The sequence below is a fragment of the Rosa chinensis genome, chromosome 2, assembly GCF_002994745.2.
Source record: "Rosa chinensis cultivar Old Blush chromosome 2, RchiOBHm-V2, whole genome shotgun sequence".
Taxonomy (NCBI): Eukaryota; Viridiplantae; Streptophyta; class Magnoliopsida; order Rosales; family Rosaceae; genus Rosa; species Rosa chinensis.
In genome coordinates this window covers 57,218,518-57,279,465 of record NC_037089.1, presented here as the reverse complement: position 1 = coordinate 57,279,465, position 60,948 = coordinate 57,218,518, and the positions used below count along the sequence as shown (strand labels likewise).

Here is a 60,948-nt window from a genome sequence, read left to right as displayed (position 1 = left end):
TAGTGATCATTTCGGTTTTGGGTTATTGTTTATGATACAATTTATAATTTAATTTCACTTATTTGTTATTGATTTCTAGAATATTTTGCCGTGTGGGACATGTCATTGAATTTAATTGATTTATTCTTGAGATTTTTCGAGTACGGTTCCCGTTTTGTTTGCGAGATTTTGGGGAAGCTTTATGGATTTCGGCTTTCAGTTTTTGTACTGTTTTCTTTCACCATACTTGTGTTGCTTTATTTTTAGTTCTCCTCCTTACGTGAGTTGCAGTTGAGGCTCCTCCTCACTTACTTTGTGTTTGCGGGTCGAAGTTGAGGATAGACTAGCCTAGGAGCCTAGGAGGCTCCGACCCGAGCCTGAGAGGCTCCTTTGTTGTATTGTGATGTTTATCTTCCCCAGATTATTTGTTTGCTTAAGCAGCAAGGCTGGCTTGGTGTTACGAGATTCTCATATTTAAAGATAAATGTTTTATCAACATTGCATACATGCATCGAGATTTTTAAAGGGTGAACACGTGGGAAGTATTAAAACTTTACTTCATTTAAATTATCTTGTTTACTTATTTTTGTCCACTCACGCCAACGTTTTTCAATTACTTTTCCTTGGGCCCTTCGGTTTCAAATACCCAATTCGCATACCGGATTAGTTGAGGTCGGACATACATGGAGTCAAGGCATAGTTGTCATTGCTTTTGCATTGTAGGATTTATCGATCCTTTACCCTTCTCTTTTATTTTCTTTTATATCTTATGTAGCTCTGATTACCTGTGGGCTAACTGTTCTGTAGTTGTGATTTGTATTGTGTTGTGGAGTTTGTTATGATTTGAGTAACAGGGTGGCTCCAAGAGTTGAGGATGGTGTTTGGTATTAGAAGTGTAATTGTTTTTCTACAGGTCTTGGGTAGTCCACTTTAAGGGGAAGTTCCGCCAAATTTTTGGTAGAATTTCTTCTAAAGTGAGCCCCACAAGGCCACTTTGGATTTCAAGGTGAAATCATGGGTGGATCTTGTCAAAAATACATGAGGCCGATGGCCAAAATGTAAACATGAGGCCGGTGGCTGAATTAATACACGAGGCTGGTGACTGTAATAATACATGAGGTCGGTGGCCAAAATGTAAACACAAGGCCGGTGGCCGAAACAAACTTATGAGGTCGGTGGCCGAAATGTGAACTCAATTCTAGTGGTCAAAATGTATGTGTGAGGCCCCGAAATGAATGCAGGAGGCCTGTGGCCAAATGTATGTGTGAGGTCGGTGCCGAGAGGAGTGCATGAGGCTGGTGGCCGAGATACATGTGTATGGCTGGTGGGCAAGAGGAATGTATGAAGTCGGTGGCCAAAATGAATAAAATATTGTCTATCAGACCCGAAGGAAAATGAGGGCAACTATGTGTCCCATGCAGAGACTAACTGTTCGCCTTGAGAAGCAACCCACGAATTCATCATATACAGTTTGGTTTCGAACTCTCAAAGAGATGAAGACTCAAGAAGAAAAACTTTCGAGGATGCGAACTTTCGAGGAGGCATAGACTCGAAAAGGCAAATGCTCAAGGAGGCGACCGCGTTGAACATTCAAGGAGAAGGAGATCATAAGATGTCAAAAGAGAGGGGACCTCTAAATTGGGCTCAGGTCAGGACCAGATTTTAGAAATTTCCTCTTAGAATGAATATCCAAAGAGAAAATTTAGGGGCATTGCAGGGGTGGTCAATAAATTTGACTCACAATGATGACGATTGACCGCCATGAATATACGAGTAGATATATTATGAATATGTGATAATTAAGATTGTAAATGCTGCAAGGATGAGAGCTATTAAGCGCGGCAATGATGACGATCATAAAGCTCGGAAATAAATACAAGTATAAAGATGGTAATAAATCACAACTTATGACCTAAGTCACCTCACTCCTATAAGTAGGGGGCAAGACGACCAGGTATGATATCGGATTCCGACTCATTTGACTTGACTCAACTAATAAGGTTACTGACTTAGGCATCAGAAGATTTTCTGCAGGTACCCCCCTCCTCAAATCAGTGATTAAGCGAAGCCTCTACCTAGTCGACGTCAAGGTTAAAGACGAAGGAAAGCCTCCGCCTCGTCGTCATCAGGTCAGGGAAGAAGGGAAATCTCTGCCTCGTCGTTGTCAGGTCAACGATAAAGATAAGCCTCCAGCTCGTCGTCACCAGGTTAGCTACAAACAGAACCTTCTCGATCGTTTTTGGTAAGCTCTCACTCCAGTCCGCATTTCTTGGTGAGTCAAAATCATCTTTAAAATTTTTCATCACCAACATATGTAAATAGTGTAAATGAATTTGATAACTTTGTTCTCAATATTATAATTTTGATACATATAAATCATAATTTTTGTTTAAATAAATGAAAAATAAGTGTATGATAAACATCAAAATATTATAATTTATCTTTTGAAATCAAATTTATTAAAGAAGACAAATAGTTATATATATATATATATATATATATATATATTTTTTTTTTTGGGGGGGGTACAAAGACAAGTAGTTATGGCTCGGAAAAGAAAAAGTAGCTAGGGAAAGAGAATAAAGTAAAAAATTACTGATGATAATTATGCATCATGACGATAGATACGTTGGAGACTGGAGGAAGATACAGGAATAATAATTGTGGGTCATGAATCATGATGTTAAGAAAGCAAGCTTGTTTTTTTTTATCTTTTTGGCAAATGATAAAGAAAGCAGGCCGGCAATACTGCTTTTTGACTTTTCGGCATAAAAGCTTGCATTATTGCGGAAGGGCGGGCCTATCTGAGAGTGGCTAGAACCATATAAAGCTCATGGGGTAGAACATCAAACGTCGTACCATGTTCTGCCATTGATATTTCTTAGCTATATCTCTGATCGTCTGTTTCCATTGTCAACCAAATCCCAAAGCCAAATATGGCTGAGGCCCTCATTTCCGTGCTTCTTGAACAACTGAGTTCAATAACTTATGAATACATGAGAGCAAAGGTGAGATTGATTTTGGATGTAGAGAAAGACGTTGCAGAGTTCACCAGCAATCTCAAAGCAATTCAAGCTGTACTTAAGGACGCAGAGAAGAGGCAAGTCAAGGAAGCTGTGGTGCAAGATTGGTTAGACAAGCTCAAACAAGTGTCGTACGAGATGGACAACGTACTTGATGAGTGGAACACTGAATCTCTAAAACAACAAGTTGAGAAGCAAGAAAATGAAGGTGAGAATACTCTTGTTAATAAGGGGAAAAAGGTGCGTTTCTTCATTCCCTCTCCCTGTAAATGCTTTGGCTTTGGCCAAGGGGTTTTTGTTCATCATGCCATTGCTATGAAAATAAAAGAACTGAATAGTAGGCTAACTTCGATTGCTGAGGAAAGACAAAGGTACCGGTTTCAATCCACAACAATTAGTGGCATTGAACAACCTGAACGACCAAAGAGTTCATCTTTGGTCGATGTATCTAAGGTATTTGGTAGGGAAGATGAAAAGCGTACTTTGATAAGCATGTTATTGGGTAAGAGTAGTGGTAATGAAAAGTTGGGGCCCCTAGTCATCTGTATTATAGGGATGGGGGGCATCGGCAAGACCACTCTTGCACAACTAGCCTTCAACAATGAAGTTGTTAAAGCCCATTTTCAGAATAGAAAATGGGTTTGTGTCTCAGATCCTTTCGACGTGATCAAGATTGCCGAAGCCATCATAGATAAGGATCATGCCCCAACTTCAGATGAGTTGGATGGTTTCATGCAATCTGTGTCTGAATCTGTCGAGGGAAAGAGGTTTCTTCTGGTCCTAGACGACGTCTGGACCGAAGATGATACAAAGTGGGAACCATTAAGGTTAGCTTTAATGTCTGGTGCTGAAGGTAGTAGAATATTGGTGACCACACGAAACAAAGCAGTTGCTCGTATGATGGGAGCAACCACTCAAATTATCCATTTGGAAAAGTTGAGCGATCAGCATTGTTTCTCATTATTCTATCACCTTGCATTTCTTAATAGGGAAAAAGATAAGTCTGATTTGTTTGAAGCCATTGGTAAGGAAATTGTTAAGAAGTGTAAGGGTTCGCCACTTGCCGCAAAGACTTTAGGTAGTCTTATGTGGAATAAGAAAACAACGAAAGAATGGTGTGCTGTTTTGGAGAGTGAGATGTGGGATTTAGAAGAGGTGGAGAAGAAAGTTTTTCAACCGTTATTACTAAGTTATTATGACTTGGCATCAGAAATCAAGCGTTGTCTTCTATTTTGTGCATGTTTTCCACAAGATTATCGATTCTATAAAGACACGTTGATTGAGTTGTGGATGTCACAGAATTATTTCACTTCAAAAAGAAACAAGGAGAAGAGAACTATAGGTCAAGACTATTTTGATAACTTGGTAACGCGGTGTTTCTTTCAAGACTTTGAATTAGATGATAAAGGGAACATTAAATCTTGCAAGATGCATGATATTGTGCATGAGTTTGTAAAGTTTCTTGCCCGGAATGAATCTTTGATTATTGAGGCTGATGGTGCTAACCGATCAACAGAGCTCTCAACTGATAAGGTGTGCCATTTATCTCTAGTGTCAGTAGAGGGTCGAATTTCAGTTCCTATTTCATTTCACAAATGCACAAATCTGCGAACCCTCACAACTTATAATTCAGGAATCACAACAATAGGTGGGGATTTAGTTTTGCAATTGAAATGTCTTAGGACGTTAAATTTGAGTGATAGCGAGGTCCATGAACTTCCCAAGGAGATTGGTGAACTGTTACATTTGAGGTATATTGATTTGTCTCATAATAACAGTCTAGAGGAATTACCTGACGCCATGTGTAATTTGTTCAATCTTGAAACCTTGCACATTGAGTATTGCGGATCACTTACAAAACTGCCCAAGGCTATGGGAAAGTTAATCAACTTAAAGCATCTTTATGTTGCTGGTTGTAGAAGGCTAGAGTACTTGCCGAAAGGGATTGGGAGAATAAGAGGTCTACGTATACTAGATACGTACACTGTTGTCTGTGGTGGTGGTGACGACGACGGCAATGAAATACTGAGGTTGGGAGATCTGGCAATCTTTGACCAGCTTCAGGGCAAGATTGTAATTCGAGATTTGGGGAAAGTGATCGATGCTAGTGAGGCTCAGAAAGCACAATTGGAGAAGAAGAAACACCTCCTTGATTTGGTATTAGATTTTGAGCTAGGAGAAGACTCAGAAGAGGAGCGCCGAAGAAAAAGCGATGTAGAGGTACTGAATGCCTTGCAACCACATCAAAATTTGGAATATTTGGAGATTTCTGACTATGCAGGCACCACGGTGTCTCCAAAATGGTTGATGTCTTTACACCATTTGAGATTTCTTACTCTTGATGGTTGCCATAATTGTGAAAGTTTGCCTCCTCTCGGGAGATTGCAATCTCTTGAAGTTCTGGAAATAGTTGGCATGAGAGTGGAAAAGGTTGGAATTGATTTCTTGGGTATAGAAGAAACTCAAACATCACCTGTTACTGCTTTCCCAAAATTGGAAAAACTCTCCCTTCTGACGAAGGGGTGGAAAGAGTGGGAAGGAGTGCGAGGTTGCATGCAACTGATGCAAGAAGATTGTCAAGTTGCAATAATGCCGCATCTTTCTGACCTACGCATCGAGTCAGAAAGCCTAAAACAACTGCCAGACTTCCTGCAGAATAGACCGCACCTCGATTTGACGTGGATACCAATCGACCGTGAACGTAAGAGTGTGGAGAAGAGGGCTGTGTTATGGGCCATCTGCGCTCACGCACGGAATATAAGGGCCGCTCGTCTTTTTGTTGAGGGAGGGATCACGCAGGCGGAAAATGCTACAAGTTGATGAAGCCCGATGTATCAAGGTATTCTAGCTAGCTGGAAATGTCTGTATTGTACTTATTTGAAATAATCGGTTAATGAAGACAATCATATATGTGTTTGATATTGTCTTCTTTTATGTTGTCCGATATATATGCTCTGCAGGTTGAGACACAAGATTCCTATTTTGTGTTCAAGATTCAATTTCAGTCGATCAATCCCTCCCTATGATGTTCCATAACAGAGGACCTCTACCAAATCTCATCCTCTCCTTCTGGTAATTGAGCCCTTCTTTATCAAAATATTTATATATTGTCACTGCAACAAGTTCTGATTTAATGTGAAAACTGCATGCAGAAAGAAAGCAACAATTGTTCTGGATTTGAAATTTAGTTAAAAGTTCTGTAAGTGCCATTCTGGGGACCTCGATCAGACCCAAAAGCTTTAGGTAATATAGAAATGAATCTTCCTTTAGTCCTAGAACAAAAATATCATCAAATTATGTTACATGCACAAAGTGAGTAACTGCAGACCTCTATGTCATAATAACTTGGTTTACTATCTTTACAGCATTTGGAGTCAGGACTTCAGACCTTTGCTCTCGTCTCATTGGGTATGTAGCACGATGGAATGACAGCCAGTTAAACTTGCAACGGATTTCTATGGTGTGGACTGTTATAAATAATGACCCCAATATCATCCTCTGCAGGTTGTAAGCTAAATTTTGTTTTGAAGATTTCAATAGTAATCTGGTTCCTATATCTGTTTCTTTATTTTTCTATGTCAATCTCTGCAATTGAGTTTTAGACCAAATATAAAAATACAAATCTGTGTAGAAAGTGACAAGATTAATTGACAGGGCGGGTCGACAGATTCTCCTGTTCAGTTCATCAAAACTTGGGGGTTGTTATGTACAACAGAAGTAGAGTTGTCAGGCATTGCATACTTGAAACTGCTGTTGAACAATTACTGATGTGAGTCGGTAATAATTTTCTTGTACTATGAAACAATGGCTTAACTTCCAGCTAGAAAAATTAAATTTCATCTAATTGATGTTATACATATGTTGCAGGAGGATTATTGGAAGCAGTGATAGTTTGGCTCTCATTTGACGATGATAATGAGGTCCTTACCTAAACTAGCTAGGAATCTGTCATTAGTATTTTAAATTGTCCTTCTACAGTGAAATAATAGTTCTCAGGCCTGAATATCCATTTCTAGCTGTCAAATTCTTATGCGGCTGTAGTATAATAAACATATATTCATAATCAAGCATTAGTTTCATTTTGTTTTGTTTCAAGGTTTTCAGCAGTGGTTTGTTGTGCTTTGGCCTAATCATTTGTTAATTTATAAAAGTTGGAAGCTTAGTTATGTAATAACCCTTTAATGTTGGATGCTGTAGTCTGTAGGGATGGTTGCATATGTTGTGAGAATTGGCCTCAAACATGGAGACCGCCTCCTGCTTGTGTGCTTAAAGGTAAATAAACATGGAGCAACGTACATTGGGAAATTCTGGTTTATGTGGACTAGGAGCTTTATTTTGCGTGCCATAGCACAGTAGCAGGATAATGGCTTTTCTGTCATTGTTGCTGAGCTGCTGGCAATCAAGCTGGCATGGAATTAACTCTTGATGGAAACTTTCTCTTAAACAGATTGTCAGGTGGCTATGAATGTGATTACAGAGGCTGTAGTGTGCTATGCTCCGGAAGGTGCATTCTGGAGGAAGTGAACAGCTTGGGGGCATTTCTAATAAGTTCAGTCCATCTTGTATTATCCTTGAGATGCAGCATCTCAATCACCTACAATAGGGTAGCTGCTACACAGCCAATTAGCTGGATGCCAGAGACTCATTCAAGGTTGAAATTGAATGAAGATGGAGCTTGTGATGTTCCATGGGGAAGAGTTGGTATAGGAGCAGTTGTGAGGGATGGGGAAGGGAAGTTGAAAGCTGCATTACTATATTCTTCCACAAGCGGTCTCTCACCTCATGCTACTGAAGCCTTGGCGGTATTGTATGGAATGAGGTTTTGCTTGAATTAACTTAATCATGGTTTTCAATATGTGTATGATTTCTATGTGTTTAAAGTCGCTAGATTGACGTGTTACAAAAAGCAATTTAACGAGAAAATGTTCATGAAAATTGTAGGGGCAAGCACCCTTTTGTAGTAAATATGCACCTTTTACCCAGAACCTTGTTTCTCTTTATAGGCTTATGACTGTGCAAACAATAATAGGATGATGATGCTAAATATCACAGCAGAAAACCACAGCACACGAACACAGATTTTTATAGAGGTTCGACAAAAACTTTGCCTACGTCCTCTGTGTGATCTCTCTTGAGAATCACTAGCACTATGGAGAATAACAACTTGATTACAAGTACTTATTGAAATCCCTATGCTAATCCCCAACCCCTTTGCTAGATCTCTCTATCACCCTTGGCCAGTGGCGGATCCAGGATTCAAAGCTTGGTGGGGCTTGAAGTTCTTAACAAGAAGAAGAAAAAATTATTGTGGAGAATCTCGACGGTGTGAGAGAATTTTATTGATTAAAAGAAAAAATATACACCCTTCTATACAAGTTATAATACTCTTGTTCACACCATTGCTTGCAATTGCTCCTCGCTCCACATAATTTATGAAATTAACATATAACAAGTAACTAGCAATGACAATATAGCATATATATAGTTCGATTTCGGGTAATTGGGTGGGTATGATCAAGAGAAAATACATTTACGGCAACAAGAAGTAGCATATATATATAGTTTTTTTTTTTCATCCCACAATTCTCGGTGGGACTTGAGTCCCCCCAAAAAGGGCCTGGATCCGCCCCTGCCCTTGGCTCTCTCTGCCCGTGTTTATATGTAGCTTGAGAACTCTCTGAGATCTCTCTTTGATCTCTTCTCTGATCTGAGGACACATTATGTGGCCTCCCTGCAGCCCTATTTATAGATTATAGGTGCTGGTTACAAACATGTCACATTAGGATTCCTAAAACTATTAGAACAAGGAAAGAGAGCTAGCTTTCCTATTCCTAACTAGAATAGAACTTACTTTCCAGGTCTAAATCTATAGGAATAACTCTTCCATTAAGATACTAGAAGAATTCCTGTGCACACTAATCTTCACTTACCCATCTGGTTTTGCCTTGAATCCTAATCAATTTAGGCATATCAACGAGCCAAATTCACAACACCTTTTGGGTGCTCAAACCACAATGAAGCTAGAAGGACCAATAAGTAGTGTTGTCAAAGGCAAACTTGAGGCACTCCCCAGTGTGAGGCCACCGGAAGTTGCCTCGGAGCGGTGGAACATGCAGTCTAGGGATTGGGCAGGCAGAAAATGCTGATGAAGCCCAATGTATTAAGGTATTCTAGCTAGCTGGAAATATCTGTTTCGTAAATATTTGAAGTAATCGGTTAATGAATACAATCATATATGTGTTTGTCAATGGCAGTGAGCGAGCTTGCAAGGGATTGCTATTGTCTTCTTGTATGTTGTCTGATATATATGCTCTGCAGGTTGTAAGCTTAAATTGAGACACAACATTCCTATTTTGTGTTGAAGATTCAATTTCAATCGATCAATCCCTCCCTATGATGTTCCATAACAGAGGAGCTCTACCAAATCTCATCCTCTCCTTCTGGTAATTGAGCTCTTCTTTATCAAAATATTTATATTGTTGTAGTATATATGTTTTGTATGTCTATCTCATGTATAAAGAGGAATGCTTAAGTGTAAAGATAGGAATAAATGACTTGTATGATAAGCTTTATGCCAAAGGGGAACAAGCATGGTTATCTCTATCATCATAGCCACAATGCCACATGAGAAAGCTAGAAATGGAGTTGTCATCCAAGTTGTATTTCATTCTTTAAACATCTCACATCTCAAATGTATTCCTATAAATACCTCCTTGAATGAGATGAATAAACACACTTGAAAACTCCATTCTCTCTATGGATTACTCTCTCTCTCTCTCTCTCTCTCTCTCTCTCTGTGTTTCATTTTATAGTTGTCCTTAAACACGTTATCAGCACGAAGTTGCTCTAGAATTAGGATCGAAGTTGAGAAGAGAAGAGGTAGTTCATAATCCAATCGAAGCCATTTTCTCAAACTTACAAAAAACCTCCAAACCCTAGCTCATATCAAAGCCCTTGATTCAAGAAGCCCAGAACCGGTTTGAGAACCCCCAGAACCGGCCGGAAACCACCCGAACCGGCTGCCGGAAGTTCTGAACCGCTATCCGAGTGCTGCCGACAGCCCCTGCCTACCCCCTGCATACCCCCTGCGCAGCAGCTGCCGAGCATCTGCCGAGGCCCTGCGCAGCAGCTGCCGAGGACCTGCGCAGCAGCTACCGAGCACCTGCCGAGCCACCTGCTGAGTATCTGCCGAGCAGCCTGCCTAGCACCTGCACAGCAGCTGCCGAGCTGCTGTCGAGCAGCTGTTGACACATCTGTCGAGCGACTTTTCCGGCAACTTTCCGGCTACTTTTCCGGCAACTTTACGACGACTTTTCCGGAGACTTTCCGACAACTTTCCTGACACTTTTCGACAACTTTTTCCGGCAATTATTCCAAGGTATTATTTACTAAAAGTTCCCGTTTTTGAGTTTTTTACTTCATTTTTCCTCTCTTTCTTTTTCTCGGGAACTTATAATTAATAGCGGAATTACCGTAATTCACGCTAAACGAACTAAGAGCGTTCGTAATCATGAACTAAGAGTGTTCATAATATTCGGACTAAGAGCGTTCGCAAAACATCATTGTTTTGGTCTAAATATTATTGATTTTAGCTTTCGTGGAAGTTTTAAACTCCGAAACTAAAATATCTTCTCTTATTATCTTCAGGATGTCGAATGAACCTAGACTCGACTTTCAAATACTTGACTCAACAGGTTCGGAATACCATAGTTGGGTAACCGACGTTGAGAACCACCTCACTTCAAAAGGAATATTGCCCATAATTCAAGCTGCTGATCCAGGCCTTGTGTTCCAACGAACACCTACAAAGCACGCACAAGCTATTATCTTGATGCGGCGCCATATGGATAAAGCACTCAGATTAGAGTACATGTCAATCAAAGATGCTAGAGACCTATGGGTAGCGCTAGAAGAGCGTTTTGGTAATATCCAAGATACCCTCCTCCCTGACTTGAAGGTTCAGTGGAATAATATACGCTTCTCCTACTTTAAGTCTGTTGCTGAATATAACTCGGAAGCTCTTCGCCTCAAAGCCATGTTGACGTTCTGTGCAAAGCCTCTCACAGAAGAGGAGCTAATTGAGAAGACTCTCTCCACCATTCCCGTCTCAGCAATTGTGATATCAAAGCAATATCGCACCGAAGTCAATGCTGGACGAATTACAAGGTTTAATGAGCTTATTAATCTTTTGTCAGTAGCTGAAAAGCACGACAACATCCTTGTAAAGAATTATCATTCAAGGCCCATTGGAACCAAGAGCGTCCGTGAGGCAAATTATAATGCACCTAAAAGAGGGCGCAAGCAGCAATACCCTAATAACAGGGGACATGAAAGGCGTACGGGCCCATATAACCACTCCAATAAAGAGAGAAACCGCAACTTTAAAGCGGACACACGTGATGGTAACTCCACACGTGGTGGCTTCACACGTGGTGGCAACTCCACACGTGGGAGAGGTGGATACGATAACAATAAGGGTCGTGGAGGTCGCATCATAAGACGTGGTAGTAGCAGTAACCCTCCTAGGGAATATCCACAAAGTGGACAAACTGCACCTCCAATGAAAGGAGGCAACCATAATGACGTGTGTCATCGGTGCGGATCAATCGAGCATTGGTTCAAGCAATGCAATGCAAGTACTCAACTAGCTGCAAGCTACAAAGAGTATAGGCAATTCAGGGAGCAAGAAGCCAACCTTGCCGAAGATGAAGAGAGTGAAGATGTCAATCTCACCATAGAAGACTTCAAAGCTAAACAAGTGCACGAGGATGCAGCAGACTTTGATTAGAATAGTCTTTTCCTATTTCCCAATAATGGCAAACGTGCCTTAATCAAATTGTATTGACTCTTTCTCATGTGGCGTACCCAATGAAGTATGATGTCTAGGAAAGTAATTGAGATCAAGGTATTTAAGCGAGCCTCGCTCCACCAACATCTCTCTACTTTCCTGGTCATATCTCATTGGAATTACCAAACGGATTGAGCAATTACAATTTGTATATGTTTGATTATGTTTTGTAATAGACTTTGGGAAACCTTGATGTAATCATTGGTTATTTTCCTTATTAATAAAGTACCGCATTCAATGTCATGGACATGTGTTAATATCCCGAACTTTATTCATTTTCAGTATGTTTTCCGGAGAAATGGAATGCCTTCTTGATAGTGGCACCACACATACTATATTATGACATAGGCAATTATTTTTATGGATGACGCCTAGTCGATCTTCAATAACTACGATGGCAGGATCATCACAATTGATTCATGGTCGAGGACCAGCTCAATTCTTGTTGCCAAATGGCACGAATATTAATATCACTGAAGCTCTATACGCTCCTAGGGCTGGAAGAACCCTATTGAGTTTTAAAGATATAAGAGCCAATAACTTTCATGTGGAAACACATTGTGAGAATGGACAAGAGTTCCTTTGCATTATCTCTAATAACTACGGAAATAAACGAATATTAGAGAAACTTATGTGCCGCTCTAGTGGATTATATGCAACCACTATCAGAGTAATTGAATCCAACCATGTTATGAATGAAAATTTATGGGATTCTGACACATATAGACTTTGGCACGACCGTTTAGGTCACCCAGGTCGAGATATGATGCTCCGTATATTAAAAACTTCACACGGACATCCATTCTTCAAAACGAAAAGAAGTACGAACCAAAGATTGGTCGAAAGAACTACTTCATATCATTCGTTTTGCAAGGCTTGCTCTTTAGCAAAGGTAGGATCAAGACCGTCCTATGCAAAGGACACTAAAGAAAATATACCATTCTTGCAAAGAATACAAGGTAATATTTGTGGACCTATTCAACCAACCTGCGGACCATTTAGATATTTTATGGTGTTGGTTGATACATCGACACGCTGGTCGCATATCATGCTATTATCCACGAGAAATGCTGCATTTGCTACACTCCTAGCGCAAATCATTAAATTGAGGGCTCACCACCCTGATCATCCTATTAAGTCAATTCGTCTTGACAATGCTGGAGAGTTTACATCAAAAACTTTTGATGATTATTGCATGTCCATTGGGATTGAGGTTGAACACCCTGTACCTCATGTACACACCCAAAATGGTCTCGCAAAAGCTGCCATTAAAAGACTTCAAATGGTTGCTCTAGCATTGGTTATGCGCACCAATCTCCCTATTTCTGCTTGGGGATATGCAATATTGCACGCAGCTGTGCTTATTCGTCTTAGACCCACTGCCACCCAACCATTTTCTGCCTCCCAGATGGTAACTGGATATGAGCCCGATGTCTCACACTTACGCATATTCGGGTGTGCAGTCTATGTGCCAATTGCGCCGCCACAGCGCACCAAAATGGGTCCTCAAAGACGATTAGGTCTTTATACTGGGTATGACTCTCCCACCATTATCCGCTATATAGAACCCTTGACAGGCGATCTATTTACCGCAAGATTTGCGGATTGTCACTTTGATGAGACAGTCTTCCCGTCATTAGGGGGAGACATGAATGGTAATGTTCAACAAAAAAGACAGGAATTGTCGTGGTTTATCCCCACTCTGTCTCATCTTGATCCCCGAACAGCACAATCTGAAATAGAAGTGCGGAGAATTCTCGATCTTCAGAACGTAGCAGAATCAATGCCTGATTCGTTTTCTGATATCGCTAAAGTGACAAGATCACATATACCTGCTGCAAATGTGCCTGCAAGGATTGATGTCCCTAACACTAGAGGACATGATGCCATCTCAAGAGTACATGAGAATGGCGCCAACATCCCCTATATGGGTGACGTAGTGGCTAGACCCACGGCTCCCGCCAGGAAGCGCGGGAGGCCCATAGGTTTGATGGATTCTCGCCCAAGAAAGAAAGCGAGTTTGGCACAAAATAATCCATTAATCATCGATACAATTAATCCATCTCATGAAAATATTCCGGATTATGGTTATGTCAAAGAGACATCATTGGAGGACGCTCCAATAACAGAACCAATTCCAGAGAATAGAGAGATCTCCATGAATTACACTAGTATACATGTGATGATGGATAGAAATTCTATGACCATTAATGATACTTTTGCATATCACATTGCAAAAGAAATTATAGAATACGATGATATCGAACCTCGCTCCATTGAAGAATGTTAACGAAGAGCAGATTGGTCTAAATGGAAAGATGCGATCCAGACTGAATTGGATTCACTAACAAAGAGACAGGTATTTGGGTCTATAACACTGACACCACCAAATATAAAACCTGTTGGCCATAAATGGGTCTTTGTTAGAAAACGTAATGAGAAAAATGAGGTTGTTAGATACAAAGCCCGCCTTGTGGCGCAAGGTTTCTCACAACGCCCTGGAATCGACTACGAGGAGACATATTCTCCCGTAATGGACGTTATAATGTTCCGCTACCTTGTCAGTTTGGTAGTTTCCGAAAAACTTGACATGCAGCTTATGGATGTGGTTACAGCATATCTCTATGGGGATCTAGATTCAGAGATATATATGAAGGTTCCAGATGGACTTCAATTACCCAAATCAAATGGCTCTAAACCACGGAGCGCGTTTTCAATAAGATTGAAACGCTCACTATATGGATTGAAACAATCCGGACGGATGTGGTATAACCGTCTAAGTGACTACTTGATTAGGAAGGGATATAGTAACAATGAAATATGCCCATGCGTGTTCATTAAAAAGACAAGTTCCGGATTTGCAATTATAGCAGTTTATGTCGATGACATGAATCTAATTGGAACTCTAAATGAGTTAAAAGAAACTGCTAAATATTTGAAATCCGAATTTGAGATGAAAGATCTTGGGAAAACACGGTTTTGTCTCGGAATAGAACTCGAGCACCGTAGTGATGGGATTATGATCCATCAGTCAGCATATACTCAAAAATTACTAAGGCGCTTTAATGAAGATAAAGCAAAGCCTGTGAGTACTCCCATGATCAACCGTAGTCTTGAGCCCAGAAAATATCCATTTCGTCCAAAGGATGAGGACGAAGGCCTATTAGAGGCTGAAGTGCCATATCTAAGTGCAATAGGTGCATTATTGTACTTAGCTCAATGCACAAGACCGGATATCTCATTCGCAGTGAACTTGTTGGCTCGACATAGTTCCTCGCCAACACGCCGCCATTGGATTGGTATAAAGACAATCTTTCGATACTTAAAAGGTACGATTGATATGGGCTTGTTTTATCCCTACAGGGAAAAAAGGAAAGAAGGAATTATGGGACTAGATCCCACAAAGCAAAAAGCCACCTTCTCTCCCCTCCATCAAAATGATAATGATGTTTTGATGGGTTTTGCTGATGTAGGGTATCTCTCTGACCCTCACAAAGGTCGCTCCCAAACTGGTTATGTCTTTACCATGGGAAGCACCGCGATATCTTGGAGATCCACAAAACAGACCCTTGTTGCTACTTCCTCAAATCATGCAGAGATTATTGCTCTACATGAAGCTGTGCGTGAATGCATATGGCTAAGGTCTGTAAATAGACACATTCGAGGAACCTGTGGTTTGAAGTCTACCACAGAAGAACCTACATGCATTTACGAAGATAATGCAGCTTGTATTGAGCAAATCAAATTAGGTTTCATCAAGAGGGACAATACCAAGCATATATCGCCAAAATTCTTCTACAATCAGCAACAACAAACACTTCTAAATATTGAAGTAAATCAAATCCGATCAGAGGAAAATGTAGCGGACTTATTTACTAAGTCGTTACCAAAATCCCCTTTCGAGAAACATGTGAGGAGTATCGGATTGAGAAGATTATCCGAACTCTCATGATCTCCAGGGGGGAGTCTAAATCAGGGGGAGTATCCAGATACATACTCCACACTCAATGCGCATTGTGCTCTTTTTCTCCTTCGACCAAGGTTGTTTTTTCCCACAGGGTTTTATTACTTGGCAAGGTTTTTAACGAGGCAATTTCGAAGCGCACGGCCTAGACAATACTATTGACATGAAATATCCAAGGGGGAGTGTTGTAGTATATATGTTTTGTATGTCTATCTCATGTATAAAGAGGAATGCTTAAGTGTAAAGATAGGAATAAATGACTTGTATGATAAGCTTTATGCCAAAGGGGAACAAGCATTGTTATCTCTATCATCATAGCCACAATGCCACATGAGAAAGCTAGAAATGGAGTTGTCATCCAAGTTGTATTTCATTCTTTAAACATCTCACATCTCAAATGTATTCCTATAAATACCTCCTTGAATGAGATGAATAAACACACTTGAAAACTCCATTCTCTCTATGGATTACTCTCTCTCTCTCTCTGTGTTTCATTTTATAGTTGTCCTTAAACATATATATTATTCTGCAAGAAGTTCTGATATAATGTGAAAATTGCATGCAGAAAGAACGCAACAATTGTTCTGGATTTGAAATTAAGTTACATAAAGTATTCAAAGTGCCATTCTGGGACCTTGATCAGACCTAAAGGCTGTAGGTAGTATGGAAATGAATTTTCTTTGGTCGTAGAACAAAAATATGGAAATGAATTTTCTTTGGTCGTAGAACAAAAATATCATCAAATTATGTTACATGCAGAGTGAGTGACTGCAGACCTCTATGTCATGATAACTTGGTTTACTATGTTTACAGCATTTGGAGTCAGGACCTCAGACCTTTGCTCTCGTCTCATTGGGTATTTAGCATATGGAAGGACTGCCAGTTAAACTTGCAACGGATTGCTATGGTGTGGACTGTTATATATAATGACCCTGATATCATCCTCTGCAGGTTGTAAGCTAAATTTTGTTTTGAAGATTTCAATAGTAATCTGTTTCCTATATCTGTTTCTTTATTTTTATATGTCAATCTCTGCAATTGAGTTTCAGACATAAAAAAGAAAAATACAAATCTGTGTGGAAAGTGACAAGAAGGAATGGCAGGGCTAGTCGACATATTCTTCTACTCAAATCATCAAAACTTGGTTATTATATACAACAGACGTACCGTTGTCAGACATTACATACTTGAAACTGCAGTCGAACTATTGCTGGTGTGAGTTGGCAATCATTTTCTTGAACTACGAAACAATGGCTTAACCTCCAGCTAGAAAAATAAATTTCCTTCTAATTCATGTATACATATTGTGCGGGAGGATTGGAAACAGTGATAGTTTGGCTCTCATTTGACGAAGATAATGAGATCCTTACCTAAACTAGCTTGGAATTGTCATTAGTAAGTTGTCCTTATACAACGCAATAATAGTTCTCAGGCCTGAATATCCATATCTTGCTATCAAATTCTAATGCAGCTGCAACAAATATAATAAACATATATTTATAACGAACCATTATTTTCATTTTGTTTTATTTCAAGGTTTTTAGCAGTGGTTTTGTTGTGCTTTGGCCTAATCATGTGTTAATTTATAAAAGTTGCAAGCTTAGTTATGTAATAACTTTTTGGTTGGATACTGTAGGGATAGCTGCATATGTTGTGAGAATTGGCCTCAAACATGCAGATCGCCTGCTGCTGGTGTGCTTAAAGGTAAATAAATATGGAGCTCTGTACATTGGGGAATTCTGGTTTGTGTGGAGTAGAAGCTTTATTTTGTAGAATCGCTGTAAATCTGAATGTAATTAGGATTTTATTTAATTAGAATATCCTGTAATTATGGAAAGATTGTTTCCTATTAGAGTTAGACTACTCATTTGTATTTGTATATATATCCCCATTGTGGGATGAATAGATTTATCGAATTAACCCTGAATTGAAGCATTCTTTTCTACTTGGTATCAGAGCAGGTTCAATCCTTTGAACTTGCCTGCATCCTTTGAATCCTAAATCCTGAATCCTGAATCCCAAAGCACACCACAAACCGTTGCGTACCACCACCATTAAAATCAAGCCATCCCTGAATTTTTTGAAACCCTAGAAAAACCAAACCTGAAAAAAAAACAAACAAACCCCAAATTCCTCAATGGCCGTTCAGGGCCGACCAGGTCCTCCTCCAGGCTTCTCAGATCCTTCTCCACGCCGTCCTCATGACAAACCAAACCCATACGCAAACAAAAAATGTGTTGTCTGTGGGGAAGTAGGTCATACCAAGGAGCGGTGCTATGAAGTGATTGGCTATCCTGATTGGTGGGACTTCACCAGGAAACCGCGAAAGAATCCGGGCAAGGCGGCTATTGCTACTACAGAGGAAGAGCATCTTGACAATGCCTCCGCTAATGTAGCGCAGTCAGGTATGAAGGGTAAGGCTACTTTGAATAATACATGGATAATTGATACAGGTGCATCTGATCATATGACCAATGACCCAAGTCTTGTGAAAAACTTCAGACGTTCCCCTCAAGACATTGTCTCTACTGCTGATGGTACTCCAACTCCGGTCACCGGAGAAGGTTCTATTACTTTATCTGATACCTTAACCCTTGAATCTGTCTTAGTTGTTCCATCACTAGCTTATAATCTCCTGTCTGTTGGTCAAGTTATTTTAGCTCTTGCATGTATTGTGACCTTCTATCTGTCTTTCTGTGTGTTTCAAGACATTCTGACTCGACGGATTCTTGGTTATGGTGTTAGAAGGGGGAAATTATACTATCTGGATTTGACAGAGACTGGAAAGAAACAGAAGCATCTTTTGGGACAGGCTAATCATATCAACGGGGTAGAGAATGCGAAGGAGGCTGTATGGTTATGGCATCGCCGTTTAGGTCATCTATCCTTTCGTTATCTTAAGAAGCTGCAACCTCAATTGTTTTCAGTTGTTAGTGATTTGGATTTCCACTGTGACATCTGCGAACTGGCCAAGAGTCACCGTATTTCATATTCACCAAGTCTTAATAAAAGTCATGTTCCTTTTATGAAGATTCACTCCGATGTCTGGGGTCCTGCGAAAATTCCTTCTCTTTCTGGAGCTCGGTATTTTGTAACTTTTATTGATGATTGTACTCGCATGACATGGGTGTCAATACTGAAGAATAAAAGTGATGTATTTGGAATGTTTACCGAATTTCACAAAATGGTGGAAACTCAGTATCAACAATCCATCAGAGTGTTTCAGTCTGACAATGGTGGAAAGTTTGTGAATGGCCCTATGATTGAGTTTTGCCGGTCACATGGAATTCGTCATCAAACCTCCAATTCTTATACTCCTCAACAGAATGGTTTAGCAGAACGGAAGAACAGGCAGTTGATGGAAGTTGCTCGTGCTTCCTTGTTTGGTATGAATGTACCTCGATCCTATTGGGGAGAAGCAGTAAAATCAGCAGCATATCTTATCAACCGTACTCCTTCACGGGTGATTGAGTTTCAGAATCCTCATCAGAAGCTTCATACACTTTTGACCATCCCTTCTATGCCTAATTTGGAGCCCCGGGTGTTTGGGTGCACAGCCTATGTTCATATTCCCAAGCCTCAACGCAGCAAGCTTGATCCTCGTGCCCGTAAGTGTATCTTTGTTGGTTATGCTGACTTCCAGAAGGGTTATCGATGTTTTGATCCTATTACTGGCACTATACATGTCTCTCTTGATGTTGCTTTTCGTGAATCCGAACCTTACTACTCAGGGGGAGCTTCTCAGTCTTCCCTTCAGGGGGAGAGAGACAATGAAGGGAATCCTCGTTCTCGTTCTATTATTGATTTTGATGTCTTTGAAGACTTGGAAAATTTGGAGGATAGATTTGAAGGTAGAAATTCGGAAACAGACAATGTGACTGCCGAACAGAGCATTGTAAATTCCGAAACAGACAATGTGACTGCCGAACAGAGCATTGTAAATTCTGAAATAGACAACGCAACTGCTGAACGAAGTGTTGCGAATTCCGAAATAGAAAATGTGATTGCCGAACAGAATGTGACTGCCGAACGAAGTGTCGCAAATTCCGAAATAGAAAATGTAACTGCCGAACAGAGTGTTGTGAATTCCGAGACAGAAGAGACAACTTTTTTGGATAGTTTGAATCAAAATCAAGACATATCTGAAGCTCACACACAAGATATTTCCCCTTCTGCATCACCAACTGAAGATCCCGGTCAGAATGATCCACCTCAGGTACCCCTAAACTGTAATGAGTCTTCTGGGTTAGAAAGTGTCGAACCTAGGAAATCACAAAGGGTTACCAAGGGAATTCATAAGAAACAATATGAACCAGATATCAAAGCCAAGACTAAATACCCTATAGCTAATTTTATGTCTAACCATAGGATTTCTGGGTCACATGCACTTGTTGTTGATCAATTATCTACTGTATCTATTCCTAGTAACGTGCAGGATGCATTGGCGGATCCAAAATGGACAAAGGCGATGAATGAAGAATTGGAAGCTCTTCAAAAGAATGCAACATGGGAGCTAGTACCTATGCCTGTTGGAAAGAAGACTGTAGGATGTCGTTGGGTATTTACTGTGAAGCTTAATGCAGATGGAACTATTAATAGATACAAAGCGAGGTTGGTCGCCAAAGGATATACACAACGCTATGGGATTGATTATGAGGAGACTTTTGCACCTGTGGCAAAGATTAATACTGTCCGGATTCTAATCTCACTTGCAGCAAACAAAGATTGGCCCTTGCACCAGTTTGATGTGAAGAATGCATTTCTTAATGGGAATTTGGAAGAAGAAGTGTACATGGATATGCCTCCAGGTGTTAAGAATTACCCAAGTGATGTTGGCAAGGTGTGTAAATTGAAGAAGTCTTTATATGGCCTAAAGCAGTCTCCAAGAGCTTGGTTTGGAAGATTTTCAAAGTCCATGAAAGCCTTTGGATATAGACAGAGCAATTCTGACCATACCTTGTTCATCAAGCGCAAGAATGGTAAGATTACAGCTCTTATTGTGTATGTTGATGACATGATTGTTACAGGAGATGATCCGAAGGAGATAAATGAATTGCAAAAGTATTTGTCAAAGGAGTTTGAAATGAAGGATCTGGGACAACTAAAGTATTTTCTGGGTATTGAAGTTGCAAGGTCTAAGAAGGGGATTTCACTTTCACAGAGGAAATATGTTCTTGATTTACTTGCTGAAACGGGGATGCTGGACTGCCGACCGATCGAGACACCCATTGAGATGAATCACGGACTTGCTATCTATCCTGATCAAGTGCCAACTGATAAAGGGAGGTATTAACGTCTTGTAGGAAGGTTGATTTATCTTTCACATACTAGACCTGATATTGCTTATGCTGTGAGTGTTGTTAGTCAATTTATGCATTGTCCTAGTGAAGAGCATATGGATGCAGTCTTTCGTATTTTGAGGTACTTGAAGAGGGCGCCAGGTAAAGGGTTACTGTTTCAGAAAAAAGATGAATTGGAAGTTGTTAGGTACACAGATGCAGATTGGGCTGGTGATAAAACGGACAGACGTTCTACATCTGGGTACTTCACTTTTGTTGGAGGGAACCTTGTCACTTGGCGTAGCAAAAAGCAAAAAGTCGTTGCCAGATCAAGTGCAGAAGCTGAGTTCCGAGGTATGGCACATGGAGTATGTGAAATATTGTGGATTCGTAATGTCTTGAAGGACCTGGGTTACAAGCTTAAAAAGTCTATGGATTTGCATTGTGATAATACAGCTGCCATTGAGATTGCACATAATCCAGTTCAGCATGATAGAACAAAGCATGTGGAGGTTGACCGTCATTTTATTAAAGAAAATCTTTACAGAAAGGTTATTCGCTTTCCATTTGTAAACTCAGAGGAGCAATTAGCTGATGTTCTTACTAAAGGAGTGTCCAGGAAGGTATTTGACAGCTCGGTTGACAAGTTGGGCATGATAGACATCTATGCACCAACTTGAGGGGGAGTGTAGAATCGCTGTAAATCTGAATGTAATTAGGATTTTATTTAATTAGAATATCCTGTAATTATGGAAAGATTGTTTCCTATTAGAGTTAGACTACTCATTTGTATTTGTATATATATCCCCATTGTGGGATGAATAGATTTATCGAATTAACCCTGAATTGAAGCATTATTTTCTACTTATTTTGTGTGCTATACCACAGCAGCAGGATAATTGGCTTTTCTGTGCTTGCTGCTGAGCTGCTGGCAATCAAGGCTGGCATGGACTTAACTCTTGATGGGAAAAATTGCTCTGAAACAGATTGTCAGGTGGCGATGAATGCGATTACGGAGGATGTGGCGTGCTATGCTATGCTAAGGGAGGTGCATTCTGGAGGAAGTGAACAGCTCGGTTGCGTTTCTAATAGGTTCATCTTGTATTATCCTTGAGATACAGCATCACAGTCACCTCAATCAATCACTTACAATAGGGTATCTGCTACACAGCCAATTAGCTGGATGCCACAGACCCATTCAAGGTTGAAATTGAATGAAGAAAGAGCTTGTGATGTTCGTTGGGAAGAGTTGGTATAGGAGCAGTTGTGAGGGATGGAGAAGGAAAGTTGAAAGCTGTACTACTATTTTCTTTCACAAGCGGTCTCTTACCTCATGCAACTGAAGCCTTGGCGGTTTTGTATGGAATGAGGTTTTGCTTGAATGTTATTGCAAATACAAGTTGCTAGAAAGTGTTGCCATGAATGTGTTCTCAGCTATCAACAATTCTGAATAAGATTTGAGCATGGACGGCCCATATTTCAAGAACTTAAATATCTGAGGAAGTTATTTGGAGTAAACTACCAAGACATTGCAATAGAGCTTCTCCAGAGTCTTTAGAAATTAGAAGGAAGCCGGCCCCCTCTATGGGTTGAGGAAGTTCCGATAAGTGATATGTCTAGTTGATTTATACTGGTGTGGTAGTCTTTTTTCCTTGCTCGGGACATTGCAACAGTGCTGCTCCAGAGTATTTATCTATAATTGCAACTAGAAAAGTAGAAGTTGGAAGGAAAGCATTTGTACTGGTGTGGTACCTTTTCTTAACTTGTTCTCATCAAGCAAGGTTTGTGACTATGCCACATTCTGCACACTGGTTATGATTATTCACTTTTTAATGCAAGTATTTCTTTGACAGAAAACAAAATTAAGCCTACCAACATTTGAATCTCCCCATGATTAACCATTAATTGAAAATAAGTGAAGGGAAGTAATAAAATGTGGCTTGCTTGCACCAGACATTCCTATCAATGATTTGGGAGGTGAAGGCATCTAATATGAATGATATCCTTGATTGTATGTGCTATCAACATCCGAGTTTTGGCTTCCCATTTCAGGATCCTCATCAGCCTCCCCAATCTCTCTTCTTCCCTTCCTCCACTTCGACTTTCGCAGGCAATGAACAACTAGCATAACACCCAGCCAAATGAAAACTGTTCCCAGAATTCCAATGCTTATAGTCAAAAAGGCTACAAACAACAATTTGTTTTTCTGATTTTGTTGCATGATAACCCATGTGGCTGCAACATACCCTGTTGCCATGAATGCCACAGCTACCCACATTACCTTATGAGCAACCCTCAACAATCTCATCAATGGCTTTCTCCGATATGGAATGATACTCACAAGAACTACAACTATCGAGAGTGATGCGAATAGTGCGACGTAGTTGCTTATTTCAAACACCTTGAAAGCAGTTGTTGTTCCTGCTATCGACTTCCCTTTCATAAGTCCCTCCTGATAAACACCACCCGGGGGACTAATGCCAGCAGCAAAAGTAACCGTGGCGATCAAAATGGCAACTAGTGTTATGGTGTTCCTGGCATTCTGTAGTGCCTCTGTGTACACCTTTTCATGCTTCCTGCGCCGGTTGTAGAAAATCTCCGTACTCATTTCTGATTGGTTCCATTTTCTAGGATGCTTGTGTTGTCTGGCAAAGGTTTGCAGAAGAAACTCTTGCTTCTTTTGTCTTTCATAATCCAGTCCCTCCTTAACTTCAAATGCTGATCCAACTTGCTGCTGAGGTGATAAGCCTTCCCCAACCTGAGGCTGAGGCGATGACTTGCTAGATGGCGGTGATGGCAGCTTAGGTGATGACTTGCTAGATTGCGGTGATGGTAGCCTAGGCGAAGACTTGCTGGATTGGGGTGATGGAAAAGGTGATGACATCCTGGACATAGGTGCTGATGAGCTTGATGGGGACTTGGATGCCGCAGAAGCTATCTCATTTGTGATGGACAACTGCAGTTCATACTCTTTAACGAATTGTGCTCGTTTCGGAATGTTTTCAGGAAGTGTCACTGGCTGAGCGGTGGCGTTATCTGCTTTTGGTGAAGTAGATAACAGCTCAATCCTTGTTTTACCTCCTGCTTTCATTAGCATGGATTCGAGACGCTGATTGTCTACACTTTCCTTGCTCTGTTTGAGGAGGTCAAGGGCTGTGAGTCCTTCATTGTTTCGAGAATTGAGCTCTACTTTCTTTTTGCTGATTAGGTACTCTGCAATCTGGGACAAGAAGAAGATAAAATTAATCAATGTTCAGCCAGGCATTATTAACGCACTTTTTTCACTATGGTTGTAAGAACATTAGGGACGAGCATTTTCAATGTTCTATTTTTGTTCCTATTAAGTACCAAAACTTTATATAAATGACATAATGCTGAAAACACCCCAAGTTTCATGGCAGAACACTTGATATGTAATGCGTCTGTTTCTTAATCTGACTTTTTCATTCCATGATATATTTGCAGTTCCATATTTTTGCAAGATAAATCTTCCTATCATGACTACAAGATGCAGGTAATAACATTTAGCAAGGTTCCTTAACCGACAGATGACTACATTTGGGCAAGTAACATACTTCCATGTTCTATATTCTGGTCAAAAATCGAAATCTATCAATCACCATTATCAGTTGACTTATACTCGTGCAAATCTCACCTTATGTTGTGCTTCAGAAACTGCAAGATGTAGGATGGTGTTATTATAACAGTCTCTACAGTCGAAGAAATCCATATCATCACAGACATGGGTCAAGTATACTAATGCATCATATCGCCCATATTTCACAACCAAGTGGAATACCGTCTCGCCGGCTTTTGTTACGATCTGAAAAGCTGGTTTAGCCATTGAGACGAACACTTGAAGGACTGAGACTTTGTAGTTTATTGCTGCCGAGTGCAAGGGCGTGTGACCACTGAGATTGTGCTGCTGAGCAAGCTTTGGATCAAGCTTGAGGAGTGCCCAGGTTATCTCCCTGTTCTCTTTGCTAGTTGCGTAGTGCAATGGATAGTTTCCTTTCTCATCAACCATATAAGCAAGGTCAGGACACACTCTTAGCAACTCTTTAACAACATCTGCACCACCAATAAAGATAACATTTATACATATGTATATAGAAATTAAGCTAAAAACATAAAGAAAATGTACTAAACTAGAATGAATTGAATTGTCATTTCTGTATCAATTTATACTTAAATGACAAAACTTTGATAATATATACTTACCCATGTGTCCACCAGAGACAGCCAAGTGTATACATGTTTGATCAAACCCTTCTTTCCCCAAACCTAGCTTCCCAGGCTCTTTCAGTAAGAGCCTCACCACATCAAGATGACCATAGCTACATGCCAGAGAAAGTGCACTGACCTTTTCTTTACTGTTAAGCTTACTAACTACCTCAGGATTCGCCTCCAGCAGTATCTTTAAAATCCGGGGATTCCCTGTTCGACAAGCTTCATGGACTGGAGTCTCCTGGTTCTTATTCTCAGCAGCAACCATGTCCGGGCACAAAGAAACAATTTCAGACACCATTTCAAGGTATCCAAACTTTGACACAAGGTGTAATGGCGTGTTGCAAGTATCGGCTTCTCTTTGCTCGAGAATTCCTTCATTTTCTCGGACTAAGCTAGCAAATGTGACTATGTCCTTTCTCTCAATTGCCTCTACAATCCTAAAATCCATTGTAACCTCTTTGTTTTTGGAAAAATTCATTGCAATTTTCTGTCACCATATCCCAAACAACTATATATGCAAAAGGAAGGTGCTTTGAAAGTTTGCTACGAGTGCTTGGGTGGAACAGAGAATGCTGTTCACATTGACAGACCAATAAAGATACTAGTTGTGTGCAAAAAGTCCTCCCAGCATCTTCAAAGAAAGTTCAAGATGGCAAGATAAACTTGAAGACCATAAAATAATGAGTTTTCAGAAAATTAGAGACCTGAAAATGAAAGCTGATGGAGGTGGTGATAGGTTCCTGGAAAACCAGATTTGGGACCCAATCCCATGCAAGTCTTCTGGGGAAGCTTCGTTTGACATTTACGGCATCTTTCTGGATTAATCAAACAACCACATAAAGTCGGACAAAGCATGCAAATGCAGGCAAATGATTGCAAGAGTCAACTTTGACACTTCTGTTTCTTTTAACAAGAGCTTGTTGTACAGAGGTCAACAAAGTCAACCCGACTTCTAGACTATCACACAACTCAATTCTCAAAGAATCTAAATTGGGAAATATATTTTTCTCAACACGTGAACGGTAAGAACATCTGGAAATCAAACATTTAGCTTAAGACAGTACAAAAGCAAGCCAACTAGTGGAAAGTAGACACTTATCACTATCAAATAAAGAATAATGAAATGAAATCTATCAGAATCTTCCACTACTTGTATAATAAGTGTTTTCTATAAATTCTGTCCACACAGTTAGCGGTTATTCACATAAATTCATGTTACTGCTGGAGATGGGTTCTTAGAAACAACTTTTGGGACCACAATCCATGAATCGAGTGTAATAGGAATCTTCTTTTGAGTGTCATTGCAGCGTGGACTTTTCAGGCATGCTTCATAAATCATAATCGATCACACAACCGCGTAAAGTTTGGAGAAATTTTGCTGAGCTAGTTGAAAGATAAGCATGTAATGCAAGCAAAAACAAGTACGTAAATGCAGAAAAGCAGGCAAAACAAGGGAGCTATAAGCCCCAACTGTTAATGATTGTGGTTCGTTTAACCAAGGAGCCAAAGTTGACTTGACTGCTTGTTTAGGTTATTTGCCAGTCAATTCGGACACAAGACTAATGACAAACTCATAGAGATTCATTTTATCTCCTTTCACCCATTTTAACATCTTCAACTTAGCTAGAGTCATCTTCTGGGGTTTTCTGTCTAAAATTCTCATCGAACAGAAATTTTTTTATTTGCAAGATTAACTGTGGTGAAGATAAGAGATAAAGTATATATAAGCATACAAGGAAAATCGAATCTTTACAAGTCTCGAATTGGAAATAAAATTTTTGTAAATAATCTTATATTCATTTAATGAAAGAATTGCAAGTACATAAATATGACTGCTTCCAAGCATTAAGGATTAAGCGTCCAAAGCATATAAGCTTCTAAAACACAATCCAACTGGCATGGGGAGATATTTGCACTATAACACAATAACATACTAGGCCTCACAGCTTCACAATGACCATCGGTTCAAATAAAGAATAAGGAAATTAAATCTATCAAATTATTTCAAATTAGTATAGTACTGAAATCAAGTGCCTCCTTACTTGGAAACCAAGATATACGCATCAATCCTTTGGGAGAAGAAAACATTCAGTATGAGTGATATCCCAGATTGTATGTGCTCTCCATGTCTGAATTTTGGCTTCCCATTTCAAGGTCTGCATTAGCCTCTCCTCTTTCTCTTCTTTCCTTTCTCCACTTCGATTTCCTCAGCCAGTGATTAACTAGCATCACACTAAGACAAATAAAAGCCGTTCCCAAACTGCCAATGCTCACAGCCAATAAAGCTACAAACACCAATTCTTTAAGCTCACTATGTGGCAAGATCACCCATGTTGCTGTAACATAACTTGTTGCCATGAATGCAACAGCTACCCACATGACCTTGTGAGCAACCACCAATAGTCGTGTCAATGGCTTTCTCTGATAGGGGATGATACTGACAACAACAACAACTATGGAGAGTGATGTGAACAGCGCAACATGATTGCTTATTGCAAAGACCTTGAAAGCTGTTGTTTTGCCTGCAATTGACTTCCCTTTCATTAGTCCCTCCTGATAAACACCACCCGGGGGGTTGATGCCAGCGGCAAAAGTAACTGTGGCAATCAAACTGGCAACTAGTATTATAGTGTTCCTGGCATTTTGTAATGCCTCTCTATGTGCCTTATGCTGCTTCCTTCGGGGTTCATAAAAATTCTCACTAGGAGGCTTGTGTTGTGTCACCATGGTAGACACCATGGGCTCCGGCATTTGAATTTTATTGTCAAACACCCCCCTTACTGGATGTTGATGAGGCGATGAGTTGTTAGTCTGTGGTGATGGCAGATTAGGCGATGACCGGCTAGAATCATGAGGTGATGGAAAACTAGATGAGTTTCTTGACATGGGTGATGAAAAACTAGATGGGGTATTGGATGCAGGGGAAGAACATATTTCATGATTTTTAGTGGTCAACTGCAATTCATGCTTTGTAACAAATTGGGCTCTTTTTGGCATATTGTCAAGGGGAGTCACTGCATTGACTCTACCTGCATTTTCTGATTGAGATAACAACTCCGTGCTCCTTTTACCTCCTGCTTTCATGAATATGGCTGCAAGATGCCGATTTTCTAGACTGTCCTTGGCCTGGTCAAGAATGTCAAGTGCTGTGTGTCCTCTGCAATTTCGACAGTTGATCTCCACTCGTGTTTTGTTGAGGAGGTACTCTGCTATCTGGAACAAAGGTGAATATACAGTTAAAAGCCATGCATAAACATTTTTTTTTTTTTCTCTTTGAGAATGGATATGCATAAACTTTAAAATACTGAAAAATAGTACTCAGAAGAAGGCACAAAATTCTCTCAATCTTATCTGCATCATGCTGTAGCCAACACAAAAGTCCACGAAGGGACTGCAATGTACAAGACTAAGAGAGGCACTAGAACCATGGCAAGTCAAAAGCAAATAATTTAACAAAAGTGCACACCCTAAGGCATCTCCAACAGAATAGATAAATTCAATTTTTTGCTATATATAAGTATTTTTGAAGGAAAACTCAACTCCAACAGACTAGCTATAAGAGCATCTCCAACAGTAGAAATTGTTTCTTAGTTAAATTTAGCTAAAGTTGTGAAATATAGGTATTGATTTAGCAATGTTGCTTTAGCAATGATAGCTATTTGTAAATAATAACTATATTTTACCAAATCGTAAACTGACATGTGGACAGAAGAAGAGAGAGAAATATAAGTTTTGCTTTAGCTATGTAGGATACTCTAGCTAAATATAGCTAACCATTTTAGCTATAGTTAAATTTAACTTACCTATAGCTAGTCTGTTGGAGCTGAATTTTGCATTAGAAATAGTTATATATAGCTAAAAATTGAGTTTAGCTACTCTGTTGGAGATGCCCTAACTAAGTTAAATTTAACTTTAGCTAAACTGGCTAGTTATATTTAGCTAGACAATCAAGAATAGCTAAAGCAAAATTTACATTTCTCTCTCCTCTTTTGTCCACATGTCAATTTACAATTTGATAAAATATAATATATGACTTACAAATAGCTACTACTGCTGGAATATCATTGTTAAATCAATAGCTATATTTCTTAATTTTAGCTAAATTTAACTAATAAGTAACTTCTACTGTTGGAGATGCTCAGGGACACAAAATTTCATTTGTTTCCGTTAACTTGCTAAATTCTAAATTCCAGATCAAAAACCAAACAATATTGTTTAAAACACAGTAATATCTCACCTGATGTTGTGCTCCAGAAACTGCAAGATGTAAGATGGTGTTTCCATCACGATCTCGACAACCAAAGAGATTCATGCCATTGCAGACAAGGATCAAGAAAACTAAAGCATCATATAGGCCAAATCTCACAGCCAAGTGAAACACTGTCTCTCCATCTTTTGTGCCTAAATGAAAAGATGCAGGAGCCATGAAGACAAATCCTTCAATGACTGAAGCTCTGTAGTTTGTCGTTGCCAAGTGCAACGGTGTGTAACCATTGTTATTGTATTGCTGAGCAAGTTTTGGATCGAGCCTTAAGAGTGCCCAGGTTATCTCCCTGTGTCCTTTTTCAGATGCATAGTGCAATGGTGAGTTTCCATTCTCATCAATCCTAGTTGCAAGGCCAGGACAAACACGTAACAACTCTCTAACAACACCTGCACCAACAAAACTAATTTCACTATATGCATAACAAAGTTGAGTACATAAACCAAACATCCCAAATAAAATGTAACTTTTCATGTCAGAATGAGTACAGGAGATCGAGAAGAGAATTGTACTACTTACCTATGTGTCCACCAAACACAGCAGCATGGATGCAAGTTTGATCAATCCCATCTTCGATCAAATCCAGCATCCCAGGCTCATTCAGGAGGACATTCACCGCATCAACATGGCCATAGCTGCAAGCCAAGAAAAGGGCACTCTTCTTTTCGGTGTTAAGCTTATGAGCTGCCCCAGGATTGGCATTTAGTAACAGCTTCAAGATCTCGGCATTCCCTATTTGACAAGCTTCATGAACAGGAGTCTCCAGGCCCTTATTCTCAGCAGCAACCATTTCAGGGCGTGACGTGACAATTTCAGACACCATGTCAGCATGACCAAACTTTGACACAAGGTGTAACGGTGTGTTCCAAGTATCAGCTTCTCTCTGCTCAAGAATTCCTTTGTTTTTGTTGACTAACCGGCTAAATGTGGGTATGTCATTTCTCTTAATTGCCACTAAAAGTCTAGAATCCATTGTAAAACTTTCCTAGGACTCTACTTTAATTGTTCTATAGAGGACAATAAGTACACAAACCACTTCCAAACTACTATAAATAGCTAAGAACCGGAAGTTGCTTGGAAAATAAACGTTGACGAACAAATAAAGTCTTAACATGTGAGTCTATGCAACAGCTGGGTGGGAACGCTCGACTCAAGTGTAAGGGATCGTGTCCACAGATTACTTAGAATCCTCAAAGAAATTACATGTTGACAATATGTATTATCCACTGTATATCAGCAATAGAATAGAAAATCAGAAACCAAAAAACAACGCATGGACAAGAAAGATAGAGCCAAGAAAAGAAGCTACTATCAATCTCGGTGTGGTAGTTGTTGATTCGGAAATGTCGTACTGAAGCGATTTCTCCACATTGTCATTCTTTCCTGGAAGCATAGTTGCTACAATCTCATACAAGGCCAAAGCTATTGCAGCAAATGTTAGGAAACAAAACTGAAAATGAAGTTTTGGAAAAAGCATGGGGTTTCAGGAAACGACATTTAGGGCCCCAAGCCATGCATAAGTCCATTGGGAAACTTTAGTTTAATAACTAAACGCGTGGGATAAGAAACATAATGATTTGTGAACACTGAACAGTATGTAAACGCAGGCAAAGTGGCAAACACGTAGGAAAGGAATTAATGACTTCAGTATTTGCCAACCCAAAACTACAAATGAACGATAAGCTCGATGCAATTTGGAAGAAATTTGCATACATTGCTGAAACAATATACTCTAAAAGTGAATTGGAAGAGGCCACTCTTACCTAGCAATTCATCGTTATGGTGCAGAATAGAGAATGAAACATACTGAAGCAGCAAATACGGCAACCATTTGCCAAAACTGATCGAGTAATTTCTTCAATATTGTATATTTCATGCATATTCATACAACTTGTTTGCAGGGCGCTCTGTGTCAGTTTATCACAGTGACAGAACATGTCACCGCCTCTGAGAAAGGTAACTAAAGATTTTTTTTTTTTTTTTTTTTTTTGGAGTAACGTCCCGACAATACAACTTGTTATGTTTTTAAGCCACTATTGGTTTTGTTCTTCACAATGCTGTTGGTAATCCTCTGTTTGTAGCTAATAGAAAGTTTGGGCATACTTCTGTACTTGTGGTGGAGGCAACGGCTTTACAAGACGGTTTACATACTGCTCTTCTACATCAGCATCCCAATTTAGTTGTGGAAGGGGATTCCAAGCTCTTATTGGATTGTGTTCAAGGCAAATGTCAGATCTGTTGAAGGAAAATCAAGTTTAGTGTGCCTTATCAAACTAGGAATAGGAATAGGAGAGAAGGTTCTAGATTTCCCAATCCTACACGGATTGGTATTCCTTGTAACATTAGATTATGCACTTTGTAATCCCTATATATAGGGCTCCTATTCTCTATAATGAAATGTACTTCTCTCATCAATCTCTCTCAATACCAATATACTTAAACACGTTATCAGCACGAGCCCTAAACCACAAAAACCCGAAAAGAATTTCAGATCGCCAAAACTGCCGCAGCCCCTAGCCCGTGCTAGCATCGCTGCAGCCTGCCCCGCGTGCGCCCCTGCGCACACTGCTGCCACCGAAGCATCCCTGCACCTAGCCCCTTGCTAGCCCGCTGCTCCTGCAGCCCTTTCGGCCTGCATACCTGCCAGCGCGCCCCCGCGCTCAATTCGCTGCCTTGCAGCCCCGCGCCCGTGCGTCCACCCCACGCTGCCCCTGCAGCGTCCCTGCTTCCCCGCGCACACCTGCGCACGCTGCTGCCCCGCCTACGCACCCGTGCACCTGCAGCCCTACACCACTGCTGCTGCCCCGCATTCGCTGCACGCTTCTACTCGGATTGCTTCGCTCCATCACGCCTGCATCGACACGCGCGTGATCCAAAACCAAAAAGTAAGTGTCCAAAAGCGTAAGTTTTAAAGTTCCTAAATTGAAATTATTTCTTTTTCTCGGGGACTTAAAAACCTCCCTTCTTCTTCATCCCACCTTTCTTATAACGTGGGTTCGATCATTAAAAAGCGGAATCGTGGGGATTCACGCAATTAACGAACTAAGAGCGTTCGTAAGACTTCGGACTAAGAGCGTCCGCAAGCATCGATTTATGACCTTATAAACATCATTGTTTCGGTCTAATCCAATTTTCTTGGAAATCGATTTCTTGGTAGCATAGCTCGGAAATCTTAATATTTAGTTGTCGTGGAAGTTTTAACTCCGAAACTAATATATTTCTTCTTCTTATTTCAGGATGTCGAAACTTGACTTTCCTGCACTTACCTCAACTGGCTCGGAATATCATAGTTGGGCCACGGATGTTGAGCACCATCTCACTTCAAAAGGGATCCTACCCTTAATTCAAGCTCCTAATCCTACTCTCATATTTGAGCGTACGGCTACGAACAATGCCACCGCCCTCATCTTGATGAGGCGCCACATGGATAAATCACTCCGACTGGAGTACATGGCAATCAAGGATGCTAGAGAATTATGGGTCGCGCTAGAAGAGCGATTTGGTAATATCAAGGATACCCTCCTCCCTGACTTGAAAGTTCAATGGGGAAATCTACGATTCGCCGACTTCAAGTCTGTAGCTGAATATAATTCAGAAGTTCTACGCCTCAAAACCATGTTGGGGTTCTGTGGACAACCCGTCACAGAGCAAGAACTAATTGAGAAAACTCTCTCCACCTTCCCCGTCTCAGCAATTTTGCTCTCAAAGCAATATCGAACGGAATTCGATACTAGACGGATCACGAGATTTCATCAGCTCATTACTATTATGTCTGTAGCTGAAAAGCATGATAATATCCTCGTGAAGAATTATAATTCAAGGCCTATCGGAACTAAGAGCGTTCATGAGGCGAATTATAATAATGCACCCAACGGAGGGCGCAAGGAGCGGAACCCTAAGAATAAGGGACACAACGGACGTTCTGGTCCATATAACCGCCCTACAAAGGAAGGTACTCGTCAGAATGAAGGACGATCACGTGGCAATACATGGCAACGTGGGAGAGGAGGCCGTGGGGCTCCAGGACATGGAGGAACCACCCAGGGCCGTGGGAATGGCGCCAACTCCTATGGGGGACGCCACCCAAGTGCAAACAATGCACCTCAATTAAAGGGAGGAAATCACAATGACATGTGTCATCGATGTGGATCTAGTGAGCACTGGTTCAAACAATGCAACGCAAGCAAACAATTGGCTGCGCATTACAAGGCATTTAGAGACTTCAGAGAGCATGAAGCCAATTTTGCCGAAAATATAGAAGAAGATGGTGATGATGCCGACGTCAATCTCACCATAGCGGACTTCAAATCTGACAAAGAATTGCACAAGGATGCTGCAGATTTTGATTAGTATAGTCCTTTACTTTTCCAAGAATTATGTAATGGCAATTATGCCCTAAATCAATAAAATGACTTATTGTATTAACTCTTTCCCTCTAGGCGTACTCAAGAGTACTTGTGATGTCTAGGCAAGGTTTGATCTGAGAGAACGGTTTTAAAAGTGAGCAACGCTCCACCAAAATCTCGCCTTACCTTACCTGGTCACAACTAAATTGAAATTACCGAAAGGATTGAGTGACTACGATTTGTCTACGGTTTGATTTTTATATTGGATTAGATTCTGGTCAAGAAACTTTGATGTAATCATTGGCTATTATTAATAAAGTATCGATTTATTTTATTCAAATGTCTTGGACATATTCTAAATTCGAACTTTATTATTTTTTCAGTATGTTTCCCGGAGAGCTCGAATGCCTCGTGGATAGTGCCACTACACATACTATCCTTCGAAACAGGCAGCTATTCCTATGGATGGCGCCTACTCGATCTTCTGTGACTACGATGGCTGGACCATCTCAATTGATTCATGGTCAAGGACCAGCTCAATTTATGTTGCCTAATGGCACTACTTTGAATGTCACCGAAGCTCTTTATGCTCCTAGGGCAGGAAGAACCCTATTGAGCTTCAAAGATATAAGAGCCAATGGTTTTCATGTGGAAACACATTGTGAGAATGGACAAGAGTTCCTTTGCATCACCTCTAATGACTACGGACATAAACGAGTCTTAGAGAAACTTATGTGTCGCTCTAGTGGGTTATATGCAACCACTATTCGAGTCATTGAATCCAACCATGTCATGAGAGATGATTTATGGGATTCCGACACATATAGGCTTTGGCACGACCGTTTGGGACACCCAGGTCGTGACATGATGATCCGTATATTAAAGACTTCACACGGACATCCCTTTTTCAGAACGAAAGGAAGTAAAACTCGAAATTTGGATCAAGGAGGAGCACCTGCGCCTCACGGCGCCTTCCCCTTCAAGTCCGGCCACCACTAGCCGGCGCCGCCATCCCCCTGCGGCTCCAGGGTGGCTTTGACGCCACCCCTGCTCCCCTGACTCCAATTTCTGCTTCTAAAGTCAAAAGTGACTTCATGGCTCAACCAAAATCCTCATTGGTTATTTCTAAAGCCCATTATTCGTTCTGCAAAGCCTGCTCTTTAGCAAAGTTAGGATCGAGACCATCCTATGCAAAGGACACCAAAGAAAATATACCATTCTTGCAAAGAATCCAAGGTGATATTTGTGGACCTATTCAACCATCCTGCGGACCATTTCGATATTTTATGGTATTGGTTGATGCATCGACACGCTGGTCACATGTCATGTTATTGTCCACAAGGAACGCTGCATTTGCTAAACTCCTAGCACAAATAATTAAGTTAAGGGCTCACCACCCTGATCATCCTATTAAGTCTATAAGATTAGACAATGCTGGAGAGTTTACATCAAAGACTTTTGATGATTATTGCATGTCCATTGGGATTGATGTTGAACATCCTGTTCCTCATGTTCACACCCAAAATGGTCTCGCAGAAGCCGCCATTAAACGACTACAAATGGTCGCTAGGGCATTGGTAATGCGCACCAATCTCCCTATTTCTGCTTGGGGCTATGCAATATTGCATGCAGCTGTGCTTATTCGTCTGAGGCCTACTGCCACTCAACCCTTTTCTGCGTCCCAGATGGTGACTGGGTATGAGCCTAATGTCTCACACTTACGCATATTTGGGTGTGCAGTTTATGTGCCAATTGCGCCTCCATAGCGCACCAAAATGGGTCCTCAACGACGATTAGGCGTTTACGTTGGTTATGATTCTCCAACGATCATCCGCTACATAGAACCCTTGACAGGCGATCTCTTTACCGCAAGATTTGCGGATTGTCACTTCGATGAGACAGTCTTCCCATAAGAACATCAATGTTCAACAGGAACGACCGGAATTGTCGTGGTCTGTCCCCACTCTGTCTCATCTTGATCCCCGAACCGCACAGTCCGAAATTGAAGTGCGGAGAATTCTCGATCTTCAGAACGTAGCAGAATCGATGCCTGATGCGTTTTCTGATATCGCTAAAGTGACGAGATCACACATACCTGCTGCAAACGTGCCTGCAAGGATTGATGTCCCTAAAAGTAGAGGACATGACGCCAACTCAAGAGTGCATGAGAATGGCGCCAACGTCCCATCTCTCAATGATGGTGACGTTATGGCTAGGCCCACGGCTCCTGCCAGGAAGCGCGGGAGGCCCATAGGTTCGATGGATTCTCGCCCAAGAAAGAAAGCGAGTTTGGCACAGAATAATCCATTAATCATCGATATAAATAATCCATCTCATGAGAATATTCCGGATTATGGTTATGTCCAAGAGACATCATTGGGGGACGCTCCAATGTCAGAACCAACTCCAGAGAATAGAGAGATCTCCATAAATTACACTAGTGTACATGAGATGATGGATAGAAATTCTATGGCAATTGATGATGCATTTGCATATCATATTGCGAAAGGGATTATAGAATATGATGATATCGAACCTCGCTCTGTTGAAGAATGTCAACGAAGAGCAGATTGGCCTAAATGGAAAGATGCGATCCAGGTTGAATTGGATTCACTAACAAAGAGACAGGTATTTGGGCCTGTAACGCAGACACCCCCAAGTGTAAAGCCTGTTGGCCATAAATGGGTCTTTGTTAGAAAGCGTAATGAGAAAAATGAGGTGGTAAGATATAAAGCCCGCCTTGTGGCGCAAGGTTTCTCACAACGCCCTGGAATCGACTACGAGGAGACATATTCTCCCGTAATGGACGTTATAACGTTCCGCTACCTTGTCAGTTTGGTAGTTTCCGAAAAACTTGACATGCAGCTTATGGATGTGGTTACAGCATATCTCTATGGGGATCTAGATTCAGAGATATATATGAAGGTTCCAGATGGACTTCAATTACCCAAATCAAGTGGCTCTAAACCACGGAGCGCGTTTTCAATAAGATTAAAACGCTCACTATATGGATTAAAACAATCTGGACGGATGTGGTATAACCGTCTAAGTGACTACTTGATTGGGAAGGGATATATTAACAATGAAATATGCCCATGCGTGTTCATTAAAAGAACAAGTTCCGGATTTGCAATCGTAGCAGTTTATGTCGATGACATGAACCTAATTGGAACTCTGGATGAGTTAAAGGAAACTGCTAATTACTTGAAATCCGAATTTGAGATGAAAGATCTTGGGAAAACACGGTTTTGTCTCGGTTTAGAACTCGAGCACCGTAGTGATGGGATTTTGATCCATCAGTCTGCATATACTCAGAAAATTCTAAGGCGCTTTAATGAAGATAAAGCAAAGCCTGCGAGTACTCCCATGATCGGCCTTAGTCTTGAGCCCGGAAAAGATCCGTTTCGTCCAAGGGATGAGGACGAAGAACCCCTAGAGGCCGAAGTGCCCTATTTAAGTGCAATAGGCGCATTATTGTACTTAGCTCAATGCACAAGACCGGATATCTCATTCGCAGTGAACTTGTTAGCTCGACATAGCTCTGCGCCAACACGCCGCCATTGGATTGGTGTAAAGACCATCTTTCGATACCTAAGAGGTACGATTGATATGGGCCTATTCTATCCCTACAGAGAGAAAAGGAATGACGGAAAATTGGGATCGGACCCCAAAAGGCAAAACGCCCCCGTCCATGGAATGGCCGCCGGCCATGTTGCCGGCGCCGGCACCGCCGCCTGTCATGGTGGCCGGCGTCCTCCTATCTCCCTCCATCAAAACGACAATGATGTCTTGATGGGTTTTACTGATGCAGGGTACGTCTCTGACCCTCACAAAGGTCGCTCCCAAACAGGTTATGTCTTTACCATGGGAAGCACTGCGATATCTTGGAGGTCTACGAAACAGACCCTTGTTGCTACTTCCTCAAATCATGCAGAGATTATTGCTCTACATGAAGCTGTACGTGAATGTGTATGGCTAAGGTCTGTAATTCGACACATTCAAGGAAGTTGTGGTTTGAAGTCTACCACAGATGAATCTACATGCATTTATGAGGATAATGCAGCTTGTATTGAACAAATGAAGTTAGGTTTCATCAAGGGCGACAACACCAAGCATATATCGCCTAAGTTCTTTTATAATCAGCAACAACAATCACTTCTAAAGATTGAAGTGAATCAAATCCGATCAGAGGATAATGTAGCGGACTTATTCACTAAGTCGTTACCTAAATCCACCTTCGAGAAACATGTGAAAAGCATCGGATTGAGAAAGTTATCCGAACTCCCACGATTGTAGCAATCAGGGGGAGATATCGACATCAGGGGGAGTTATGATGTCTACATGTTCGATCTCGAAGAGTGAAGGACGTGTTGTGCTCTTTTTGTCCTTCGACCAGGATTATTTTTGTCCCACAGGGTTTTGTTACCTGGCAAGGTTTTTAACGAGGCAACGGATGAAACGTCACCACCAAGTTTGAGCGGCACAAGGGGGAGTGTTGAAGGAAAATCAAGTTTAGTGTGCCTTATCAAACTAGGAATAGGAATAGGAGAGAAGGTTCTAGATTTCCCAATCCTACACGGATTGGTATTCCTTGTAACATTAGATTATGCACTTTGTAATCCCTATATATAGGGCTCCTATTCTCTATAATGAAATGTACTTCTCTCATCAATCTCTCTCAATACCAATATACTTAAACAAGATCCCTTTTTTTTTTTAGAAAAAGAGATAACTTCATTCAGATATCAAGGGCCAGAAGGCTCATACATCTAAAACTGTCTTACACCAAACTCATAAATGGTATAAGCTACCAGATAAAGGACAGTATACTTTCACTGTTAACACATTCGCTCAATTATTGAGCCTAAACACAAGAAACAAAACTACCCTACTAACCTCCCGTGAAGTAGTCGCCTAATCGCCTAGAGACCGCAATTGGTGTACAACTAGAGATACTAAGATGCAAGTAGTAGAAATTCAACTTCTAGTGAAAGGCAAAGGAAGCTGGAAAGATTAAATCTTTCCTTTGCCCTTGACCCTAGGGCTAGGACCAGTTTCAGTACTAGTAGGATACGTAATCTTCATGGGAGTACCATCCAGCTTGTTGTTTGCACGTTGAGTCTAATTCTTGCTTCCAAGAGGCCTACCAGACTTCTTTTTCAACGAGACCAAAGTGAGGTCGCCATCCTCCTCAATGAGACCAAGTGCCTCAGCATGCAGTGTTGGAATCTTGCCACCCAAGATTGTTTTAAACTTCTTGGGACTAGGATGGCAAGCACCACCACGCTCCCGCTTTTTGGACGGCAAAGCAGGCTGGTGCTTTTGTGTACCTGGAGTAATAATAGTGTCACTAGAATTAGCCAGTTCGGGAACCTCATTACCCTCCAAACCGTGTGGTAAAGTAATGGCTGCCACCCCAGTATTGACTACTGTTGGAGCCGACTCACTGGGAGAAGAAAGCTCTGAGGTCGGGCGCTCCACGCGATGAAAACCAGGCCGCTTCTTCCTTGGGACAGTCGGGGAAGGAGAGAGAAGGTCTCCCTGATGCTTAGCAGAGAATGCAAAGGAATTCCTTGAGGTCGAAACTCCGGGAAAGTGTAAAACCCTAGGTGTAGGGTTTACTGCAGTGGGTTCCTCACAAGAAAGGCCAGCATGTGTGAGCAAACCACATTGAGTGCATCTCCCCCGCAGATGTTCGAATTGAAACTGCAATATGGGTTCAACCCCAGTATCTAGGAAGACTTGTCTTTCCAGCAGGATCGGTTTAGATATGTCATGAGTGAATAAAACCCTAATCACCCCCTTCTTAAATTCCTTCTTGTCATACTCCAAAAAACCACCCAAAAGGTTGCCAATCAAGGTGAGATTCTCAGGTTCTTCATACAGAGGAGGTATGCCAGAAACCCTAGTCCAGATCCGCAGATGTTTAAACGGAAGTTCATGCAGAGGCTTGACTCCATCGTACACTTCAAAACAGACCGGGGCTCGGTCAAAACACCATACGCCTCCTCGAAGAACCTTGTTTCGATCACGTGCAGCAGCAAAAGAGAACAAGAACAGGTCCCCAGGACGCTTTTGAACCCTAAAATCCTTATCCACCATCCAGGTTCGGTGGAAGTGAGACATGAATGCCTTTGGGTCTATGGGTTTCCGAGTCAAAGGCTTTCCGAGGAGAAAAGATTGGGAGGACTTCCGCACTGGACCTCCGCCAATCTTCCCCAGGTCAGGGGCGCGTCCCCCTTCGGCCAGGGCAAGCGAGGCAGCAAAACTCGCCGTTACCGCGTCAATGGATGCCATAGGTAGAGAGAGAGGGAGAGAGTAGGTAAAGGAGGTGGAGAATGGTGAGGGAGGCTAGGAGGCCGTAGGCAACTAGGGTTGAGAGAAAAACTCTCCTAGGGTTTTTTTTTTGCGTTTCCTTATGGTTAGGTAATCAAATGTCAGATCCCTTGGTGCATCAGGACTCTAATTAATGACATCAAGTAGCTCACTCTTCACTTTCAATCCATCATTTTCCGTCATTATCGGGAAGCCAATTTTGTTGCAGATCAGTTAGCTTCAGCTAGGAGTCATCATGGGCCGAGCTAGGGCCGGCTCTACCCTAAATTTTAGGGCTTCGGGCAGGGCCGGGCCGGCCTAGTCAAAGTCAACAAAATTTAGGGTCGGGTAGGGTCGGGCCGGGGCTTAAATATGCTAACCCTTACCCGCTCGAAAGGCCCGAGCCACTAGGGCCGAAAGGGCTGGGTCGGGCCGGCCTTCCGAATAGGGCCAAATATGGCCTAAATGGGCCGAAATGGGCCTTAATTTGTTTAACAAAAAGAAATATTTTATTTTTATTTTTTATCTCAAAATGTTGCTCAATGGTTCTATAGGTAATACAAGACTCATTGTTTTTTGTTGATCATATTTAATATAAATATATATATATATATATATATATTGAAATTAACTTATAAGTTATAACACTTATAAATATTTGTTAAGATGGTTATATTCAATTAACTATCTCTCTAAATCTCCCAAAATTAATTGTTGTTTAACAAAGGAAACAAAAATTAAAGAAATAAAGCTTAGGAAATCAAGTACAAAAATGAGATAAGTTGTATGTTATAGATTAAAGAAAAACATATTTAAAAAATAGAAAAAATAGAAAATTATAAGGGCTTAAAAGGCCGGGCCGGGCCGTAGGGTAGGGCCGGGCTTCATTTGCATGACCCTTACCCTACCCTATTTGAGAAAGGGTAGGGCCAGCCCGCCCTAATGCAAGGGTCGGGTAGGGCTTTGGCCTTACGGGCCGAGCGGGCCTAGGGCCGAATGGCTAAATGATGAGGCCTAGCTTCAGCAGCTCATAATTCTGCTAATCCTTCTGTATGGTTATTTTGTTTACCCCTTTCGGTATCCCCAGCGTTCCAATTAGATCAGCTGGGAGGGGGTGTTTGTAGAGATTTTGTCTTTTAGTTGTTATACTTTTTCTATCATCGAAAAAAAAATCCGAATTGAACTTGTTTAGTGTTTTTTTTTTAATCAATATTTCAATGATCTTATGTTATTGAACTCAAAAATTTTCATTTCATGTTTATATTAGTTCTTTGTTAGCATAAAAACTTTGTACTAAATAATTACTCTAAATCATAAGTGAAATACAGCATGTCACACTATTATAATCTAATTGTAGATAGTCACCTTTTGAAGGGGATTTGGATCACACTTTTGACTGAAATATGACTTTATTTTGTTGAACTATGAAACTTGTACATCAGATTACATTAGTTTCATAGCTGATCCTCCCATTGATGAAATGAATGATTCATTCAGAACGAGTGGGATTTCTGATCCACATATATCCATTTCTGCAAGACCAAAAAAAAGAAAAAAAGAAAAAGCTATCATTTTGATTTTATTGTCTCTAATTTCACTCAATCTAGTCCAGGAATTTGTAGGGACTCCACCTTTTCAGCATTTGTTGTGGAAATTGTGAGCCTCATCAGATTAGGTGTTGAAAAAGTGGTGTCTCCTATAGACACCCTCAGTAATAAACCCGCGAATTTAATGGATTAGATTGAATAAAATATCAGAGAATATGAATATCATTGATAAAATGAGAAACAAAATAACCCGTCTAATATTATTTGATCTAGTGACATAAGTGATCAAATTTGTAAGACTCATCTATAATTACCTAGTTCGACTCATGAAAATATGGGTATTTGTAATTAAAGTAGAAGGGCATTGTTGTGGCAGGAGCGAAGCAAGTTGGATGCACTAGCTCTGAGGGCAGGGCTTCTAAAAGCAAATGAAAAGAACATCAAGAAAGTAATGGTGGAGGGTGACTCCAAATTACTCACCGACTGTGTGCTAAACAAATGCAGCACCCCTTGGAGAAGATTGCGAGCTTTTTAGATCACTTCACTGTTAACCATGTATTACGAGAAGCAAATTTTCCGATCGATGCCTTAGCTAACTTGGGACATAGGAGAAGTTCTGGTGATTATTGAGGAAAGTAAGTTTCCCCAATCGGTTAGAAATGTGGTCTTGTTTGACCAAATAGGAATGGGTTGACTAGAAGCTCTGGTTTGTAAACTCTCTGTACTTTACGTTTTATCAAAAAAGAAGGGAAAAAAATATAAAAAAAGTTGAAAGGCACTGTCCTTATTTAAAGGGTATTGTCCGTATGGAGAGGGATACTGGTAGGGCTGTCAATGGGTCGTGTCGGGTCAAGATATTTGTCGTGTCACAAGAAACAAACCCAAACTCAACCCATTTAATAATCGTGTCTAAAATTTAAACCCAAACCCAACCTATTTACTAAACGGGTTACCCGTTTCCAACCCGCTTAACCCATTTAATAAATAAAGTGTCATGTTAGATCAAATTAGGGGTGGGCACTTTATACTGAAAATGCGGTTACCGACCCGAACCGCACCGAACTAAAACTGTGTCGTTTCATGGTCACACCGCACCGAACCGCATAAAAGCGGTTCAGTTGCGGTTTCGGGTCATAAACCGCCCGATTTAAACCGACCCGCATCGAATTTGTTTTAATTACATTTTATTTATTTATTATTTCTCTGTTGATGGAAATGTTGGTTTTTAATATATAAGAAATCCATTTTTGTTTAGGTTTTCAGTTTGTAATAAGTTGCTATATTTGCTTGATTATTGATATATATATATATATATATATATATCATTGCCCAAAAATATATATATATATATATATATAATTATATATGGATTTGTTAAGTGTTCAAATATAGTCTTTCTGCAAGTTGTTTGATATTTAGGTGACATTTGCCGATTTGTGTGGACTCTAAATGCATTCAAAATTTATTTATGCCTTATTGAAACTGTTAGGTAAATATAAGCATGATTTTGGCCCTCTCTTTCTAGTTGAAATTAATAAATCGGTCCAAACGGAAACCGACCCACACCGCACCGAAAAATTGTGTAACCGAAATAATCGGTTCATCCCTTTTGTAATGCGGTTGCGGTTTGATATATAGGTCAACCGAAAAAAACGGTTTGGTTGTGGTTTTGGCCTTAAACCGATCCGAACCGCACCGCGCCCACCCCTAAATCAAATGACTCATTTAAGGATACATTGCAACCCATACACTAAAAAAAAATTCATAAATTCATTAAATTCACTAAAAAATCCACAAGACGAAGAATATGAATAATTATATATAATTCATAAATAATTAAATCAAATAATGATGAAGTAAAATATTTCAAATTGTCCAATCGTAGGATCAAATACTCCCAACGTCCAAAATTTCAAGAAGAAGTATAACATAATCGGGTTATATGGGTTCACTTCGTGTTGGCGGGTTAACCCATGACCAACCAGTTTATTAAATGGGTCATGGCGGGTTGACCCGGGGCCGACCCCCTTTTTAATCGTGCGGGTTCAACCCGCTTTATTTCGTGCGGGTTTCGAGTCGTGTTATCGGGTCGTGTCGGAATTGACATCCCTAGATACTGGGTAGGCACCAGGCATAGGCCGCACAATCAGTTTGATGGGGAAATATCACCAATGGTTACTGAGTTATGACTTATTCGACACTTAACTCACTGTATTTTCAACAATATCACTTAACTCACTCAGTTTTACATCCGTTTTTCACTTAACTCACTGCCGTTAATTCTACCATTAGAAGCTGTTAAAATTGAGGGTATATTTGTCAAAACACTTAAAAATCATTTTTAACTTAAAAAAACTACATTTATTAGATTTTTTTTCAATTTTTTTAAATTTCTGAAATTTCTAATAAAAATAAATTTTTTTAACTTAAATATAATTTGAAAAAAAATTTTGTCTTTTTTTTTTTAAGTTAGAAATGCATTTTTTTTAGTGTTTAGACAAATATACCCTCAATTTAAATTTATTAGACTTTTTCAATTTTTTAAATTTATGAGATTTCTAATAAAAATGATTTTTAACTTAAATATAATTTGAAAAAAAAATTTGTCTTTTTTTAAAGTTAGAAATGCATTTTTTAGTGTTTAAACAAATATACCCTCAATTTTAATAACTTTTAACGGCAGAATTAACGACAGTGAGTTAAGTGAAAAACGGATGTAAAACTTAGTGAGTTAAGTGATATTGTTGAGAATACAGTGAGTTAAGTGTCGAATAAGTCATAACTCAGTGACCATTGGTGATGTTTTCCCTCAGTTTGATATATATTTTCCCTTTTCTTTTTCTTGCAAATTTAAAAGGGTTTGGGTGGTAAAACCCAAGGCCGAAGTCCCACTCGCAATTTTTTTTTGAATAAATGGGACCAAACGGCCCAGCAACAAAGAAGAGAAAAATTACACTCTCCTATATCTAGGATATTCACACAAGTCATCCAACAAGGAAGTAACTTGTGGAGGGGGTTGCTCCATAACATGCACTCCAATCTCAACATCCACTCCAGATTTAGAAAGCACATCAGCAACCTGATGAATCTCACGATAAATGTGGCTAACTTCACAGTGAGGAAACTGTCTGATCAAAAATTGGTAACGGTCAATAAGAGTTTTAGAAGGATATAAATCATTCACACCCTGCTTGATCATGTTAAACTCGCAACTTTGTCTCCCTCGATCAGTCTCAAGTGTCAACTGATGTTTGGCTCTCCTCGGCAGCTCATAAGGTAAATATATTGAGCTACCACCTGTTTATCTCAATCGTCTTTCCACAAACTGACTTCAGTTCAGTGTTTGTGTTTGTGTTTACTCTTCAACAGAAGATAGTCTATTCAACACACAACTACTACTACTGGGGCGGATCCAAGTACACCCCTCAAGCCCACCCGAAATTTTCTGCCTTCTGTAATTGGGTATGGGCTGTGTCAAGCCCACCCGAAGTCCCCGACGAAGACTCTCACACTCCCTCTCAGTCCCTCACGTGCTATACTGCTCTAAGCCTTAGATTACTCTTCTTCTTCTTCTTCTTCTTCAATTTGGGGCAATCAAGTATGATTTCAATTTTGTTCAATTTAATCAATTCAATTTGGAGGGTTAAAGATTGATGTCGAATTCAATTTCGTGGGTTTTGATTTAGCAGTGGATTGAGGATTGTTTCTGTGTGCCATCGATGTGAGATTGAGGAATGATGACGGTAGAGTTATTTGCGGTGGAACTTGCTTACGAAAATGGTATGGATTGTTTGACGAATCTGGGTTATTTGTTTTGTGATTCTTTAGTTTAATGAATCTGGGTTGTTTAGTGAATCTGAGTTATGGAATGTTGGATTGGTTTGTTAGTTACTTAGTTTACAACTTTAGTTGGACTAGTTGCCGACTTGCCGCCGTAATTGGAATGATCTGGATGTACATGTAGGATTGGATACGTGTCTTGATCATTACTCTTTTCTGTAGCAATTTTCTTTATTGCATAGAAACAGAGGAAACATGATGCTTAACCTCCAAGATTATTAGCGTGGAAAATAGCACTCACAGTGATACAATCAAAATGATGTGTATGGTTTTGGAGTTGTTATGCTCGAATTCATGTTTGGAAAACCAATTCTCAGCAAGTGTTATTAACTTGTTTCGATCATGCTATACTTATGGAGTTCCAGCCAATTTGAGAAGAATACATTATTCAAACAAAACTTTTTGTACCTGGCTTTATATGCCGCTGCACTTTTTTCCCCCTTTTCTTTTTCTTTGTTTTCTGCCACAATATAATCAAGATCCTAACAGATTTTTCAACACTGTAATAAGTCATAGACATACCTCAGAAACTGTGGGCTTGAGAGACTTGAGCCTAGCTTAATAAGACATTTCATTCTTCATGGCATGTCTCTGCTTACCCAGTTTTACAATTATTTCGCAGATACGAGTCAAACGTATGATTAGCCAAGGAGTTATAGAGCAAAGTTCATTGACATCTGCCGTAATACGAGTCAGACATCTACTGCTGATTTTGTTCTTTGGTTTTGTATAGATACGCGTTTGAGGGTAAGGCTCACTATGCCCCTTGACTAGGTGTATTATTTTTTTCAAGTTATAAAATTCTCTCGCACCGTCAAAATTATATATATTAAGAAACCCAAGCCCACCCAAGGTTTCAATCCTGGATCCGCCACTCAACACAAGACCAATTCTCACCGTATTCAACAACTGACCTCGCCAGATTCTCCACCAAATCAAACCCATAATTATGTAAGCAAAGATTCTTGCCTTCACGGTTCTATGCTATTTATGGATTGTTGTCTTTGTTTCAGTTCTTAAAATGATTGAAAAGAAAGTTCTGGGTTTTATAAATGTTCATGTATGCACTTCTTCAGAGCTGTACATTGTTTCTGTAGTTAAGTAGCTATTTTGGATAGGAGGTTTTGTTTGGATGGAACTGAACAAGGAAATTAGATTAGGGGGTTTGCACTTTGTAGTGCTGTTTATGTTGGTTTTGATACAAGCCTGAAACTTTATAGGCCACACTGATTCGAAATAAAATAAAGAGGAGTGAATGAAGCTTGTTATGCCTTATTTGGTTGCTGAGAAATTGGGGCCTATGTAACTCTTTATATCACATTACGTACTGTTTTGATTTTCATTGCAAGAAAAGAGCTGTGCTTTACTATCTGTTTGCTAAAATGTGATTGCTTTTGTCCACAGTTTAGCCTATGACAGCATTTAGATCAAACCTGATCAAACAATGTGCAAGTTTAAGAGTCTCTGAATCCCCAAAAGCGAAAGGACTCCTCTGTTTCCACCTCAACCACCCAAGTTTCATAGATGCCCGCATCATCAAGACCGGCTTCGATCCCAACACGTACCGCTCTAATTTTCAGCTCAAGAACTTGTTAGAACGAGGCCAGCTATCTCGAGCACAACAGGTGTTTGAGCAGATGCCTCAGAAAAACACTTTCTCAGTAAACCTGATGATTTCCAGTTATGTCAACTGTGGTAATCTTTCTAAGGCTAGAGAGTTTCTTGACGGCATGGTTGAGCGTACAGCTGTAACATGGACAATATTGATAGGTGGGTATTCGCAAGCTGGTCAATACCGTGAATCATTTAAACTTTACGCCGAGATGCATAGGTGGGGAACTAAGCCAGATTATGTGACTTTTGCAACTCTCTTATCTGGATGCTGCAACATGGATGCTACAAAGGAAGTAGTTCAGGTTCATTCTCATATCCTTAAATTGGGATATCATTCTACACTCATGGTTTGCAATTCTCTGGTTGATTCCTACTGCAAATCACATTGCCTGGATTTTGCTTTTCGGCTTTTCAAGGAAATGCCTGAAAGAGATGCTGTTACATTCAATGCATTGATAACAGGGTACTCAAAAGATGGGTTGAATGAAGGTGCTATTAACCTCTTTGCTGAAATGCAAAATCTGGGTTACAAGCCTTCTGAATTTACATTTGCAGCAGTACTTTGTGCCGGTATCGGTTTAGATGACATTGTGCTTGGGCAACAGGTTCATGGTTTTGTGGTTAAGACTAATTTCGTTTGGAATGTTTTTGTGGGAAATGCATTGCTCGATTTCTACTCAAAGCATGACTATGTGGTTGAAGCAAGGAAACTTTTTGATGAGATGCCAGAGTTGGATTGTATTTCTTACAATATAATCATCTCCTCCTATGTATGGGATGGGCAATTTAAAGAGGCTCTTGATATTTTCCGTGAATTGCAGCTTACCAAATATGACCGGAAGCAATTCCCTTTTGCAACCATGTTGAGCATAGCAGCGAATACTCTGAACATAAATGTGGGCCGGCAGATACATTCCCAGGCCATTGTAGCAACAGCTGATTCAGAATCTCAGGTTGGAAATTCTTTGGTTGACATGTATGGAAAATGTGGCAGATATACTGAAGCCAGAAGTATATTTGCTAGTCTGGCTGACAGAAGTACAGTGCCATGGACTGCACTCATCTCAGCATATGTTCAGAAGGGACTCCATGAAGAAGGCCTGGAACTGTACAATGAGATGCGCAGAGGAGATGTTAGTCCCGACCAGGCCACTTTCGCAAGCATTTTAAGAGCCTCTGCAAATTTGGCTTCACTCTCACTAGGAAAGCAGTTACACTCATCAGTCATCAGATTAGGATTCATTTGCAACGTTTTTCCTGCCAGTGCACTTCTAGATATGTATGCGAAATGTGGGTCCATGAAAGATGCTCTTCAGACTTTTCAAGAGATGCCAAAGAGAAATATTGTATGTTGGAATGCCCTGATCTCAGCTTATGCACAAAATGGTGATGGTAAAGGGACTCTTAGATCATTTGAATGGATGGTTCAGTCAGGTTTTGCACCAGATTATGTTAGCTTCTTAAGTGTTTTGACTGCTTGTAGTCACTGTGGGCTTGTTGAAGAAGGACTACATTACTTCAGCTCCTTGATGCATAACTCTAACATTGTTCCAAAGAGAGAACTCTATGCATCAATGGTGGATGTGTTGTGTCGAAGTGGGAGATTTGATGAAGCAGAGAAATTAATGACTCGAATGCCATTTGAGCCCGATGAGATTATGTGGTCGTCTGTACTAAACTCATGCAGAATTCATAAGAATCAAGAATTGGCAGAGAGAGCCGCCAGCAGACTTTTCAATATGGCCGAGCTTAGGGACGCAGCTGCTTATGTCAACTTGTCAAACATTTATGCAGAAACAGGTGAGTGGGAGAGTTTGAGGGAAGTGAAGAAGGCAATGAGGGAGAGAGGAGTGAGAAAGGTTACAGCGTATAGTTGGGTAGAAATCAAACACAAGATTCATGTATTTACAGTGAATGACCATAGCCATCCAGAGAGTGGAAAAATTATGTCAAAAATTGATGAGTTGGCGAAGGAGATGGAAGAGGAAGGACACAAGGCTGACGCAAGCTGTGCCCTTCACAATGAAGATGAGGAAATAAAAGTGGAGTCTCTTAAATATCACAGTGAACGCTTAGCAATTGCATTTGCATTGATCAGCACACCAGAAGGTTCGCCTATAGTAGTGATGAAGAATTTACGAGCTTGCACAAACTGCCATGCTGCAATTAAAGTGGTCACTAAGATTGTTGGGAGAGAAATAACAGTTAGAGACTCGAGCAGGTTCCATCATTTTAAAGATGGGCTTTGCTCCTGTGGGGACTTTTGGTGACATTTTTTATAAACTGGGCATTATCATTTATCATATGTATGCGACCTGTCATATTTAAATTGCAACCCCTGTGAGTCTGTGTGCAATATTTAGCACATCTTCATCAAAAAAGGTAGGGCTTTCATTTGAGTTCAATTGAATCTCCTATATCTGCTATTTTAGATTTCTTTTTCCTCCTTCTGCCTTGGCCAAGTACTTCGGTAGTTTTGAATTTGTTTTCTATATGGGATTAATTATTCACTAAATTCAATTCCAATTATCAGTATTATCCATGGTGGTCTTGAAGAAATTTTTATTCCGATTTATAATTTGTCTGGTGGTTGCATCACTTTTGAAGATATGTTGTGTTTGATTGGTTTTGCCTCAAAACTGATACTAAGTTTCCAGGCAGTAATGTTATTCTACAATATTCATAATCCTACTTGGGGTTTGAATTAATATATTATCTGTGTCCTCTTTCAGGTAACACCAGTTTTGAATCTCGATATGGAGTTATGGCATGCAACTAGCAAGGGCCTGTTCATAACACCAGTATTATTATTTGAAAAAATATGGTGAGATAACAGGGAGGCTTGTCTTCTGTTCTGTTCGTTTCTCCTTTTTTAACTTTTTTATTAAGTTCATTTTAATCACCTTTTTCATTTAAAATTTTAACTTTTTTATTAAGTTCATTTTGAATCACCTTTTTCATTAAAATGCAACAGCAAGTATGTGAAACTATACAATTTATTTTCAGAAATAGGCAAAGCTAACATCTGATTCATTTTGTTTCTTTTGTTGACTGTGAGGAACACTTTAGGGTTGTGACAATTCCACTAGCCATTTGCCTGGTTGAGTTAGATGACTGTCCACAGAGTAATTTTGAATTTTGAATTTGAATCACCAAAATGCTAACATTTTACAATTCAGAAGGTTTGCTCCACTTTTGATACCGGTGAACTTGATTAACCTATACATATTTATATAAACGACCAAAATTGTAGTTGTTAGATGTATTTTATACAACTTCAAAACAAGAGTAGTCGGAAAGGTAGGACGGTAGCTCTTTTACGTGTCTCTTCTATATAAATGACTGAATCTAGATATTTTTATAAAAAGTGGTATAATTTCTCTTACTAATAAAATTCCTCTCTTCTGATCTCATTTGCTCAACCTACCCAGCCTCAGTGCTCTGCCCATCCAGCCATCTCTTCTCATAGTCGAACAGGACAGACAAATAGTGGAGATATGCTACTTTTCTGCAACATATAATGTCCCCAGAGGTAAGGACAAAGTTCCAATTGCAAATTTCCATGTCTTTTTATGATTCGACGTACCCAAATGCAGGAAGGAAATTTGTGTTTGATTTGTGATATGATTTACACATATTATGTTGTTTTGGTTCTGTTTTTGCACATGGGCATTATCGATGCCACTTGGGCACTTTTGTAGAACTTATAAAAAGTAACAAAAGGTAATAGAAAATTAACTAACCAGAATAGTAGGCTTGCATATGTTGCTTGTTGGGCATTATGTTCTGTGTATAAGCTTTAATATACTTTTTCTGTTTCATTAAAATTTGTTTTATGACTTTTATCATCCTTGCATCAGAAAAGGTAGCACAATATCAGCTCCAACTGTATATGATTGTTATGAAATTTTCATATTTCTTACTTCGTTTGTCTTCTGTTCTTCATCTCAATTGAGTGGTTTAGTACATGCCTAAACATATTGGGATTGGTTAGCCCTGCTTCTGTTTGTTATATTTATTTTTGAAATATGTCTAATAGAATCTTGAATTAAATGGTTATCTAACTATTTTAAGATATCTCATAAGCTGACAATTCTCATATATAAAGATACTTGCTAAGGTTCTCAGACCCTATCAGCTAAAAAGTTGATGTTCCATTTCAGGATGTTGCCCAGGTGGGAAAAGTAGCTTGCAAACTGCAGCTTCCTCAATGGTTAAATTTTTTTTTTTTCAGTTTTTCATATGTGATGCCTTATGAAGAATCTGCTTCTTCTAATAGATTGCCTACTATCACTGACGATGGTATCAAACATTGGGTCGTAATACTGAATAGAGAATACAGGCCAACAAGGAGTGCAGTGGGGAGTCTGCAATCAGCAGTTAATTTTGGTAATTACGAGGATTTTAGTTGTAGCAAGTAGGAAGCCTAGCATACAAAATCCAAGCTCTAAGAAATGATAATTGTGCATATGCGGATGCTTTGTGTAATCGAGATTAGTTGTAGAAACTAAACTCATTAAAGCTAGAAGGGTTCACGATTGTCATCTCATTTGTGAATGTTAAAGTTTACATTGTTACAAATTTTGAGTAGTAATTACATACTGGAAACCTCCACATACAACTCCTAGGTATGTTTCAAGGTTGTCATCTCATAGTGATTAACTGATTAAGCAGGGTGGAGGATTGAGCTTAGTACTAGGATTTTAACCTCACAGAAAAAGAAAAATTTATTTTCAAATATTATCTACTTTCATTGTCCCTAATGACTAAAGTCACTAGACTACTTAAAATAATTTGAGAGAGTTTTTATGTTCATCAATCTTTTGTGATATGGTGACAAATGCTCTTCTTGGCCATTCCAACTTGGGCGATGACACTTGCCTCTACGGCTGTGGTATCAACCACTGTCACTAGTGCGAAATTGTGATTCTAATGTAACAAATTATTGTACTATTTTTGCTTGACTCCGACCGCTTTGTTGCACAAGTTACGTGAGATGTCATTGAAATTATGCACAAGTTCGGTGGTATGGCAATGCAGCTCGCTCATCATGCCAAATGGTTTGCCTGTTTGGGTTTGCTCAATCGTTTTGTTATGATTGTTTGGAGACAAAATCTTTTTTTTTTTTTTTTGAAACGCAAAATCAGTTTTTAAATGATGTTGAAAATCTTATATATTAAGTCAATTTTCAAGAAAAATAATTAAATTTTTGAACTATCTACAATGCCCTTGATAAATTAAAATTATACAATTTATAATCTATATATAAAGGATTTGTTGGTAATTTATTAAATATACCAAAAATTCAAATGAAATGTTAACAACCTAGTATCATTTGGTCTAGTGTCATAAGTCTCTCATTTATAAATAAAAGTCGTGAGTTCGACTCATAAACAACTAGGGGAGGCTTAATTGAAAAACGCTTATTGGCGTGTCAAGAGGCTAATAGAGTAATGTGAAGGTAGAGGTAAATATATAGAAAATGTTTTATTAATTATAATTAACTAATCTTACACCTATGCAATGCACTTACCTGTTTATTATCTAAAAAAATGAGAATGTGAAATTTAAGAAAATTCTTTTATGCACTAACATTGTAAGTGACCCAACACAATAAAATGATCTCAACCCTTAATATTTATAATCAATTTTTTTTTATATTGATGTAAGTGGACATCGGTACATTAAATCCTCTTCGGAATAAAATTAGTGGAAATTTCATTGGCGTCATATATTTGAGGGAAGGTTTTTTTTTTTTTTTTTTTTGTGCAAATAAAAAAGGGTTGAGGTGGTAAAACCCAAACCCAGAGCACTCCGCCAAAGCCCTCTGTCCCAGTTCGCAGTCTCGACTGTTCTTCTTGGCAGCTTACCAGGTATATTTTGATAGAGCTACATCTCCCTTCTCTGATTGATTGATTGATTCTTGTGAAAGAAAATATGGGTCTTCCATTTCTCTGTTCGCAAGCTTTTGGATTTAGTGTTTGTATTTCAATCAATTGAATGCAGAGCTTTTTGTGTAGCACTCAAACAGAAGATGGCTTGGAGGCAAATACTGTTCCACACCAGAGCAATTTTGACTCCGCATTCAACAACTGGGCTCGCCAGCTTCTCCACCAAATCAACCCCATACTTGGGTAAGCAAGCATTTTTTTTTTTTTCACCTTCAGGGTTTAGTACCAATGGATTGCTTCTTCGTCTTTCATATAAGGGTTCCCGTAATGATTGAAAAGTAAATTCTGGGTTTTAGGATTTTCCAGACTCGCATTTCTTTGAAAATATAAGGACATTGTGTATGTTGTTTAGTAGCTGTTTTATGACGTTGGTGGTTTTGTTTGGATGCTTAGAAAACTAAATGAGGTCATTTCAAAATGGGGTTTTGTGGTGCTCTTTATTTAGGTTTCGTAAGCATTGTAATTTATTGCCCACCCATGCGAATATACAATGAGGTTTGTTATGCTTTTTGTTCTCTCGCCTTGGGTTGCTGAGGAAGTTGGGGATAAAAAGGCTCAGTGAGGAATTTTTCACTGCTACTTAACATCACACTTGGGTTCTGTTTGAGCATTTTTGTTGCCACTTAGAAAGAAATGTCATTTGGTATCCAAAAAGTTTTTGCGTATGTTCATGGTTTAGTTAGTTGTTTTAGACCAAAATGGTGGGTGTCAAAATAATGAACATCTCCTGGAAGTGGAGTTTTGTTAGAATTGATGCATCAAAAGAGCAGTTTGAGTCAATGGGAAATCTGAAATTGTGTTCTGCTGGTTCTTTTCCTTGCAGAGAAAGTCGGGATACCCGAATTTTTAAACGGAATAGGCAATGGGGTGGAAGCTCATGTGGCTAAAATTGAATCTGAGATTGGTGACTTTCAGAAGCTTCTCGTCACTCGTACTCTCAGACTGAAGAAACTTGGCATCCCTGTCAAACAAGTAATCCATCTCAAGTCTACATCACTTACTTTATGGGCACAAACACACCATCTTTCATGTTAGCACATTGAAGTTTGTTTTTTCCATAACAGTAGTTATTACATTAGGAACGTATACAATTGCAGCTATACCAAGGCTCTGGTATTTGTAACCAAAAAGAGCTTTGGTATGGTCATTCTTGTTTGCTTGTTGATTTGGATCTCACTCAGTAATCTTTTATGCATTCTTTATTATTGGAATGAATGCGAACTATGCCCTTTTGGGAATGAAATTCCAAGGACTCCAATGTTGTAGACTTGTGGTTTCATTTCATGAGTTCAATTCTTCAATTGTCTAACATGGAACTTATTTAAACTTGTATCTGATTTCTGTTTTGCAGAGGAAGCTGATCTTGAAATACACCCACAAGTATAGGCTGGGACTCTGGAGGCCTCTAGCTCAGCCAGTGAAATCCTAGTTAGTTTAGAACTAGCATGTCCTTTACAGAAAAGTTGTCTGCTGCGAAATCAACTGCAAAATGTATGGAACCTAGAAAGAAGAGTGTTGCTTTCTTTAGATTCTAGTATTTCTTCACTTTAATTTCATGGACAAAGTTTGGCGGTTTAGTGTATGGTTACTATGGTCAACTGGATTTAGTTGAGCAATCTACTTTGTAACTTCATTGGAGTACTCTTGTTGCATGCGGTGTCCATGTTCTGTCTTCTAGCAACATGTTTTAAAGTTAGCCTGCAAAGTATAATGGCATTGAAGTCTTTACTGGCTTGCCCAACTGATTATCTGTGACAGTAATTTCATAATATCAAATCTCAACCTTTTCATATACTATACAGTTGAGCTGTTCAGATTTCTGATATTGTTGAGTTATAAAAGAATGGTTGTACAATACATCTCAACCTTTTCCTGACATGTTTAGTTCTCTTCTTTCTAGAATCGATATTAACACTAACTCTTGGTTTCTGTATCGTGGTCATTGACAATGCAATTCTATAGTTATTCAGAAGACAAGGATGGTTTTGCTGAGACAGTTTGTCTATGCAATTTTGTCTTGCAGTATGAGGATTTGAGATGATACGCCTGAATTACTTCATATGAACTGTGCCATTAAATAGATTGTGCGCGTTTGACATTTACCCCTATATTTTAGGTGTTGATACTGCTGATAAAGATCGAAACGAAATGGACGCAGTTGCCTTTTACTTTTGCCACATGAGAAGAACCAGGAGACTACCTGAAAAACAATAGCTCCTTGTTTCAGTCGGGTGCTATCAGAGTCAGGTGCAGATTGCACAGCACAAGTGTGTGTGTAGGTGGGTCACATTGACTTCTAAAATTCAGTTTATGAGTCTCTATTATTCCAATCATAATGGGGTTATTAATGTTCGGAGTAATAATCTACCAAGTGAATAAAAAAAATTTAACTTCCCAAAGATCTTCCTTGGCAAAAAGAAACTTCCAAAAGATCTTGTGTTATAATATACTGTAATGGAGCATTAAGACCCCAGTAGCACAATAAAATCCCAACATAAGTGCTACTTTAAGAGCACTAGTATAAATATATGTTTATGTATGGATACCCCCCAAAACATCACAAGTTGATTCACTGCAAAAACAGATAAGCTAGCATTAGTATTGTTTCCCTGTCTCATTCATTATACTTCCTCCACAATCCAAATTTCTTCTATGGCGATGAAGAGCAAAAAGCCTAACCAGGGTCGCCAAAAGATTGTGATTGCCAAAATACCAAAGAGAAGTAACTTACAGGTCACATTCTCGAAACGTTGTTCAGGACTCTTCAAAAAGGCTAGTGAGCTCTGCACACTCTGTGGAGTTGAGATTGTGATCATAGTCTTTTCTCCGGCTAACAAGCCATTCTCTTTTGGCCATCCTAGTGTTGAGAGCCTCATCAGCCGCTTTCTTACTCCAAGCCATTTATCAATTTCATGGAGTACTCAACATCCTCAGTACTGCAGGGAGGTTAGTGTTGAACATAAGCTCAATATGCAGCTAACACAGACTCAAGGTCACTTGGAGGCAGAAAAACAGCGAGGAGAAGCACTTGACAAGCTGAGTGAAGACAGCGAGAGATCAAGCCATTGTCAGTGGGAAAACTCCATTGAGGAACTTGGATTGGATGAGCTTCAGACATTGAAGGCTGCGTTGGAGGAGCTCAAGAAGAATGTGACTGAAGAAGTCCACAAAATGAATGACCCTTGCAATTCTTCAGTACCATTCTTTATGATGAATGGAATTCGACTTGATCATCGTCTTTCCGAGAGAAAAGCCGTTGAGATTAATGTATCACATGGTTCCATGATCCCTCCTAGTGCCTATAGCTTTGGTTATGAACATGGCTTTTTCTGAAACTTCCTTTCTTTTAGTTAATTGCTCTTCTTTCTTTAGAAGGCAGTTACAAGCTAGCACCTTGCTAGCACTAAATAATTGGTGTTCTGTCTTTCAATTATGATTGTAGATGTGTAGCTATGAGTTTAGTTTGCAAGCATCTTTATCTTTATGGCATTGGATCATAATCCATATGCCTATAAGAAGAATTATATGATATTCTAATCATTAAAAAGCAGTTAAGTTGAGCAGTTACATCTTAATAAATACTAAATGCATGAGGGAAATCTTAATTAATAGATTTCTACAGGGTTTTATGTGAGTTCATAAAACCTATAGTCAGATCCTCTACAAGATGGCTTGGAGGCAAATACTATTCAACTCACATGAGCATTTGGGCCGTATTCAACAACTGGTAATTAGATAAGATTTTCTTTAGGTCTTAATGTGAGTTATGAACTAACCACTAGCTAGCAACGAGCCTTTGTTTTTAAAGGCCTCCATTTGTTCTGGATCATGATGCTTTTCTTGCTGATATCTTGATTGTTGGGAACAATTGAAAGCTTGATGAGATGCTTGAAGCCTCGAAGTTTATTTTGTCCAAATAACAATAAATTTGCCTACTTGGTTTGGTATTACTAGTGGTGCTTGTATTTGGTGTCCTACTTCTAATCGAGTACAGAGCTAGAGAACATTTAACTGAGGGTGCTGCTTATGTTCTTTGAAGACCCTCTAACATATCATATACTTGTACCGTACGCAAAAGATGATCTGCAGTAGCTTTTTTTTGTAGTTATAATTTGGAGGATTGGCTAATGAATAATCTGAAGTCTAGGGTTTTTAAGAAAATGGATGTGCTGTTATTATTATTCCTGATTTTTAAACTTCCCTTCTTTGCCAATATTAGCATCATGCACTTCATTGAGTCTCGGGTGGAAGCCACTAGACCAACGTCTAATACTGAAGTACAGCCTCCTCCACAAGGCTATATATGTTAAAAGAAAATACAATGCTTGAGGTATATTGTTTTTAACTGTGAAGGATGATGGAGATGAGATTTAGCTGCTGACCGAGCTTTGGAGGCAAGTTTAAAGTTTACAAGTAAGCTTTATATATTGACGGTATTGTGAAGTTTCTCTAGCACTAAAGGCCTCCATTCCCTCTGAATCTATAAAATCTGATGCTCTTGTTGCTGATTTCTTTATTGCTGAACAGAAATGGAACATTTTAAGGTAACGAGGTGCTTGAAGCCTTAAAGTTGATATGGTCATGGACATCATAAACTTTACCTACCGGGTTTTGTAGTAATATGATCGACTGATACTTGTATTTGGTGTCCTACTTGTAATTGTAAATTCAGCTTTTGTTATCAAACTGACTCTGGTGAACCAGCAGTAGTATGTGAAGAATGTGTTCTCTATATGCAATAATTATAGCTCTTTAGCTCGCTCCCTGAAGCGGAGCTTTAGCTACGACTTGAGGATTCCTCTAGGACAGGCTCTTTTTAACTAACGTACTCTTACAGGGCTAAAAGAAATAACTAAGTTTATGACTTATATATTATACAATGCTCCAGTTAATTAAGTCTACCTTATCATATACTTATTACCTATGAAAGATGATCTGAGGTAGCTGCTGCACTCTTACTGCGTCTAAAAATTTTGAAGGACTGGCTAACGGATATTCTGAATTGTAATAAACCTCAGCACATCTGGAAATGGAGGTGCGCTCTGTATTATGCCCTTCAACTAGGTGGATGCCAATAGACCAGTCTCTGGCAAGTCTTTTTGTATTAAAGTGGCAACCTCCTCCACAAGGCTATGTTAAGCTGAATGGAGATAGCTCAAGAAGGGAACATTTCTGTAACTATAATTAATACGGGAGGTGAGATATTAGGTGCTGAGGTGTGGAGTCTCTACTTTAGACTTAGAACTGCTAGAGATGAACACATGCATGTAAGGTCATTGTAGAGACAGATTCAGCTTTGGTTATCAACTTGGGGTGTTTTCAGGCTGATTCAATCGGCAAATGGGATGGCTCACCCATTTTAGACAGAAAATGTCGTTTTCTTCATGTTAATATCTCACAGTTCTCACTCACTAACCTTCTATGCATTGCTGAGGAATGGATGGAATGAACACTTTGCTCTTTTGGGAAAAATATCCAAAGGAATGAAAGGATTCCAATGTCGTAAACATTTTCTGTCTCTTTTTTGGTTATGAATGTTATAAATTTGGTGGGTTCGTTTCATGAGTACATGAATTTGATTATCCAACATGGATTGTGCATAAAAATCACTATCTGAGGTCTTTCAGATGAAGCTGCTTTGAAATACAACAACAATTGTACTTAGGCTGGGACTCCTGCCTTTAGCTCTGCCGAACAACTCCTAGTTAGTTCAGGAGTGGCGTGACCTTTACACAACAATCAGATAGTTGATTGAGCTAGCCTTGGATTTCACATATATGTAACATGGTGCCACTGCCAAGCAAGAAAACATGTGTGTTTTTGTTTTTAATTTAGTAAAAGGCTTAAAGCAATATGTTGAACGATTTGCAATTGAATGAGCCTTGAATAGAATAACCAAAAGAAGCAAGAGCTCATTGTTTCAGACTTACAGTCAGGTGCAGGCTGCAGCTACTACAAGACGTTTTGTAAGTGGATGTGCATATCATGTCAATCATAATGTGTTATTATTAGTTCTCATAGTAATTATACCACTTAAGTGGAGAAGAAATCGTAACTTCCAGAAGATCTTGTGGAAATCATCTATGGTAATTGGAGCATTAAGTCCCCATTGGGACAATAATTGTGCTACTTTAAGAGCACTGGTATAAATACATGCTTCTGGATACCCCCAAACCATCACAAGTTGATCAACTACACAACAAAAGCTGTCTCTGATTGTCTATATATCCTCCAAAAATTCAAGTTTCTACTATGGCAATGCAGATCAAGAAGCCGAGCCAGGGTCGCCAAAAGATTGCAATCACCAAAATTCCCAACAGGAGTAATTTACAAGTCACATTCTCGAAACGTTGTGCAGGACTGTTCAAGAAGGCTAGTGAGCTCTGCACACTTTGTGGAGTTGAGATTGCAATAGTAGTCTTTTCTCCTTCCAACAAACCCTTCTCTTTCGGCCATCCTAGCATTAAGACCCTCATCGGCCGCTTTCTTTCTCCAAGCCCTTCATCATTTCCCAGTAGTACGTACTCAACAAGCTCTGTACCCCAGGAAGGCTAGTGTTGAACATGAGCTCAACATGCAGCTAACCGGGACTCAAGGCCGACTGGAGGCTGAGAAAAAGCGAGGAGAAGAGCTTGACAAGATGAGTAAAGACAGCCAGCGATCGAGTCATTGTTGGTGGGAGAAGCCAATTGAGGAACTTGGATTGGATGGGCTCCAGATGTTGAAGGCTACAATGGAGGAGCTCAAGAAGAATGTGATGGAACAAATCCACAAAATAAATGGTCCTGCCAAATTTTCAGTACCATTCTCTGTGATGAATCTTGATCATCATCTTTCTGAGAGAAAGTTTGCTGAGATTAATGGATGTCATGGTTCCATGATCCCTTCTTGTGCCTATGGCTATGGACATGGTTCTTTTTTTTTGAAGGCGGTTACGAGCTAGCAATGTTAACTCTTGTCTTTCAGTTATGATCGTAATTGAATAATTATAAAATTGGGATTTGCAATGTCTCTTTGGTTGCTCAGTGCTTTGGTTAGATTTCACAATCAGAAAATCAATCTACCAATGAAACCAATTACTGGTAACAATGGTTTTTTTTAGTCTAGGTTAGTGACAACAGCTTAGGTTTCTCTTGCAAATCCAAATCCAAATCCCTTGTGTGCACGACGTCAAGATTTTATGGCTCTATGACATGTTCCTATTAAAATGTGTAAGTCTGTTCTAAACACCCTATGAAAAAAATATAAAAAGTTGTGTTTATAAATTGGAAGTTAAATAATCAGCCATAACTAGAATAAAACTCAAGTTATAAGTTGAGTTGATGAATGTCTAAGTAAATAAATTTGTAACCCTAATATTAGAGTTGAGAATTCTAAAGTTCTTTCACCTTTGAATTTGATCAAGTTTGAGGACACATTTACTTACTTGGAATGAGAATGGATATAAAGGGAATGATTCCAGAGTATGAGAGTTCCTGCGTTTAATAACATCTAAAGATATTGGAAATTTGGAATAAGTGTGGGTCTCATCTCATTATCAGGAATCAATTCCTGCATAACCCATTATGGGTTTAGGAATCATTTCTCATATCGATTCCTCTCTTCTTTCATTCTCGTTGTCTCCGATTCATGACTTTTTTCATTCATGAATGCAAGGACCAAAATATCGAGTTTCGAGGAAATATCGATGGTCCTGAAAATGGAAATTTCGACGGAAATATTGAGGATATATCGATTTCGGTAAATAA

The 60,948-nt window shown here is 39.7% G+C and overlaps 7 protein-coding genes and 1 pseudogene across 17 annotated transcripts; 6 read left to right on the top strand and 2 right to left on the bottom strand.

Moving 5' to 3' along the window:
- The first annotated feature begins 2,799 nt into the window (after nt 1-2,799).
- Nucleotides 2,800-6,074, top strand: LOC112184597 (putative disease resistance protein RGA3). The gene is made up of 2 exons (XM_024322854.2): nt 2,800-5,841; nt 5,963-6,074. The coding sequence occupies exon 1, from the start codon at nt 2,916-2,918 to the stop codon at nt 5,820-5,822; it is 2,907 nt and encodes a 968-aa protein (XP_024178622.1). The 5' UTR covers nt 2,800-2,915; the 3' UTR covers nt 5,823-5,841; nt 5,963-6,074.
- Nucleotides 5,973-22,473, top strand: LOC112183719. Of its 2 annotated transcripts, XM_024322065.2 has the most exons (5): nt 9,010-9,167; nt 9,321-9,445; nt 16,628-16,765; nt 17,451-17,518; nt 22,080-22,473. In XM_024322065.2, exons 2-5 carry the CDS (start codon nt 9,396-9,398, stop codon nt 22,205-22,207), a joined length of 384 nt encoding a protein of 127 aa, XP_024177833.1. In that variant the 5' UTR covers nt 9,010-9,167; nt 9,321-9,395; the 3' UTR covers nt 22,208-22,473. The 2 variants fall into 2 exon arrangements, with proteins under 2 accessions (XP_040370508.1, XP_024177833.1); XM_040514574.1 differs by lacking the exons at nt 9,010-9,167; nt 9,321-9,445 and adding an exon at nt 5,973-6,074 and having other exon boundaries at nt 22,080-22,209.
- Nucleotides 22,474-22,496: 23 nt separating this feature from the next.
- LOC112183718 (ankyrin repeat-containing protein ITN1) lies at nt 22,497-26,048 on the bottom strand. The gene is made up of 3 exons (XM_024322064.2): nt 25,315-26,048; nt 24,749-25,164; nt 22,497-24,313 (listed from the first exon to the last, which is right to left on the bottom strand). The coding sequence occupies exons 1-3, from the start codon at nt 25,799-25,801 to the stop codon at nt 23,081-23,083; spliced, it is 2,136 nt and encodes a 711-aa protein (XP_024177832.1). The 5' UTR covers nt 25,802-26,048; the 3' UTR covers nt 22,497-23,080.
- Nucleotides 26,049-27,099: 1,051 nt separating this feature from the next.
- Nucleotides 27,100-30,567, bottom strand: LOC112189461 (ankyrin repeat-containing protein ITN1). Its single transcript, XM_024328803.2, has 3 exons — nt 30,107-30,567; nt 29,561-29,976; nt 27,100-28,536 (listed from the first exon to the last, which is right to left on the bottom strand). The coding sequence occupies exons 1-3, from the start codon at nt 30,558-30,560 to the stop codon at nt 27,412-27,414; spliced, it is 1,995 nt and encodes a 664-aa protein (XP_024184571.1). The 5' UTR covers nt 30,561-30,567; the 3' UTR covers nt 27,100-27,411.
- A 14,221-nt stretch (nt 30,568-44,788) lies between these two features.
- Nucleotides 44,789-51,867, top strand: LOC112187496 (putative pentatricopeptide repeat-containing protein At2g01510). Of its 9 annotated transcripts, none has more exons than XM_024326321.2 (9): nt 44,805-45,071; nt 45,136-45,393; nt 45,485-45,575; nt 46,258-46,382; nt 46,470-46,586; nt 47,040-49,631; nt 49,982-50,073; nt 50,681-50,781; nt 51,413-51,867. In XM_024326321.2, the coding sequence occupies exon 6, from the start codon at nt 47,048-47,050 to the stop codon at nt 49,517-49,519; it is 2,472 nt and encodes an 823-aa protein (XP_024182089.1). In that variant the 5' UTR covers nt 44,805-45,071; nt 45,136-45,393; nt 45,485-45,575; nt 46,258-46,382; nt 46,470-46,586; nt 47,040-47,047; the 3' UTR covers nt 49,520-49,631; nt 49,982-50,073; nt 50,681-50,781; nt 51,413-51,867. The 9 variants fall into 9 exon arrangements, 8 of the variants coding, with proteins under 8 accessions (XP_024182089.1, XP_040370386.1, XP_024182092.1 ...); XM_040514452.1 differs by having other exon boundaries at nt 45,482-45,575; XM_024326324.2 differs by having other exon boundaries at nt 45,136-45,575; nt 51,413-51,424; nt 51,529-51,867.
- Nucleotides 51,868-52,998: 1,131 nt separating this feature from the next.
- On the top strand, nt 52,999-54,924 carry LOC112185750. 2 transcript variants are annotated; one of them, XM_024324065.2, is made up of 4 exons: nt 52,999-53,122; nt 53,270-53,383; nt 54,024-54,172; nt 54,552-54,924. In XM_024324065.2, exons 2-4 carry the CDS (start codon nt 53,284-53,286, stop codon nt 54,627-54,629), a joined length of 327 nt encoding a protein of 108 aa, XP_024179833.1. In that variant the 5' UTR covers nt 52,999-53,122; nt 53,270-53,283; the 3' UTR covers nt 54,630-54,924. The 2 variants fall into 2 exon arrangements, with proteins under 2 accessions (XP_024179833.1, XP_040369880.1); XM_040513946.1 differs by having other exon boundaries at nt 53,027-53,122; nt 53,256-53,383.
- A 180-nt stretch (nt 54,925-55,104) lies between these two features.
- On the top strand, nt 55,105-56,785 carry LOC112185749 (agamous-like MADS-box protein AGL61). Its single transcript, XM_024324064.2, has one exon. The coding sequence runs from the start codon at nt 55,853-55,855 to the stop codon at nt 56,531-56,533; it is 681 nt and encodes a 226-aa protein (XP_024179832.1). The 5' UTR covers nt 55,105-55,852; the 3' UTR covers nt 56,534-56,785.
- Nucleotides 56,786-59,452: 2,667 nt separating this feature from the next.
- Nucleotides 59,453-60,143, top strand: LOC112184596 (annotated as a pseudogene).
- Nucleotides 60,144-60,948: the final 805 nt, after the last annotated feature.

Coding starts and splice junctions, on each gene's coding strand:
- LOC112183718 (XM_024322064.2), bottom strand. CDS start 25,801: ATGAATTTTTCCAAAAACAAAGAGGTTACAATGGATTTTAGGATTGTA. Junction 25,165..25,314: donor TGTCTCTGGTGGACACATGG/GTAAGTATATAT, acceptor TTGGTGGTGCAG/ATGTTGTTAAAGAGTTGCTA. Junction 24,314..24,748: donor TTTCTGAAGCACAACATAAG/GTGAGATTTGCA, acceptor TTCTTGTCCCAG/ATTGCAGAGTACCTAATCAG.
- LOC112185749 (XM_024324064.2), top strand. CDS start 55,853: ATGGCGATGAAGAGCAAAAAGCCTAACCAGGGTCGCCAAAAGATTGTG.
- LOC112184597 (XM_024322854.2), top strand. CDS start 2,916: ATGGCTGAGGCCCTCATTTCCGTGCTTCTTGAACAACTGAGTTCAATA.
- LOC112183719 (XM_024322065.2), top strand. CDS start 9,396: ATGATGTTCCATAACAGAGGAGCTCTACCAAATCTCATCCTCTCCTTC. Junction 9,446..16,627: donor AATCTCATCCTCTCCTTCTG/GTAATTGAGCTC, acceptor CTATGTTTACAG/CATTTGGAGTCAGGACCTCA. Junction 17,519..22,079: donor TGCTGCTGGTGTGCTTAAAG/GTAAATAAATAT, acceptor GCTCTGAAACAG/ATTGTCAGGTGGCGATGAAT.
- LOC112189461 (XM_024328803.2), bottom strand. CDS start 30,560: ATGGATTCTAGACTTTTAGTGGCAATTAAGAGAAATGACATACCCACA. Junction 29,977..30,106: donor TGTGTTTGGTGGACACATAG/GTAAGTAGTACA, acceptor TTGTTGGTGCAG/GTGTTGTTAGAGAGTTGTTA. Junction 28,537..29,560: donor TTTCTGGAGCACAACATCAG/GTGAGATATTAC, acceptor CCTTTGTTCCAG/ATAGCAGAGTACCTCCTCAA.
- LOC112187496 (XM_024326319.2), top strand. CDS start 47,048: ATGACAGCATTTAGATCAAACCTGATCAAACAATGTGCAAGTTTAAGA.
- LOC112185750 (XM_024324065.2), top strand. CDS start 53,284: ATGGCTTGGAGGCAAATACTGTTCCACACCAGAGCAATTTTGACTCCG. Junction 53,384..54,023: donor CAAATCAACCCCATACTTGG/GTAAGCAAGCAT, acceptor TTTTCCTTGCAG/AGAAAGTCGGGATACCCGAA. Junction 54,173..54,551: donor TTGGCATCCCTGTCAAACAA/GTAATCCATCTC, acceptor TCTGTTTTGCAG/AGGAAGCTGATCTTGAAATA.